Raw genomic sequence first — 72,089 nt, 5'->3', positions numbered from 1 at the left:
AAACTAGGCTGTATGTTTAAATTTTAAAAAGCATGTTTTGTATTGGTACAGCAAAATGTGTTACCAAAGAACATTACAATGGATTGGCTGTTAGGTTTGAAAAGTCAAGCACTCTTGCTCTTTGGATATGAAACATTGTCTGCTGAACTTCTGACCTCTCTTCTCACAGCAGTGTTCCATGACCTGTTGCTATGGTAGCAGGCAGGAGACAAGTTGGGGGAAGGGTACATTTGGAAAGGGGTTGAAGTTTTCAACCAATAGAAATGTGTGATTTCATTTGAAAAGAAGTGGGAAGCACTGAGATTTTAAATTAACATGTATATGTGTGAAAAAAGAGAGGGAAACATTGCCATTTACTGGTTCTGCAGAGAGGAGAGAGGTGTAGAGCTCTGATATTGTGACTCTGATAGTCTGCTGTTTGTTTGGCACCTTTCTTTCACAAGTAACTAATTTTAAAGGTGAGTTATGAGTTTGAGAGGGGAAATATGTGGTGATTTTGGAGAAAAATATTAGAATTGTGAATCTTCTTCAAAAGTTATGTTTTACATTTTGAGGTTTGGGAGATATTTAACTGTCTTGAACTTGTAAGATATTAAGGAGTATGTTTTCACCATAAGTTAATGTGTACTGGTAACAATGAGGAATACTGTTTTGTGCCTACCATCAAACCATGAGTCTGTGTGCAGAGAAGAATTGTTGAAAGAGATTTAATTTGTGTTGCTGTTGAAAAGTAAGACTTGCAGTTGAAAGAAAAGGACAGCTTCTTTTTAATTGTGATGGTTAGGATTTAGCAGAAATCACTTTGAAAGAAAAGAGAGGAAAATGGTAGCACATTTGAAATTAGCATTAGTTCTGTAAGAATTGCAGTCCCAGGAAAGGGGCAGCCTGTGTTTTGTGCCTACCAACACAGCAAGAGTCTGTGTGCATATAGGAATTGTTGGCTGAGATTTAATTTGTGAAGTTGTTGTTCTGTAAGGATTGCAGACCGAGGAAAGGGGCAGCCTGTGCTTTGTGCCTACCAACACAGCATGAGTCTGTGTGCATATAGGAATTGTGGCCAGAGATGTATTTTGTGTTGCAGTTGTTCTGTAAAACATGCACTTGCAGGAAAGGGACAGCTTGTTTTCTTCAAATGTGGTGGTTAGCAGTCAGCAGAAATCACTAAATCGCAAATGAGAGGCAAAAGCTACAACATTTGAAACCAATAGGGTAGATTTTCAATTCAAAATAGCAAAGGCACAGGTAGTTGCCATATATTCAAAACTGAAAATAACCCTTAGCACACATGCACTGTTACATACATTCCAGCAGTCTTCATGCAGTTTTGGAAGTCTCTTTGCTCATCTGTCTTGTACCAGACAATACGCAGTCTCAAGAAACAAACTCTTGGCACACACGCAGCAGCTTCTCTCACACTCCCATGTGTAGTACTCAGGTCTGTGTGGTGTTTCAGATAGCACTGTGTAACGCAAACACATTCAACGTCATCAAGGCACATTTCGTTTGCTCTAGTGTAGTCACTCACCCAGATTGCACATGCTCATGGTATGATGTAGCTGTTAGGACATGTGGTCTTTTCTGCCTCTGTGATCTAGAAGAAAAATGTGTCAGGCTGTAACAGTAATTATCACTTGTTCTACCACAGTAGTAAATGTGCTTTGAAATTGCAAATCAAATTCTGTTTTCTGCTTAGACGCACACTATGAGGTTGTGTGCGCACAGGAATTGTGGCCAGAGATGTAATTTGTGTTGCAGTTGTTCTGTAAAACATGCACTTGCAGGAAAGGGACAGCTTGTTTTCTTCAAATGTGGTGGTTAGCACTCAGCAGAAATCACTTAATCGCAAATGGGAGGCAAAAGCTAAAACATTTGAAACCAACAAGGTAGATTTCCCTTTCAAAATAGCAAAGGCACATGTAGATGCCATATGTTCAAAACTGAAAATAACCCTTAGCACACATGCACTGTTACATACATCCCTGCAGTCTTCATGCAGTTCTGGAAGTCTCTTTGCTCATCTGTCTTGCACCAGACAATACACAGTCTCCAGAAGCACACTCTTGGCACACACGCAGCAGCTTCTCCAACACTCCCATGCGTAGTACTCAGCTCCGTGTGATGTTTCAGATAGCACTGTGTAATGCAAACACATTCAACGTCACCAAGGCCTCATTTACATTGATCTAGTCTAATCACTCACCCTGTAACACATGGTCATGGTCTTAAGGAGCTGTTAGGACATGTGCTGTTTTCTGCTTCTGTAAATGATAAGGGAAATGTGTCAGGCTGTAACAGTAATTTGGTACTATTCAGGAACACTGTTTTGTTCCAAAAAACATAGCATGAGTCTGTGTGTATACAGGAATTGTGGGAAGAGATTTAATTTACGTAGTTGTTGTTCTGAAAGAAATGCAGTCCTAGGAAAGGGGCAGCCTGTGTTATGTGCCTAAAATGATGATATGAGTCTGTGTGCACACAGGAATTGTGGGCAGAGATTTAATTTATGAAGTTGTTGTTCAGTAAGAATTGCAGTCCCAGGAAAGGGGCAGCCTGTGTTATGTGCCTAAAATGATGGCATGAGTCTGTGTGCGCACAGGAATTGTGGGCAGAGATTTAATTTGTGAAGATGTTGTTCAGTAAGAAATGCAGTCCCAGGAAAGGGGTAGCCTGTGTTATGTGCCTAAAATGATGGCATGAGTCTGTGTGCGCACAGGAATTGTGGGCCGAGATTTAATTTGTGAAGTTGTTGTTCAGTAAGAATTGCAGTCCCAGGAAAGGGGCAGCCTGTTGTGTTTACACAAATTATCCCTTAGCACACATGCACTGTTACATACATCCCTGCAGTCTTCATGCAGTTCTGGAAGTCTCCTTGCTCATCTCTCTTGCAGCTGACAATACATAGTCTACAGAAACACACTCTTGGCACACACGCAGCAGCTTCTCCAACACTCCCATGCGTAGTACTCAGGTCTGTGTGTAATGCAAACACATTCAACGTCACCAAGGCCTCATTTTCTTTGCTCTACTCTAAACACTCACCCAGGTTGCAGATGCTTATGGTATGAAGTAGCTGTTAGGAAATGTGCTCTTTTCTGTCTCTGTAAACTATAAGGAAAATGTGTCAGGCTGTAACAGCAATTATCACTTGATCTACCAGAGTAGTAAATGTGCTTTGAATTTGCAAATCAAATTCTGTTTTCTGCTTAGAAGCACACCATGAGGCTGTGTGCGCACAGGAATTGTGGCCACAGATATAATTTGTGTTGCAGTTGTTCTGTAAAACATGCACTTGCAGGAAAGGGGCAGCTTGTTTTTTTTCAACTGTGGTGGTTAGCACTGTGCACAAATTAGTAAATCACAAATGAGAGGCAAATGGAAAAACATTTGAAATTAATGAAAAGCAAAAAAAAATATTTTAATGAATTATAATTACAAAAAGGATTTTTTTTTAAGTTTCTTGCAGGTATTGCTGAGCAACAGTGAAAAAAAAATGCCTTTAAGGACAAGAAAGAGGAAAGAAAAGCAACAACAAGTATATCTGGACAAAACTGGGAAAAAAAAAATAGGAGGAGAAGCTGGTGATGGCAAAAAGAAAAAGTCTACTGGTAAGCAGAGTAGAGATTTCTTAAAAAAGATTTTCAAAAAACAAAAAAATGGCAAAAATAAATGTAAAACAAACAGTGTTTTATGTACAAAGCAACAACAGAGTCAACAGCAAAAAAAAAAAGCTAATGTACAATCAGAAGTATGTCAAACTGATTTAACACGAAAATTAGATTTTAAAAACATTCGTCGAAAAATGTTTCAGAGAAGAGTGATGTTAAATTTGCTAAAGGATGTGAAAAAATATAAGAAAAAAACAAAATTTATTAAGAAAAAAAAATGTATAGAAAATATTGTAAGTAAGGCTTTGGAAATAAAAAGAAAACTTTTTATTCTAATTTTGAATAGCGTGCGTAGATTAGATAAATTAGTGAATGCAATGAAGTCACAAAGCAAAAGGAAAAGAGAAGTGAAAAAAAGTAACTTTTGTAAAGTGTTCTTGGGAGAATGGAAACACAGTTCAAGTACTGAACCATTTTTTAATGAAGAGAGTTATCTTCAAAGTAATAGTTTGTTGCATGCAGTTGACACCAATGGTAGAGCATATGAAGTTAAGGATGGTTGTGTGATGGAAAAAGAGAAAATGGTCCCAAGAAATGAGGAAGAAGTAATGGCTGCTGAGGCTATGGGGAGACGTCCAAAAGCCCCAGTGTACACTTGGAACTGTAGTAGTATTTGTACTGTGCGTCAGGAATCTATTGATAAATTACGTGACTTTCTAAGAGAATATAGTAAAAAGAGTGTAAAACAGAAGATGAAGGTGCTTCAAACACTAGATCCATGCAGAGTGAGAGAGAATACTGGTTTGCAGGGACATTCTCTGGCTTGTCTATCTAGAAAAGTGTGTAAAAGTGTTTTTCATCATTTTAGGATGCTGGCTGTTCATCATACTGAAATGAGAAAGTTTGTGAGAACATTGTATTTTGCTAAAAGTCCAGCAGTAAAGTTAAATGAGTTGAATAATGCTCTGTTCCGTGGATCTGTATCAGATGTAGTGAAGGTTACTGATGAGATTCAGTTTTGTTACTTTGGTCCAGAACAAGAAAGTGCAGAAAAGGACACAGTTAATGAGGAAAATGAGGAACAGAATGTAGAACTCATTATTACTAAAAATTTTGAGGATGAAATGACAAAATGTACTATCATCTCTAATGAAAGACCAAATATTACTTGTATTTGTTGGCGCAGAAGTCATTATAAAATTCAAACAAGGAATGTTGATCTGTATAAAAAAATGAAAATGAAGATAATTATAAGTGGAACGATTTTGCAACATATATATTTCTTGAAAATTGTTTTGAATTGGGTGAAGATCAGCGTATTTGTAAATACTGTTATAACAAGTTAGAAGAAAATAGAATGCCGACCAGAGCTGTACATAATAATTTAGAACTGGATGCTATTCCTGCCGAACTTTCTGAATTAAATACATATGAGTCTATACTCATTCAATGTGTTCATCTGTTCCAGACCATAGTACGTATGGAGCCCAAAACTGGTAAATTACCTCCTTCTGATTTACTGAGAGGTTTAAAAGGAAGAGTGGTGTATTTGCCCTTGGATTTGAAAAAAAATATGGAACCTATTGATGCAGATACTTTGGAAACTGAACCATTAGTTATTCTGGTTAATGGTGTACCTACAAAGAATAAGAAGATTTGGCAGGAGCTGGTAGATGTACGGAAAGTACAAAGAGCAAATTTATATTTGAAAAGGAATAATAAATGGTATGAATCAATTTATATAGATGAAGAAGAAGAAGATTTACAAGAAGACACAGAAACACCAACTGGTCAAATTGAAAAAGTGGACAAGTCAAAGGAAGAAGAAATTTATGAACATTTTAGCATACATCCTCTTCATTCAAAAGAAGTTATGGGAGACACTATTGATCTGTTTCAGATGAAAAAAGCAAAAGGAACTCCCGTGAGTGTATGGGAGAAGAGCTTGGAAGCTCGATGTTTTCCTCAGCTGTTTCCTACAGGAAAAGGTGGACGATACGATGAACGCCCAGAACAGATTCCAGCTTCTGAGTATCGGACTACAAGACTATATGCTGAAGATTCAAGATTTCGTCAAAGTATTCCTTATTTGTTTCATCTTTTATTTGAAAGCGACTTGTCTGCATTATCTTATGCAGTAAATCACATTTTAAAAAGTGGAGTACATCTACATAATGTGTCTGCTAAGGATTTTATGGAGAAAGTGCAGCACCGAGATGATAATTTGGAAACACAACTGATCAATCTGATGGCTTGTCAGCGTGGGACAAATGAATATTGGCACGGACGCCATGGTGAATTAAAATGCATGTTACGGAATTTAGGAACTCCTACATGGTTTCTAACCCTAAGCTGTGCCGAGTACGCTTGGGATGATTTACTGGATTTTCCACGAGAGGCAAATTCAAACATTAAAAACATTGAATACAAGACAGCAGGATAACTGTGCTCATTGGATCCGGTTAATGTTTGCAGATATTTCAATCATAGATTTGAGGCTATGATGTCCTTCATCTGCAATAAAAAAAATCCACCTCTTGGAGAAGTAGTGGATTTCTTTTGGAGAAAAGAGTATCAGGCAAGAGGTGCTCCTCATATTCATATGCTGTTGTGGATCAAGGATGCCCCAAAGTTTGGAACAGATGCTGATGAAGCAGTGTTATCTTTCATTTTAGAATATGCAACATGTGCTATACCTAAAAGCACAGAAGAGAAAAAGTTAAAAGAACAAGTTTTACGTTTCCAAAGTCATCGGTGTGGAAAATACTGTCGATGGAAGTACAAGACCAAAGATAAATTCTACACAAAGTGTTGATTTGGATTTCCTAGACCTGTTCTTTCAAAAGGAAGAGTCAACAGTTTTATGTCAGCTGTGCGACATACTATAACCAGAAAATCTCCCAAAAATACATACAACCTAAAAAGAAAAGAAGAGTCAAAATTTATAAATGACTTCAACCCAGTCATTTTATCCATGTGGAATGCTAACATGGATATTCAGTATGTGGCAGACAATTCTATTGCTGTTGCTCGGTATGTCACATCTTACATCACTAAATCTGAGAAAACAGAATTGAAGGAAATGTGGGAAGAGATTTCTCACGAGAAGACTGTCAGTAAGAAGCTGTACGGTTTCAGTTTAAAGATGTTATCGCATCGAGAAATTGGATCCTACGAATGCTCAGATAGGTTATCATCTGCAAGTCTTTACTCGAAATCCAGAAGAATAATTTGGGTAAGCTTAGGCCTTGCAGGAATGAGAAATCGGGTACTGAAATCTGTTGGAGAAATTGAATATTTGGCCGAGAATGACCCAGAAAGTACAGATATTTTGAAAACAAACATGTTGGACACATATTACCCAAAAAGAAGTCCTCATCTTGAGAACATGTGCCTCTATGAAGTGCTGCAGAACTACATTTTTTCACGGAAAGCCACAGAAGACATCAACAATGGAAAATATAAAGTCATTGGTGAGGAAGGATATTTGGTGAAACAAACAAAAGGAAGTTTGATAAATCACAGGAAGCTGAGTTGCGTCACTACTGACAAAAAGGAATTTTACTACTTGGCTCTTTTACAGCTGTTTAAACCATGGCGTTCAGAGGACAAACTACTGGGAGAATTTCAAAGCTATGAAGATTCTTTTAATGCTAGCAAAGATAGCATAGAATGCAGTACATTCACAACTTATGTCCAAATGTTAAATGAAGAAAATGAACAGGAAGCAAAAATTGCAGCTGAAGTAGCTAGAGACAGTTCTCAAGACAGCCAAAGTTCAGGAACACTTAGTCAAGATCCCCTAGGACAACCAATCATAGAAAATGAAGCTGCAGTAGCCATGACTGAAGTAGAAACGGCTATGAATCAAGCACAGGAAGATTCAATCGACTTACTAAATCTGGAACAACAACTGAATGAAGAACAAAAACAAATTTATGAAGAAGTCACCAAAAAAATTGATCATGGATTACTACATGAAAAGAAAGAGGGCTCATGCACATCATTTGAACCAATCAGGATGTATGTGAGTGGACAAGCTGGAACTGGTAAAAGTTTCTTAATAAAAGTCACCAGAAGCTACATACAGCAAAAAACAGCTTTCAAATTTGTCTTGTGTGGTAACTGCTCCAACTGGGTTAGCAGCCTATAACATAAAAGGAATTACCTTACATCGCTTGCTAATGTTACCAGTGGAGCATGAGAACAAAATAGAATACCACAAGCTAACTGGAGAAGCATGCTTCGAAGTTTCAAGAGTGTTGAAGAAGATGCAAGTTCTCATTATTGATGAGGTGAGCATGGTTTCAAATTTAATGCTTGCCTTTGTGCATTTAAGAATGCAACAAATTCTTAAGAGAGACTATGACGTGTTATTTGGAGGTAAACACGTCATAGTTTTTGGAGATCTTTTACAGCTCACTCCAGTTAAAGGACAACCAGTGTTTAATACTGTGACACATGAAGACACGAAGAAGTCATTAGGAAGCATTGGTAATGCGAATATTTGGTCGTTCTTTGAGTACAAAGAACTCACTACCAATATGAGACAAGCAAACGACGAAGATTATGCAAGTATTCTGAAAGATATCAGAATTGGACTACTCACAGAAGTTGGCAAAAAAGCATTACAGAGTCAGTTGCTACATAATTTATTTCCAAATGAAGAAATAGTTGCAGAGAAAATATACCAGAACATTGCAGAAAAAAATACTGTAATCTGCTTAATGCCAACACTACGTGAGTGCTCAATATTCAATGAGGAACTTTTGAAATTGGAAAAGGAAGAGATTAAGAAAATGGAAGTAGAGGACAAAATTCAGCATGAAAGAATTACTTTTACATTAACAGGCAAACTGAAAAATAAATTGGATTCACTAGAGAAGAACATTTCCAAAACAGCTGGATTAGAAAAAAATCTATATGTTTGCATGAATTGTCGAGTGATTTTAAGGAGAAATTTGGATGTAGAAAAAGGTTTAGTGAATGGAGCTATGGGAAGAGTTGTGGGTTTTATTAATTATCAGAAAAAAGAAGGAATTGAATGTTTAAAAATAAAATTTGATCAGATAGAAGAAGTTAAAGACATTTGTCGTTGTTCAGTTCGTTTCATGCTTGTGAAAGACTTATATGTACGTAGGAAGCAGTTTCCGTTTTCTCTAGCATATGCTGTAACTATTCACAAGTCTCAAGGATTGACTATAGATAGTGCTTTTGTAAACATTGGTTCTACTGTGTTCAAAGAAGGTATGGCATGTGTTGCTTTGTGACGAGTGAAAACATTATCTGGTTTATTTATGATAGACTTTGATGACTCAAAAGTTAGTGCTGATACAAACTGTGTAAAGGAGTATAATAGATTAAGAAGAACCTATGCTCCTCATTTAGGTCAGTATCTTGTGATTGAAAAACATGTTGTTTCTCGGAAAAGGAGATTTGAAAATATCTGTAATGTGGATGAACAGAACAAAAAAAAAAGGACAGTGATGTGATAGCAAGGAAAAAGAAAAAGGACAGTGTTGAAGAGGTTGTTGGTTGCCATTTTGAAAATAGCTCTGGTGTCAACTGCTATGCAAATGTAGTGCTGAATGTTGTATTTTATCTTGAAAAGTTGCTAGAACAGATAATAGTAAATCATGGAAAAAGATTGTGTTCTCTGCTGAGTCTCCTTTATGAGAAGCTGAGTAATGATAAAACTGAAATAGAAAGTGCTACTGATGTTAGAAATCTTTTAGATGTATGTTGTGGTTCTACACAGTTTAAAGAAAATGTCCAGCAAGATGCACAGGAATTCTTAATATATATTTTGAGTGTACTTGAAGATGAAGGAGTAGAAGTAGAAAACTTATTTGGTGTCTCTTACAAATGGGAACATTGTTGTGAAAACTGTATGAACACATGTAGTAGTAATGTTGATTCAGAAAGGTTCATATTTGTACCATTACCAGAGAGTAAATCAGTGACTTTTAGTAAATTAGTTAAAGATGCCAATCACAACATGGAATGTTCTGAATGCAAATCTGACATGTTTTCCACGTTATTTTTACAGAAATATGGTCAGTATGTAATTTTAATGATGCAACGTTGTAGAGCTGATGGTTCAAAATTGGAAACTTTAATAAAGAAGTTTACAGGACAACAATTATCAATTTCTGGAAAAACTTTTGTTACAGTTGCAATAATTTTTCATGAAGGACCTACTGTAACTTCTGGACATTACACAGTTTATCTTAAAAGTGAAAAAGGCTGGACACTGTGTAATGATTCCCAATTGATTTTCAAGCAACGTTTGCCTTATGATTTACCCAATTCTTATTTAATTTTTCTGAAACCTAAATTTTGAAAACTAAAAACTGCATCTGAACAAAGCATTTTTTGTAATTTTAAAGGATTATAATTGAAGATATCACTTATAAAGGATTTTGAAATTACTATTTGGCCTAAAGGAAAAGTAATAAAAACAATTGTGGACTCCTTTGACAGAAATTATTTTGGCAAGTGTGCTTTTGCGACAAGGTTTAAAGACGGTTTGTCTAGAAAATTTTTATTCATCTAGAAAAGTACTTGTAATATATATGTAATATTTCTAACAAGGTATATTTTAGTGAGGAAAGTTTTAGGGCTTTTTTTAAACAATCTTTCAGATTGTTTTTTTTTTGCCCGCTGTTAAATGATGAATACAATTGTTTTCACTATTTTAAGTGAAAAATAAAAAATTCTGAAAACAGCAAAAAAAGGGCAAAAAATTGTTTTGTAAAACATGTAAAAACATGTAATGCTTTTTCTAATGTATGATTGAATATTAATACTTTTTTTCTTTTTTTGCAGAACTGGAAAGAAAAAAAAAAAAAAAATTATTTTCCCTTGCAAAATACTTTAAAAAAAAAAATTTCTAAAAATTTTATTTTTTTTAAAAAATAAGTGAAAAATTTTAGTATTTCTCAATCCTTCCTTTTCATGCTTCCATTTCTTCACCTCTTTTTGTACATTAAATTTAAAAAAAAAAATATATATTTTTTTAAAAAATTAAAATAAATCCCCCCCAAAAAATTTTTGGGGTTTAGTTTTTAAGTGGCTCTTAAAAGAGCCCTTGAGTTAATGGAGGGAAACAGGAAGAGAAAAACGAAAAAAAAGAAAAAACATCTATGGCCTACTGCACTCATGCGCATCAAATTTTCTCTGAATGAGATCAAGACTGGTCTCACACACAGAAATAAGTTTACCGCAATCAGTGCAGCGTGTGGACAACCTCGCAAAACAAGGTGGTCCAAAACGAGGTGTGGAAGAAGGCAAAGGCACCACTGCAGAAGAAGTGCTCGGCTGAGCTGCTGAAGATGTGCTCGGCTGAGCTGCTGCAGATGTCGTCGGTTGAGCAGGTGGAGGGTTTGCTCCAGAAGCTCGACGAAAAGTCACTGGATGCATTTTGTCAACATGCCTCAACATAGTGTGAATGCTAAAAGAATACTTCTTGTTAGGATTCCCACGTGACAAGACTTTTTGACAAAGTACACATGTAACTTTAGGTGCATTTACCTTTTTTTGTCCCTCTGGAAAAGTGAAAAACTGCCATATAAAGCTGTCTTTCTGCTTCCTGCTCCTCTGCCTCTCAAGAGTGTCCTGGTCACTGTCTGCAGATGGTTGCTGTTCAGCCATTGTATCTCAACAACAGAATAGCTCCTTCTCCAAAGGAATCAGAACTAATAATGAGGGGAGTAGGTGTGGTTTGGGAAGAATCTGGAACTGAAAGTACTTCAAACCAATCAGAAGTGATGATTCTTGATCACATGACTTGCCATGAGGGGATTGGGTGTGGTGTTGAAACAATCAGAAACTGAAAGTAATGATAACCAATAAGAAGTGTTGTTTTATTATGCATATAACCCGAGGTGCGCGCACTAGGCAAGCTCCGAGCGCGCACCTCGTGATTACGCATGTGCGAACGCGTAGGAGCGCATGTGCATACGTCATATGCGCGTACGAAGCGCGCATACGTTGAACACGCGTATACGCGAACGTTATTGCGCGTAATTTAAGCGTATGCGGAAGTAAACCGCGTGGAGCGCGTAGGACGCACGCACGCATGCGTACGTACGTACGCATACGTACTGGGTGCACGCTCCCAGCGTGCACTATGACGTATATATGCGTACGTAAATAACGTACGACGGTATTCATAAAAAACTTACGAAATTGTACTAGGAGCGCGCTCAGAGCGCGCACCCCAAGAATTTATATAAAAAAAAAAAACTGTTCAACTTTATCCTAATTGAATTTTTTTTTAAAAAGCAAAAACAAATAAAAGGATACAGATAATATATAAATGAATACATAGGAATTTTATTTTTAATATACATTTTTTTTTTTTTATTAAATAATTCAAAAATTAGCATTTAAAAAACCGTACAAATTCACTGAAAAAACCAAAGGTTTCACACACGTTATAGTTAGGAATTAGCATTTAAAAAACCTTGCAAATTCACTGAAAAAACCATAGGTTTCACACATGTTATAGTTAGCTGGACATTTCTCTCATACAAAACCAATGAAATTCCCCCATTATAGTTAGTTCAGCTAACTATAACTCGCGCCCCCGCAATGCACTGCTGATGACGTCACATATTACATCACTCATGACATGGTCAGTGACATCACTCATGACATCACTGATGACATCTCAAATGACATCACTGATGACATCACTGATGACATCAATCTTGTGATAGAGTGGCAGACCTCCTCTCACCCTAATATAACCTTTGATACACACATTCAAAAATAGAGACTAAAATTTTCAAAACAATCGACATACCAATACCAGTTACAACAACCTCTTCAGTAATTGTAAGATCCACATACACATCCACTCATTCACCAACAGTCCTGTACAGTCACTCATACATGTACTCACTCATCATATGTACTCATACACCTATACATCCTGTTACACAACGCCACTCATCCATAGAGTTACTGACACACATAGTCACTCATGCTAATAAAGAATCAAACATACATTTACTTGCATATACAGTTATACACACACCACCACACTTACTTCTACGGGAACTTACACATACTTAGTCTTTTAAACAATCACTTATAGAAACACATACTTATTCATACAGGAACTCTTTCAATCTCTCACTCTCACATATACTCACTTATATACACCAATAGTCACATATACTAGTTTAAAACATATGTAGTTACTCATAGAGACACTATTGAGACAGTCATTCACTCACTAACACACCCATACACACACTCATCCACCCATACAGTCCTGCAGAAGCTCGACGAAAAGTCACTGGATGCATTTTGTCAACATGCCTCAACATAGTGTGAATGCTAAAAGAATACTTCTTGTTAGGATTCCCACGTGACAAGACTTTTTGACAAAGTACACATGTAACTTTAGGTGCATTTACCTTTTTTTGTCCCTCTGGAAAAGTGAAAAACTGCCATATAAAGCTGTCTTTCTGCTTCCTGCTCCTCTGCCTCTCAAGAGTGTCCTGGTCACTGTCTGCAGATGGTTGCTGTTCAGCCATTGTATCTCAACAACAGAATAGCTCCTTCTCCAAAGGAATCAGAACTAATAATGAGGGGAGTAGGTATGGGTGGATGAGTGTGTGTATGGGTGTGTTAGTGAGTGAATGACTGTCTCAATAGTGTCTCTATGAGTAACTACATATGTTTTAAACTAGTATATGTGACTATTGGTGTATATAAGTGAGTATATGTGAGAGTGAGAGATTGAAAGAGTTCCTGTATGAATAAGTATGTGTTTCTATAAGTGATTGTTTAAAAGACTAAGTATGTGTAAGTTCCCGTAGAAGTAAGTGTGGTGGTGTGTGTATAACTGTATATGCAAGTAAATGTATGTTTGATTCTTTATTAGCATGAGTGACTATGTGTGTGAGGTTTGCAGCAAGATGAATATAAGTCCTGCCTCCTTCTTAAAAGTGTAAGTCCGCTCCGCCCCCAAATGTCCGCTCACCTGTTCAAGCTCACAGTGCTCGTGTGAACTACAGAATACAGAATCCATTGTGATGAAACCAGGTAGGTGGTACATGGGGGTATACAGAACACCAAGTGGTTATGCAGGGGTGCAGGGTGTCACACGATTCTGTTTACAACCACATTTTCCTGCTTGATATTTCAACAAAAAGCGCCTCCTCGGGTCCCCTCACCGCTTCAGCCTCAGATATCAGGAATTCTTGCGGCGGGGGCAGCAGTGACAGTGCACACCGCCCAGCATGGGGTTGATAACCCCACAACCGCCCTGTCTCTTCCCAAAGTCCGAGGCGGGCCCAGGCTAACCAATACCTTGGAACACGAATAAACTGCCACAGCAGAGCCAGTAAAATCCAGGCCAGCTTATGAAACGGGGGCCTCTGAATCGCATCTCTGGCCGACGCGAACACAATATCCAACCGACTCCTTCTTGCGAGAGAGCAGAGGCCACACAGGGGAAAACCTTGGAAGCACTTTATTGATGTTGTTCTGGCAAATGCATTTCAGCACATAATTTGCCTTCCTAAGCACTCAAGTGTCCAGGAGGTTTGCAGCAAGATGACTGTAAGTCCTGCCTCCTTCTTAACTGTGTAAGTCCTCTCTGCCCCCAAATGTCTGCTCAGCTGTTCTAGTTCACAGTGCTCGTGTGAACTACAGAATCCAGAATCCATTGTGATGAAACCAGGTAGGTGGTACATGGGGGTATACATATCGCCAAGTGGTTATGCAGGGGTGCAGGGTGTCACACGATGCTGTTTAAAACCAAATTTTCTTGCTTGATATTTAAACAAAAAGCGCCTCCTCGGGTCCCCTCACTGCTTCAGCCTCAGATATCAGGAATTCTTGCGACGGGGGCAGCAGTGACAGTGCACACCACCCAGCATGGGGTTGATAACCCCACAACCGCCCTGTCTCTTCCCAAAGTCCGAGGCGGGCCCAGGCTAACCAATACCCTGGAACATGAACAAACTTCCACAGCAGAGCCAGTAAAATCCGGGCCAGTTTATGAAATGGGGGCTTCAGAATCGCGCCTCTGGCTGACGCGAAAACAATATCCAACCGACTCCTTACGAGAGAGCAGAGGTCACACAGGGGAAAACCTTGGAAGCACTTTGTTGATGTTGTTCTGGCAAATGCATTTCGGCACATAATTTGCCTTCCTCAGCGCCCAAGTGTCCAGGAGATTTGCAGCAAGATGACTGTAAGTCCTGCCTCCTTCTTAACAGTGTAAGTCTGCTCTGCCCCCAAATGTCCGCTCACCTGTTCTAGTTCATGGTGCTTGTGTAAACTATAGAAACCAGAATCCATTGTGATGAAACCAGGTAGGTGGTACATGGGGGTATACATAACGTCAAGTGGTTATGCGGGGTGCAGGGTGTCACACAATGCTGTTTAAAACCAAATTTTCCAGCTTGATATTTAAACAAAAAGCGCCTCCTCGGGTCCCCTCACCGCTTCAGCCTCAGATATCAGGAATTCTTGCACCGGCGGCAGCAGTGACAGTGCATACCACCCAGCATGGGGTTGATAACCCCATAACCGCCCTGTCTCTTCCCAAAATCAAAGGCGGGCCCAGGCTAACCAATACCTTGGAACACGAACAAACTGCCACAGCAGAGCCAGTAAAATCCGGGCCAGCTTATGAAACAGAAGCCTATGAATCGCGTCTCTGGCCGGCGCGAAAACAATATCCAACCGACTCCTTCTTGCGAGAGAGCAGAGGCCACACAGGGGAAAACCTTGGAAGCACTTTATTGATGTTGTTCTGGCGAATGCATTTCGGCACATAATTTGCCTTCCTCAGCGCCCAAGTGTCCAGGAGGTTTGCAGCAAGATGATTGTATGTCCTGCATCCTTCTTAACAGTGTAAGTCTGCTCCGCCCCCAAATATCCGCTCACCTGTTCTAGTTCACGGTGCTCGTGTGAACTACAGAACCCAGAATCCATTGTGATGAAACCAGGTAGGTGGTACATAGGGGTATACATAACGCCAGAATTGTTGAAACGCGTCGGTAGGAAGCTTTCGTACTTACAATAAATAAGAATTAAGCATCTTGGAGTGTCCTGCACTGTTATTTCCTCAAGGAGGAATTTTGACGTTTAAAATTACATGGGTAACCGGTACCCACGCAGGACCGCCGCATGTTTGAAGCCCTGAGCTACCGGTAAAATGTGTGAGATATATATATATATATTCACTGAAAAAAACATAGGTTTCAGGGGCGTTATAGTTAGCTGGACTTTTCACTCGTACAAAACCATTTAAATTCCCCCGTTATAGTTAGTTCAGCTAACTATAACTCGCGCGCCCGGAATGCACTGCTGATGACGTCACATATTACATCACTCATGACATGGTCAGTGACATCACTCATGACATCACTCATGACATCTCAAATGACATCACTGATGACATCATCCAGTGAATGTGTGTTTTTCTGAAAATTACATATGTTTATATATGTATATCTCAAGGTCGATGGAAGAATAAATGGGTATAAAAGTGTCTAAATGGATGATTTGTTTTTGAAAAATGTATTTTATAACTGACTGATTAAGTGTATCTTAGTGAATACATGGCTCAGTGAGTAATGTTTAAATATGTAAATATCTGTATCAGTCTCTCACTTTGTGTATAAGTGGCTGCATGGGTTGGTGAGTAGCTACATGAGTGTCTATATAGGTTATTAGTTGGTTTTTTGAGTATCAGTATGAGTGTCTGAGTGCCTGTATGGTTCGGTGGGGGCTATTACGTAGTGCATAGGTGCATGAAGGAGTGACTCACTGTTTGTATGTGTTGAAGACAGCATGTGTGCAGGACTGTATGGGTGGATGAGTGTGTGCATGGGTGTGTTAGTGAGTGAATGACTGTCTCAATAGTGTCTTTATGAGTAACTACATATGTTTTAAACTAGTATATGTGACTATTGGTGTATATAAGTGAATATATGTGAGAGTGAGAGATTGAAAGAGTTCCTGTATGAATAAGTATGTGTTTCTATAAGTGATTGTTTAAAAGACTAAGTATGTGTAAGTTTCTGTAGAAGAAAGTGTGGTGGTGTGTGTATAACTGTATATGCAAGTAAATGGATGTTTGATTCTTTATTAGCATGAGTGACTATGTGTGTGAGTAACTCTATGGATGAGTGGTGTTGTGTAACAGGATGTATAGGTGTATGAGTACATATGATGAGTGAGTACATGTATGAGTGACTGTATAGGACTGTTGGTGAATGAGTGGATGTGTATGTGGATCTTAGAATTACTGAAGAGGTTGTTGTAACTGATATTGGTATGTCCATTGTTTTGAAAATTTTAGTTTCTATTTTTGAATGTGTGTATCAAAGGTTATATTAGGGGGAGAGGAGGTCTGCCACTCTATCACAAGGATGATGTCATCAGTGATGTCATCAGTGATGTCACTGACCATGTCATCAGTGATGTAATATGTGACGTCATCAGCAGTGCATTGCGGGCGCATGAGTTATAGTTAGCTGAACTAACTATAACGGGGGAATTTCAATGGTTTTGTACGAGTGAAAAGTCCAGCTAACTATAACGCCCCTGAAACCTATTGTTTTTTCAGTGAATTTCTAAGGTTTTTTAAATGCTAATTCCTAACTATAACGTGCCTGAAACCTATGTTTTTTTTCAGTGAATTTCAAAGGTTTTTTAAATGCTAATTTCTAACTATGCCTACAGAGATAGGACATGTGAAGAAAGAAGAAAAAACGCACAGAAAGAAATGCAGAAAGAAGCAACAGAAGTCCTCAAAGACAAAAAAAGTGCAGGAAGAAGGATAATGTGCAGAAAGAACAAACAGAAGAGCAGAAAGAAGCCTTGTTGCAAAATCATCCTATACCCTCTACTTTTTCAGACGGATACTGGTGGTAACTGAGTCTGACTAACCAGTCCTAGAGCCAGTGCTATGTTAAAAGACACTCAGAATACAGTGAAAACCCCTACATACACTAGGGAACACTATGCGTTGGGGTCCCCTGTGATCACCATGACCTCCTCTGTAAGCCCCTAGTACATAATAGGGCAGGGGATTAAAACTACCTCTTAAAACGCGCCACAGGGCGTGTTTGCACACGTCACCTCAGGCCCCGTCCCCTCACTTCCCCACTGTGTAAACACGCCCTGTGGCCGTTTTAAGTTGGGTGATTAAGTCCCCTTGAATCCTTAGGGTCCCTAGGGTCCAACTAGACCACTAGGTACCTCCAGTAAGCGCCACAGAGCTGCGTTGTAGAGAGATGTTAAAAGGGACATGGCCTAGACCACCTCTCTGCAACGCAATGCAGTGGCGCTTACTGGAAGCACCTGGTGGGCTAGTTGGCCCCCAGGGTCCCTCAGGATTGAAGGGGAATTATTTCCCCAACTTAAAATGCGCCACAGGGCTTGTTTGCACACGTTAACTCAGGCCCCGTCCCCTCCCTTCACCACTGTGTAAACATGCCCTGTGGCCGTTTTTAGTTGGGAGATTAAGTTCATTTGAATCCTGAGGGTCCCTAGGGTCCAACTAGCCCACTGGGTACCTCCAGTAAGCGCCACAGAGCTGCGTTGCAGAGAGGTGTAAAAAGTGGCACGGCCTGGACCACCTCTCTGCAACGCAGCTCAGTGGCGCTTACTGGAAGCACCTGGTGGGCTAGTTAGCCCCCTGGGGCCCTCAGGATTGAAGGGGAATTATTTCCTCGACTTAAAACACGCCATAGGGCGTGTTTGCACACGTCACCTCAGGCCCCGTCCCCTCCCTTCCCCACTGTGTAAACACGCCCTGTGGCCGTTTTTTAAGTTGGGAGATTAAGTCCCCTTGAATCCTGAGGATCCCTATGGGCAAAATAGCCCACTTGGTACGTCCAGAAAGTGCCATTGCAGAGCGGTGTAAAAAGGGGCACGGCCTGCACCACCTCTCTGCAACGCAGAGCAGTGGAGCTTACTGGAAGCATCTGGTGGGCTAGTTGGCCCCCAGGGTCCCTCAGGACTGAAAAGGAATTATTTCCCCAACTTAAAACGCGCCACAGGGCGTGTTTGCACACGTCACCTCAGGCCCCGTCCCCTCCCTTCACCACTGTGTAAACGCGCCCTGTGGCCGTTCTGAGTTGAGAGATTACGTCCCCTTGAATCCTAAGGGTCCCTAGGGTCAAACTAGCCCACTAGGTACCTCCAGTAAGCGCCACAGAGCTGCGTTGCATAGAGGTGTAAAAAGGGGCGTGGCCTCAGAACACCTGTCTGCAACGCAGCTCCCTGGCGCATACTGGAGATACCTGTTGGGCTAGTTGGCCCTCAGGGACCCTCAGTATTGAAGGGGAATTAATTCCCCAACTTACAACTGGCCAGGGTGCGCATTTGCAGAGTGCTGCAAGGAGGGGGCGTGGCCTTCGGCGCGATGCCGGTCTTCTATTTATTTATTTTTCTTTTTTTTTAAGAAGGAGGGCTGTGTGGCCCACCTTCTTTTTCTAATTTAATGGCCCTGGGGACCCCATCCCCCAGGGCCTGCACCCTAATTTATTTTGTTGAAAAAATGTATTTGGCCCTCCCAAGGCCTTAATCGGCCCCGGGGACCCCAACCCCCGTGTCATGGCCTTTTTTTTTTATTTCTTTAGGAGGGGGCTGCGTTGCCCCACTCATCAGGCCACTTATGGCCCCGGGGACCCCATCCCCCGGGGCCGGCCTTTGTTTTTTATTATTTAAAAAATATATATATTTATAGAAACACCTAGGACATGCTGGACAAACCGTATGTACCTATCACCATGACGATTTGCGTGATATTCATTAAAAGGCGACTATGCATAGAATGAATCCACATGGAATGTATTTACACCGCTAGTGAAGCTCTGACGTATCTGATGCCGTACCGTGCCTAATCCCGTCGCCCCCGCCGGTGGGTACTCTCCAAGTAAACACCCTTGTTGTTTATTTATACAAACATGGGTAGCTATTGACGGGCACATTTTATATACACGCACACCAAGCCATTCAAAGGGGATTCGACAAAAATTCGACCAAACTATGCAAGAAACCCCCCTCACGGTTAATAAAACACACATCCACCGCCGGATGTGTAATACTTTTTATTTTACTCTCTGGAAAGGAGACAAACCTCACTTGAGAGTCACAGCGTGCTCCTGGCTGAGCCCAATGTTGTGTTACACCCACCAGTGCCCGCCGAGTGCCTCACACCTCTGTGTTGTATTCCACCAGCTAGTGTGTATGCTATAACACTCTCTACCCCATGTGCACTGTAACACCATCTAACGTGCCTTCCTCGATGCCTATGTTATAACGCACAGCGCTATGCCATATATATTACAATCTGGGATCCATATCTTTGTCACAGTGCATATGCAACGTTACACTCCCCAGCACATATTTTATATTACAACTTTAGAGACTAGTTAGGTTACACAACACTGCCCTGTGCATATTACACTCCAAGGCGCATAACGCATAGCACGCGCTAGTGCCTGTGCTATCTCGCGCTCTCCATTGAATCTGTCATTGCGCACAATGTATTGCATATTATATTTCACGCCCCGGTTCATCTTATATCACACTTTTTGGTGCATAGTTTATACCATATACTATATCTAGTTTTCATTTTCAATCGTTCTCCCAGGACTATGTTCTATATAACACTGCGTCCACCTACCCTTTTCACGGGCATTACATTTTGCGATGGGGGTGGAGGGTCAGGGGGTGTTTCTGCCAAGTGAGCCCGGAGTCACAGTCACAAACGTCCTCTTCTTCCTGAATAAAAGTGAGATTATGCTGCATACTTGTTCATATTTTAAGTAGTTCGCACAGACACACATTTTAAAAACAATAAAGTTCCTAATTGTAATGCCCCTGATCCGTCCCTCCTGCTCTTTATGGTCTGTTATGCTGCAGCTTTCTCTCCTGTCTGTCCATTATGGTCAGCTACCTACCATTGCCTCTTTCCCCTCTGTTCTCTGTTGTCCATGTGCATGGTCCTGTCCCCTCCCTATTGCTTTCTATGGATTGTTGTGCTGCACTCCCGTCCTGCATGCGCTGTGTGGTGTATTGTGCTGCTGCAAACCCTGATGCCTGCCCTGTCGGGTCAGTTTGGTGCACCTCTCCATGTCCCTCCTGTCCTCTGTTATCCGAGTCCATGTCCCTACCCCAATTCCTCCTGCCTACCATGATCCAATGTACCATACTTGCGAACATTTTGAACTTGGTAAGAGGGAGATTTTGAAAAAAAACTGGGGTATTGATTTTCCCCTTTGGGTTACATTGAAAAAGAGGAGATTGTAGACAGGAGACAGATCAAATAAAGCCCATTTGAGCTTAAGAACATTGGATGTTTCCTGGCTGAAACGGGTCTGTTGGCATGTATGGTTGTACTACCACTGCCTCTTCCTTCTGGCCACAATGGTCTATTATATTGCCACAGCCTCTCTTGCCAGTCCTGTATTGTTGGTTTGTTGCCCCTGCCCCCCTTTCCACTGCCCTCCATAGTCTGTTGTGCTGCCACTGCCCTTCCGAAACAAGAAAAATTGGTTCTGTTGGGAATAAACTTGGTTTGAAAGACACTGAATGTATTCAAAGGACTATTGAAAAATGTGTACTTAATCACAGGTATACAAACACATATAAAGCAATACTTTGAAAGACACAAACTGATTTTCGTTTTCACTGTATTTAAATGCACATGATTCTTGTTACAGTATAGAACTGACCAAAGAACAATACATAGACTCACAACATACTTAGTGATCAATAGTGCACGATAACAAACAATCAACACAAAATTGACGTCAGAAACACATATATGTACTTTAGACAAAAATAGTATTAAAAACAATGATGATCCAAAATTAGTAGCATATAGCACCACAATATGTATCCCTAAATATTTGAATGGTGGAATTGCATGGATCAATCAGGCAGGTAACGTCGACGTTTCGACCCTAAGATAACGTGTAGATTTGTACGCATCGATGACGGGTCTTCATCAGGACAACAACAAGGGGGTCAGTCTGTAATTACAAAACGTATAATCAAAACCTATATGTGTGTGTTTGTACTTATTCTAAAGTCAGCGTGGGGCTAATGCTCACCAAAATAGTTTATCCTTGTGTCGCATGAGGCGAAGTCAATCAAATTCTCACTGCGCCAGGTCAATATATTCTGTAATAGATAACGCAACTTTATCCTCATGTATGATCTACTATGTATTCATTGTCCATATCGTGGTTCAACACTATCAGTCACATACCTTACGATGTCCCTGCACGGGGAACAGTACCGTCAAGGCGATCAATCAAATCTACAAATAAACGTATTATATCCTCGTTAGTACCCTGATAAGTAGAAAAATTAATTAAATAAACAACGGTTGAATAAGCGCCTTTGCACGATCCCTGAATTACAATCTTGGACTAATATCCAAAACAAATGCTTGCTTATTTAACTGCCTCGAGTGGGCTGGCTACAGTGCCCCTTACACATAAAAAATATATAGCGACCTAGTCAGAAGGTGTTATCCATTTTTTAACTGTGCCGACTTACAGAAAGTTATGTTGTTAGAGAGCTGCTCTAGACGCAATGACCTCGAGTATATGGGGCCCGTGTTCTAAGTAGCTCTAAAATTAACCAAACGAAAAAAGAAAAAGCGAACAGCCTGAATCACAAGAACTGCTGGAAGCGTGAGTCTGCCTAATAGGTTACTTACTTGGAGCACAATAAATCTGCTTCCAATTCCTCACGATCCGGACAAGAAATGGCCAAACGCAAATTATCTGGTTTTATAAACGTGCGCGAGAGTTACACGTCAGCTCCTTGGAAAACCAAGCATAGATCATAATTGGTGTCCGTGAAACGGACCGGAATTACTTATAAAACATGGACTGGACCAGTATCGTCATAGCCTTAAAATCAGGCAACCGGATATCAAGAACGAGAACATGTATCTACTTGGAGTATGAAAACAGTAGCGGCCCAAATGGAGCACAACATACAAAAAAATTATTCTCATTAAAGGGACCGTAAATGAATACACTCGGCACTAAGTTCCCGATGAATAACTGTGCATACAGTGATTTACAGAAAGAATACACAGTGAAAAGCTTCCCTAGGGTGTTTTCAGTACGGACGGCGACATGTATGCAACAATATGCGTGGCATGTTCGTGTCCAGAATTGCGATCGAAAAAACTGAGACATAGTGTTGTTACCTTTCAATTTCAAATACATGTGACTTATCAAAAGATAGTTATACTGAATGAGTAGTGGGCCCAAATAAAGGCGGAACGCATTAGAGTGGGGCATAAACAACGAAGGGAACATGAAAAATCATGGCGCGAAGGCGTTATCTGTCAAGATCCATCCATGCTTACATAGTCATATTGATATAGTGTAATGAAACTGTTATGAAGGACTAACAAACCCTCCTATTTTGATAACGAGAGGTTTACATTGGTACTATTCACGACATTAGAGAGCATTAAATACAGCTTGAATCCCATCTGTTGTTGGATTAAAGATAAGAACACAGCTGTATTGAGGCAAAGCTCCAGTACAGGAATAGATTCACAATATAAGTTGTATACACCTATAATTTACTCATTTGTATATAGGTCTCCTCATGTTCATTGAGCCCATGATTGACTGACTCAAGGATGTGTATCCAGCGACATTCCTTATAGTTAAGGGAGCCAACAACATTACCACCTCTCTGATGTACAACAATTTTTTCAATGACCCACCATTCAAATTGTTCATAAGTATGGCCCAAACTGGTGTAGTGTTCCACAAGGGGAGCTCCTTGTGTCTTACATTTTATTCTACTTAGATGCTGTAAAATTCTGTTCTTCACTTTTTGGGTCGTTTGCCCTACGTAAATCAGGGAACATGGGCATCTGATTGCATAGATGACATTTTGGCTACTACAGTTCGTAAATTGATCAAGGCCATACGTTTTACCCCGATGGGTAAAGCTATTTCCAGATACCGCATAACGGCATGCTTTACATTTACTACATCTGTGGTGTCCCGTTATCGGTGGTAGACTGAGTAATGATCTAATGTCAGATTGGCCAGGTGGTTCCAAATACAAAGACACCACATGATCTTTAATATTCTTAGCACGTTTAAATGCAAATATGGGAGGTTCGGGCATGTTAATTTCAGAACCAACTAAATTCCAATATTTCCTGATCACCCTTTTTATCTCATTGCTACGGGTGTTAAAAGTGGTAACACATACCAACTTGTCCAATTCTTGGTTTTTTGGTTGTATCTCAAGCAAGTTTTCCCTGGGTCTATACCAGGCTCTTTTTCTGGCTCTATTGAGGAGTCCCTTTGGGTACCCTCTCTCCCTTAGTTTAGCAATGAGGATATCAGTCTCCTTGAAATAGTCACTCCTCCTGCTACAATTGCGACGTAAGCGCAAAAATTGTCCATACGGAAGATTATCCCTAAGGTTCCTAGGGTGATGTGAATGGTATTCTAACAAGGTGTTCCTGTCAGTGGGTTTTTTATATAAATTCATTATTATTTTGCCATTCTCTTCTTCCAATGTCAGATCTAAGAAAGGGATGGAGTCCTTGTTGTGAGTTAAAGTGAATTGGATGTCCGTACTACACAAATTAAGCCAGGTCAAGAATGACATCAATTGATTCACAGTACCCACCCACAGCATAATGATGTCGTCAATATATCGCTTCCAAGCTGATATATTGTTAATGTATGGGTTATGATCTGAGTAGATGTGTTTATCTTCAAAATCATCCATAAACAGATTCGCTAGACTAGGCGCGAATCCAGCGCCCATCGCTACACCTCTGCATTGGAAGTAGAAGACATTCTGAAAGATGAAGTAATTCTTAGTCATTGCAATCTGTAGCAATTGCACCAAAAATTCAGTAGGGATCCAATGTGGTTTAGGACGAGTATCTAATACCTTACTGATGGCTTCAATTGCTTCTTTCTGTGGGATGCTCGTATACAGTGAGCACACATCCAGTGTGACAAATAGTTGTGTGGACTTATCAAAGGGTTGGTCCTCAAAAAGCTGTATGATGTGCATGGTATCGCGAAGATAAGATCTAGTTTCCTGCACAAAAGGCTGTAAAAAACTATCAAGATACTGATCTAAGGGCTCCAGCACTGATCCACACCCTGACACAATTGGTCTTCCCGGAGGTTTTTGTAAATTCTTGTGTATTTTGGGATTGGTATAAATTGTTGGAATCCTTGGATTAGTTTTATTGAGGAACTTATACTCAGGTTCCGAAAGGAAGCCTTCCTCCATCCATTTGTTCGTAAGGTCTCTGATCAATTTGGCGATATCTTTAGTAGGATCACGAGGGGTCCGGGCATAGCTGGTAGTGCAACTGAGTTGGTGGTTAATCTCATTAACGTAATCCTCTGTGTTTTGTACCACCACTGCTCCCCCCTTATCAGCAGTCTTGATCACAATAGACTTGTTTTCATTCAATGAGTGGAGAGCGAGTCTTTCTTCTTTTGTGATGTTATGTCTGATGTATTTTGTATTGTTCAACAAACTCATGACATCACTTACAACAATTTTTTCATACGCTATGATTTTTTCACTCATTAGGTATGCTGCTGGTGTAAATGTAGATGCTGGACGGAAGTCCGTTGCCGCTATCTTCTTGTTATAATCACCTTTTTCAGAAAGTAATGCTTCAGATGGATTTTTCTGAAGAATTGCTGTAATTCCAATTTGATATTGAATGACTTAGGTATGGAGGTAGGTACGAAAGACAATCCTCGTGCCAAAACATCGTGTTCAGCCTTACTCAATGAGTATTTTGAGATATTCAATATGGGATCTTTCTGATTAATGGAACAAAGGGGTCCCATTTGCAACTCATTGGTGGACATAATAGTCGATATAGAGGTTACCCCCGGTATGTCTGTTGTCTGGTTCGGATTTCGCCATGGTTCTGCGGTGGCTGGGTTTGAAAGCAAACTCTCGTGTTGCCCCATTGATTGCCCTTCCCTTGGTTCCATCTCGGTGGTCTCCTCCAATTCTGGTCCCGATTGGTCCAGATAGGTTCCCCTAAAAAAGACGATGAAGTGGAAGGACCAAAGCCGTCTTGGTATGTAGAATGTGACTGGTATGCCAATCCCTGTTGATAGCTGGATTCTTGTGGTTGAAAACGTGGTCCTGGAGGATAAGTACGCAGATCTGAACTTGTACTAGGCTGTTCTGATTCGTTATCTGATCCACTGCCAAAGGAAGAATTTGAAAAAGTGGCAAATCTTCTTGTGTTTTGTCTACCACGGTTCGTGAAATATCCCTGTGCGTCCTGGATATAATAATCGTCGCAAATATAGGGATAGGTAGTCTTCTTATCATATGTCCTGATATCTTTAGCTAATTTCTCCAGCTTTTTGTTCAATGTCGTGATGTTGAACTCAGCTGTGGCCTTTTCAGCTCTTTCGAGTGCCTCCTTTGCGTTCTTCAGTCCTCTGTCCTCCAAGATCTCTTTCTTAAGGTCTGCTATCTCTTGTATCAATTTCTTCGTATATTCCAGTGCAGTTTCCACCCCCAACACCATCCAGTGTCGGGAGCAGTTGTTAGCAACAAAGCTGAAGCCCTCACGGAATTTAGGCAAATCAATAAAGACTGCTGGTTCGTTACGTACTTGTAGTCCCTTCGGTATGATATTGGCTTGCAGGTATTTTGTTAGTAAATGGCCATGCAGGCGTGTACGTATGAGTTTCTTCTCTAGTCTCTCCAACCTTGAAAGTTTATCATTTAATGTAGTTTCAATTGGAGTCAGACCAGTGCCTAGATAGTCAAATTCTGCCTGTTCCTGTATTAATTTATGAATATAGTCCTCACTGTAGGACAACGTATCCTTTTCAGACATACTCTAATGTTCTAAGAGGAATCAATAAATGACAGAGAACCCTCGCAGGTGAAAACCTGCACTAGATAACCATTAGAATTAATGGGGTAACCCAGTAACCCTCAGAACCTGGGTGAGTACATGAAGCAAGAAAAATTGGTTCTGTTGGGAATAAACTTGGTTTGAAAGACACTGAATGTATTCAAAGGACTATTGAAAATGTGTACTTAATCACAGGTATACAAACACATATAAAGCATTACTTTGAAAGACACAAACTGATTTTCGTTTTCACTGTATTTAAATGCACATGATTCTTGTTACAGTATAGAACTGACCAAAGAACAATACATAGACTCACAACATACTTAGTGATCAATAGTGCACGATAACAAACAATCAACACAAAATTGACGTCAGAAACACATATATGTACTTTAGACAAAAATAGTATTAAAAACAATGATGATCCAAAATTAGTAGCATATAGCACCACAATATGTATCCCTAAATATTTGAATGGTGGAATTGCATGGATCAATCAGGCAGGTAACGTCGACGTTTCGACCCTAAGATAACGTGTAGATTTGTACGCACTGCCCTTCCTGCCTGCCCAGTGTGGTCAAATTGTTGCATTTGCACTCTCTTACCTGCCTTCAATTTTCAGAGTCCGTGCCCCTGGCCTCTGCCTCTCAACAGGATCCCAATGAACAACTAGATTGCTAACATTCTATATTTATTACAAAAGTGTGGAACACCTGACGTCATCTTGATGTAATCAAAACTGTAATACCTAGAGTATTTCCTTTAGAAATGACATATATGAGAGGGTTTTATTTGCATCAAAATTATGGTTAGTGCTCTAAAAAACTAAAATGAGGACATATTTTCTGAGTTTTCAAATAGCGACAAAGAACTTTAAAATTATTTGTAATCTTTATGTTTTTTTATCCAGTTGACCACTTGATTAAATGTTGCACCTAGGGGAGAGGATGTGGTGTTACTTCCAGAGCTGCAGACTTTGCAACTGGGGAAACAGGTTGGAGTTTCTGCTTCAGCTCAACATTCTGTGATTCTAGTCAAATCACTTAATCTCCCCATGTCTACAACCAAAATGAATTTGATCTTGTGTGATGTAACCAATGCTCATGTAAAGCACTCCAATACCAGGCAAGTCTGCACTATATAAAACTGCAAATACACAAAAAATAAGTGTTTTGCACACTTCTGTCACTGGGCTACATGTGTACTACATCTGGGTGATATTTGTGCTGCATTTGGGCTCTTTTGTTTCTGGTGGCCATCTTAAGAGATTTATTTGTTCTGAAGTTTCCTAATTTCCTCATTTACTGCAGTCTCTTCAGTAGGAAATGTTTTCAGTTTTTTACTTTGATTCCATCAAGAAGGTATTCAGATATGTCACACATTTGCCATAAATTCTGAATGTTAGCACTCTAGTTTCTCATTAGATCACTGTAGTAAAGCTACTGCTCACCACGGAAGTCTGCTGCTGGTATTAAAAGTGCAGGTTTCAGTCTGCATATCAGAATTTTTTAATGAAATAGAAGAGGATTTGAGAAGTCACTCAAAATGTGCCCTAATTTTTCTTTCTTCAGCACTAATCATAATTTATATGGCAAAATGAACCCCCTCACTGTGTTCCTTTTAAAATTAAAGTTTTTAAGCGTTACCAGTTTATTCCAATCAAGATGGCTTCAGGTGTGCCATACTTTTGTCATAAGTAAGACAGTAAGCGCTCTAGTTGCTCTTAAGAACACTCTGGGACATTCTGTCATTGGGCTATACTTGGGCTACATCTGGGTGATATTTAAGCTACATTTGGGCTCTTTTGTCTCTGGTGGCCATCTTGGGAGATTTATTTGTTATGAAGTTTCCTAATTTCCTCATTTACTGTAGTCTCCTCAGTAGGAAATACTTTCAGTTTTTTACTTTGGTTCCATCAAGAAGGCATTCAGATGTGTCACACATTTGCCATAAATTCTGATTGTTAGCACTCTAGTTGCTCATTAGATCACTGTAGTAAAACTTCTGCTCACCAGGGAAATCTGCTGCTGGTATTCAAAGTGCATGTTTCAGTCTGCATGTCAAAAAAATTTTATGAAATAGAAGAGGATTTGAGAAGTCAAAATGTGCCCTAATTTTTCTTTCTGCAGAACTAATCATAATTTCTATAGCAAAATGAACCCCCTCATTTTGTTCCTTTGTAAATTAAATGTTTTAAGTGTTACCACTTTATTCCAATCAAGATGGCTTCAGGTGTGCCATACTTTTGTCATAAGTAAGACTGTTAGCACTCTCGTTGTTCGTTAGAACACTCTGGGACATTCTGTCATTGGGCTATACTTGGGCTACATCTGGGTGATATTTGGGCTACATTTGGGCTCTTTTGTCTCTGGTGGCCATCTTGGGAGATTTATTTGTTATGAAGTTTCCTAATTTCCTCATTTACTGTAGTCTCCTCAGTAGGAAATACTTTCAGTTTTTTACTTTGGTTCCATCAAGAAGGCATTCAGATGTGTCACACATTTGCCATAAATTCTGACTGTTAGCACTCTAGTTGTTCATTAGATCACTGTAGTAAAGCTACTGCTCACCAGGGAAGTCTGCTGCTGGTATTGAAAGTGCATGTTTCATTCTGCATGTCACACTTTTTTATGAAATAGAAGCGGATTTTAGAAGTCAAAATGTGCCCTAATTTTTCTTTCTGCAGCACTAATCATAATTTCTATGGCAAAATGAAGCCCCTCATTTTGTTCCTTTTTAAATTAAATGTTTTAAGAGTTACCACTTTATTCCAACCAAGATGGCTTCAGGTGTGCCATACGTTTGTCATAAGTAGGACTGTTAGCACTCTAGTTGTTCTTTAGAACACTCTGGGAAGCTGCAGTAGAACAGAAAGGAATCAACTGACAGTCTCTGCCCTTGTTGGATGTCCATGCTTTACTGAGAATGTCAGACTTCATTTTCACATGACTGAGAAAGATAATGTGATTTTACAGAAAATATGCTCTCAGTTTAGCTTATAGATCACCTGCCAACCCTCTGTGGGAAAAGCATGAGAAAATAGTTTTCTCTCAAACATGATTGATGAAATCACAGCAGAAGGCTTTTTCACATGGTAAAATCACCTTAGAACACACCACAATTCCTAAAATGAGTATGGTACCATCAACAATTTATTTATAATGTAACTAAAGTCTTAAAACCTTCTATTAACTGCAATGCTTTTTAATGAGGTGCTATCATGTATATTGGTCCCAAGATGACTGCCAACACTTCTTGGATGAAGTGCTGACAGCCAATCAGATCTCACGATGAGATGTGTGGTTAGGCTCCGCCCATATATATGTGTGATTTTACTTTTGATTTTCTCAGGAACTACTGAACGGATTTACGCCATTTAAGCAAACGGCACGAGTCTGAACTGAGGACTACCTCTTTGCTTTATTTGGTGTCATTCCGTTCAGCACTTCGGGCTGTAGCTGCGTCAACAGGTCCTATGGGAAAATGCATGGGGAAAACGCGTTTTGGGACCCCCTTTTTTCTCAGCCCCCGCTTGACGAATCACCGTGAAATTTTCAGGATAGGAGCGGACCGGAGCTGGCCAAAAGTTTGGAAAATTTCGCGAGGATTCATCATTCGACGCCAACGTTATTCCAAATAGAATGTTGCGAATTTCCTATGGAAAATAGGTCCTAACTATAACTAATATTCACTGAAAAAACCATAGGTTTCACACATGTTATAGTTAGCTGGACATTTTACTGATAAAAAACCAATGAAATTCCCCCGTTATAGTTACTGTAGGCAACTATAACTCACGCGACCGCAATCCTCTGCTGATGCTAATACTGTATTTAGACACTTATTTGCCCATATCTTCTTCCATTAAATTTTAGCTATACATATATTACAAATATTTTTTTTTCATAAAGACACATATGTCATCAGCAGAGGATTACGGTCGCGTGAGTTATAGTTGCCTACAGTAACTATAACGGGGGAATTTCATTGGTTTTTTATCAGTAAAATGTCCAGCTAACTATAACATGTGTGAAACCTATGGTTTTTTCAGTGAATTAGCAAGGTTTTTTAAATGCTATTTCCTAACTATAACGTGTGTGAAACCTATGGTTTTTTCAGTGAATTTGTACGTTTTTTTAAATGCTAAGTTACTTTACGCCATTTGTGGCGTGCGCGCCCACTTAACGCAGTTCGTTCCGTGCACGGTTTTTATCAACTTTAATAAGCCCTGTACATTTGGTGGCCTTCGGCCACCAAAAGCACAGGGGGTGAGGTCAATGTGGATAGTGTTTTTTTTATTTCGATTTTATAATTTCATGTTGCCAAAATTACGTTTTTTTTCTCTATTAATAAGCCCTGCACATTTGGTGGCCTGCGGCCACCAAAAGCACAGGGGGTGGGGTAAGTGTGGATAGTGTTTTTTTTATTTTTATTTTTTTACCGTAAGCGTACGGTAAGCTTACGGTAAGCGTACGGTAAGCGTACGGTAAGCGTACCCCGCGAAATTGCCGAAAAAAAAATAAAACCGTTTTTGCTCTTGGGGGATGTTTGGGGACTCCCTCAACATGACTATGTGGGAGGGAGTTGTCAAAACAGCCCCGTAACATGTTTTTGGCCATCATGTTTGATAAACAACACTCAGTGCGAGAGACAAAATGGCGGACGCCGCTTCCTGGTTTCGGCCGATTCGAATGTTTACTAAGATCTAAGAGCCAATCAGAATCGCGCTCGCGCACGCCACCGTAAGCTTACGGTAAGCGTACGGTAAGCGTACGGTAAGCGTACCGTAAGCGGGCTCAGATATATATATTGATTTAAAGGCTATTTTCTCAGAATCTACTGAACAGATTTACACCAAACCTACAAAAGGCACTTCCTTGACCTAGGGACTACCTCTCTGCCAAATTTCTAGTAATTCTGTTCAGCCGTTCGGGCTGTAGCTCGTTCTAAAGGTCCTATGGAAAAATGCATGGGAAAAACGCGTTTTGGGACCCCCCTTTTATCTCAGCCCCCGCTTGACGAATCCCCCCGAGACTTTCAGGGTAGGAGCGGAGCGTAGCGCCCCACCTATTTTGAGAAATTCGCGAGGATTCGTTGACCGGCGCCAAAGTTATTCAAAATAGAATGTTGAGGTTTTCCTATGGAAACGTGGTCCTAACTATAACTACCTACTGGCGACCGCCAGTAGGTAATATATATATATATATATATATATATATATATATATATATATATATATATATATATATATATATATATATATATATATGTATGCATATATATATTCAATGAAAAACCATAGGTTTAAGGGACGTTATAGTTAGTTGGACATTTCACTCGTACAAAACCAGAGAAATTCCACCGTTATAGTTAGTTAGGCTAACTATAACTCGAGCCCCCGCAATGCACTGCTGATGACGTTACACATTACATCATTCATGACATGGTCAATGACATCCCTGATGACATCACAGATGAAATCATCCAGTGACTGTATTTCTGTAAAGTTTAAATATGTTTTATATATATGCAAAGGTGTATTGAAGAATGAGTGGGTGTATAAGTGTCTGGATGAAGGATTTAGTAGGTGCGTGACTGACTGTATAAGTGAGTGATTAAATGTGTCTTACTGAATGCATGGGTTAGTGACTAAGCTGTGTAAATGTCTGTATCAGTCTGTTTGTTGTTGTGTAAGCTGCTGCATGGGTTGGTCAGTAGCTACATGAGTATCTATATGGGTTATTGATTGGTTGCCTGAGTATTTGTATGGGAGACTGAGTGTGTGTATGGGTGGGTGGAAGGTGTGTAACTCTGTGCATAGATGTGTGAGTGGTTGATTCACTGGGTATATGGGTTCAGGAGTTCATGTGGAAACAGCTGTATGGGTAGGTGAGTGTGTGTATTGGTGTGTTGGTGAGTGAATGGATGTCTCAGTGGTACATGTCCAAGTAACTACATATTTAAAAGGCAATGTTTGTGAGAGTTGGAATATATAAATGACTATACGTGAGAGTCAGTGATTGTGAGAGTAGCTGTATGTATGAGTGTGTTCTGTCAAGATGCAGTACCTGGAATTCCTGATTCCGCAGGAGCTGAACGGCCGAGGATGTTTTCAAGAAGATATTTTCCCAGCTCCCCAACACCTCTAACCCAGACTACGCTGGACTCAGAGACAAGGGGGAAAGGGGAATGGGACAACAAACAAGAGAGACTGCCACACGGTGACTTCCCAGCCAACCTCGAGGAATGAGTGGGATCACCTGAAACAATAAACAGATATTACTACAGTTCTAACTTCCAAATCATTACTAAATTTCCCCACCCTACAACTAGTGAGTTACCTGAATGTGTGTGGAACTTTGCCTCTCTCTGCACTGGTTCAATGTGCTATCTTGTAGTCTTAAGATATTTGGAGTTCATTTGATGACTACCTGTCTTTTTAATAATTAGTTCTGTTGTATCTTTCTTTTGCAGAATATCCTGAATGGTACAGAAGAATATCCGCAGGGAAGATGATAAGTACAAATATATATATATATATTTATATCTCCTTGAAGACAATCTGACTTGAATGAAATGAATTGAGTCTCTGTAGTCTGCGCAGATTGAGTAGTCTGTCCTTAGAATACTGCGCCTTGTTAAAATGTGAATTAGTGGCTTGCTGCGCTAAGGAGTCTGTTTTAAGTTGCTTGTCTCATTTGTTCCTTAGTAGATAACATAGAAAATAATTATAAACATCAGGCTCCAGCTGAAGAGGTAAATAGACGATGACTTCAGCTAGAGAAAATTTGTGAAAACCCTCAGCAGTCCATTCAAAATAACTTGTAATGCCTCTAATCACTGAGTCTTATTTGCTGACAAGAATAATATCTGAGGCAAATACTTGGAGCTCTAAGCTCGCAGGGCAAGCGAAAAGATTACAGAAAAAATGCTTACCCAGCGCGAGGAGTCCTCACAAACACAGAGCTCAGACAAAACTAGCAAATGCGGAAGGTACCTGACCAAATGTTCACAACCGGAATACTTCCTCGCAACGAATACACCCAGGAATGCGAGCGGAAGTTATTCGGGTTTAAACTCAGGTAGTACTGAATATTCTTCAAGGCCTCAGGAAGGATTCTTCGAGGAGCTGACAGACTAGAGATGCTCTCCAGTCAAAACGACAGTTGAAGTGCGGCACATTCTAAATGCTCGTGCACGAAATAGCAGAGTCAGCTGGAAAGATAAAAAGACTAGAGCGCTAACCCTCAAAGGAGCGTTCTTCCTGAAGGTAGTCTTCGTCAATTAAATGACAATGAAATGTCTTGGCAACCCTTTGACTCCATCCAATAGGGGAATGGTGTAAAGTGTAACCTCCTTTTATCTTGAAGGTAGGGGCATAAGATCGAACTTTACCTAATGTCTGCTCAGTCCTGACATGTACTTGTATCAGTGATTATATAAGAGAGTAAGTATGCGTTAGTATCTGAATGAATAAGTGAGGTGGTGTGTGTATAACCATATAGGTGAGTAAATGGGAGTGTGATTGATTCTTTGCATGACTGACTAGGTGTGTGAGTAACTCCATGGATGAGCGGTGGTGTGTGAGTGTCTGTATAGGTGTATGAGTGCATATGATAGTGTTTTATTGATGAGTGACTGCATTTATGAGTGATTGTATGGGTGAATGAGTAGATGTGTGTGTAGACCTAGGAATCAGTGAGTGCGTATGTAGTAACTGGTAATGGTGTGTCAATGGTTTCAAAAATGGTAGCCTGTATTTTACAGTCGGTGTATCAAAGGCTATATTAGAGTGTGAGGATGCGATTCACATTTTCACGTGGATGATGTCACCAGTGATGTCATTTGAGATGTCAACAGTAATGTCACTGACCATGTCATGACTGATGTAATATGTGATGTAATCAGCAGTGCATTGCGGCGGCGCAAGTTATAGTTAGCTGAACTAACTATAACGGCGAAATTTCTCTGGTTTTGTATGAGAGAAATGTCCAACTAACTATAACGTCCCTGAAACCTATGGTTTTTTCAGTGAATTTCTAAGGTTTTTTAAGTGCTAATTTCTAACTATAACGTGCCTGAAACCTATGTTTTTTTCAGTGAATTTCAGTGGTTTTTTAAATGCTAATTTCTAACTATAATGCCCCTTAAACCTATGTTTTTTTCAGTGAATTTCAAAGGTTTTGTAAATGCTAATTTCAAACTATAACATGCCAGTCGCATTTTCAGAGTGGTGGAGAAAGGTGAGGGTGGCCTCAGAAACACCTCTTAGCAACCCCACTGTGTGGGATTTACTGGAGGTAACAGGAGGAGTAGTTAGGCCCCAACGTTGACCTTGGGGGCCAACTATCCCTTTTATTACCATCAGTAAGTACCATACAGCAGGATTGCTAACTTCTTATATCAGGCCTGCCCCTTCCCTGCACCACTGTGCAAACGTGCCCCCAGCACGTTGTAAATTGGGGGATTAAGTCCCCTTGAATCCTGAGAGTCCCTGCCAGCTAGCCCACCGGGAACCTCCAGTAAGTGCCACAGGGCTGCATTGCAGAGAGGTAGTCCGAGGCCACGCCCCTTTTTACACCTCTCTGCAAAGCTACCCCATCCCCCGGGGCCGGCCTTTCTTTTTTTTATTGGGGAAGGGGGGCCATGTGGCCCCCCTCCCGGGACACTTCTAGCCCCGGGGACCCCATCTCCCGGGGCCTGGCCACTCATTGGTGACCGTGGGGGGAGCCCAATGCCCCCACAGTCCCGCCGGCTCCCCGCATCCTGCGGGAGCCAGCATTGTTTTTCCAGCAGGGGAGCTGCTAAGATGCAGCTCCCCTGGTGGAAAAGCAATCCCACTTTACTTAATCGAAGTGAGAGCTGGCTGGTTTCCCTGCTCTCGCTTCAATGAAGCAAAGAAGAGTTTGCTATGGCAGGGCGGGAGCTGCACAGCTCCCGCCCTGCCATAGCCAACAGCAGTGTCCTGCGGGTGGGCACCTCAGGACACTGCAGGAGCAGCCCTGGAGGGTGGCGGTCCCCAGGGCCATCAAGGGCTCCAGGAGGGGGGCCCACCTCCCTACCAGTGCAAAGCCCCGGGGAGGTGGTGGTCCCCATGGCTCGGGGGTCTGTAATGGACCCCCGCATTTCCATATTTAGTGCCCTGGGAAGTGGTGGTCCCCGGGGCGTGTTGGGAGGCTCGAGCCCCCACCCAGGTTTTAAAAAAACAACAAATAGAGTCCCAGGGTGGTGGTGGTCCCCGGGGCAGCGTGGGGGGAGTGGGACCCCCCACATATTTTTTTCACAGCCCCGGGGAGGGGCAGTCCCTGGTGCTACAGGGTTCGATGTGCCCCCCCGCAGTTGTTTCTGAAAGCCCCGGGGAGGTGGCGGTCCCCGGGGCAGCGTGGGGGAGATTGGGACCCCTACGCATTTTTTTCACAGCCCCGGGGAGGTGGTGGGCCCCGGGACTGCGGGGGCCCCATGGGTCCCCGCTAATTAATTGGCAGTGGCCCGGGACCTGGCCCACCCAGGGGCTTTTTTCATTGAAGCGCGGAAGCCCGCATTTCATTAAAAAAAAAAAATAATTTCAGCAGGATTCGCTACCCCAACACGATTTCTGCCGAAATTATAAAAAATAAAATGCTTTTTTTGGCCCTGGGGGTCCTTGTGGGACCCCTGAGTAGGCCTCGGTGGTCAGGGTATTTCTACCCTGCTGCCTTTTATTGTTTGTTAACTTTCTGTTTTCTTGTGACTCAGTTCTACCGAGTCACAAGATGGCTGCCAACACTTCCTGGTTTGGAGTGTTGGCAGCCAATTAGAATGAAGTTTGTGGTCGGGAGGGTTCACAAACCCTCCTCGGCCACAGATATCAAAACTTTTTATTTTCTAATTTCTCAGGAACTACTTAACGGATTTACACCATTTAAAAAAGAAGGACTCTTTCTGAACCAAGAGCTACCTTTTTGCCTAATTTGGTGTAATTCCGTTCAGCAGTTCGGGCTGTAGCTTTGTCTAACATTTCCTGTGGACAATAACATGGGGAAAACACGTTTTGGGACACCCTTTTTTCTCAGCCCCAACTTGACGAATCACCCCGAAACTTTCCAGACAGGAGCTGACCGGAGCGCCCCACTAGTTTAGAAAGTTTCGCGAAGATTTGTCAAACGACGTCAAAGTTATTGGGAAAACAAAAAACGCTTTTCCTATGGAAACTAGGTCCTAACTATAACTACCTACTGCCAACCACCAGTAGGTAATATACATAGTGAAAAAATGACAGTTAATTGTCAGTATGCTTCAGCAAACACAAAACTGAAAAAGCCCTGAAATGTGGCAGATATGGTGTGCTAAGCAGAATGCACATTGTAACTCATGCTTTTGTAGAAAGCCTTTTTTTCTTCCATGTCATCAGCTAAGAGATGTACTGAGTATGGCGGCGGTGTGAGTTTTTTTTTAACATTGTGCATTATAACTAGTTACTGACTGCACTTGCCTGTGGGAGGATCTCCATCATTCTTTGAAATGCAGGCCAGATTGACACCTGCACTGTGGAAGGCAGACCGGAGGCTTCAAGCAGCCTATCTGCTTTTCAGTAACTCGTTGCCACCAGGAAAGGCAATATTTCATGGCTGTGCTGGGTTCAGCACACTTACTGTAATAGGGTCCACAGTCTTCGCCTCCACAGGCCATGCATCTCTTTTTGGAACTAGGGGAAGATTAATTACATTTATTAAAAATAGCAAGTATGGCCTAGAGTGCCCAATACTTGAGGCAAACTGTGTGGAAAGAAATTTCTAGCAAATGGCCAGCAAATACCTGGACTACCGACTACTACAACTAGCACACAACCACAATATATTATTAGGAAATAAATCTGAAAAAAAGAAAAATGAGCAACAATTTGTCGGCCTATAGGCATACAATGCTTCCAGTAGAAAGCTTTTAAATGTGAGTCAAGCATTGAATTGAGAAGTAAAACCATAGACAATCTTATCTTTCATCAAGGCCTTTCCATGGTGCTGAGAACTTATTCACCTGAACAGAGAAAGCGGGGAAGGAAAAGAGAAACCACATGAGTGTTTAAAGTAGCAGGATGTTGATGGTAAAACTGGTCGAGACTGGAGTCTGCTTCTAGACTGGTTATCTGTCTGCACCAGTAGGTGAATGATGGTGTATGCTACGAGTAAGAATGATAAGTATCACTGTATTGGAATATGGTAGAATTAGATATGGAAATTGTAATAGCAGGTACAAAGTCTACTTACCTTGTTTCCTGCTGGATGGTGCCATGCTGAGACCAGACGTTGACCAGGATACCAATACTGACCCCGAGGATGTCTTAAAGCAGATAATCTTTCACAGATGCAGCAACAACAAGACAGACCAATACATATGGAGGAACACCAGAGATAAAGCAAAAAGCAGTTGGTAAAGAAGGATCAGACAAGTATCCAGTAATGTCAAGCAAAACAAATGCGTAAGGAACTAAAACCCAGTGTACGAACTTGAATTAGAGCAGAAAGCCAATGCAACCAGAAAATGTTGCCAGTCACAGAGTCATGCCTGCTGTGGTGTTAAACATCTCAGATGTGGGTGACTCAGAAGTGACCCTCATGCTAGAAAGTCCAACACCTGCAGTGTTTAGCAGCCTAACTGTTCTTACATGCCACTATCATGTCTTCCCCAATCTCCAACCTTGATCATTTCTTTACTAGATGACTGAAATTCCATGAGGGAATGTTGATACAATTCTCCTTTCTGCACAAGATTTGATTATGTGAGGCACAGTTTGTTTCTATCCTGGAATCCTGACAAAGTGGCGTATAAAAAGGCCAATAATGAATGATCACACAAATAGGTTTCACAAAATGGTGGATGAGCACATAACTTGGCAAGGCAGAAGGCATGAACAACACAGAGAAGGTGGCTGCCGGTGAGGGAACAGCTAGTTTCAGAAAATGGTGGATGAACACATGACTTGGTAGTGCGGAAGGCATTGAGAGGAAAGACAAGATGGTCACCGATGCGTCACACAATGGTTTCACAAAATGGTGGATGAGTGCATGCAGGCACAGAGGAGGCAAGGAGGACAAAAAGAACATGGCTGCCTGCCCTGACTGCAGCATCTTCCCCCACCACCAACAAAAACTTACAGTATGTGTTGACTGCACAAATATATATGCAATAGGTGCCTGAGACAATCCGTGGACCTATACACTGTCAGTAAAGAATGTAAAAATCAACCAAAATAATAACAGCAATAAAGAACCTGACAAAATATTGTTTAAAATAAGAAATGGAAATGTCACAAACACCAACAGTCATAGGTAACAATTTCTCCAGCCAAACAGTTTCAATAGATGCAGAAATTCTTATTAATTAGTTATCTCACACACATTCATAACACACACACACAAAATTGAGAGGTAAGCACACTAGGAAGATGGCTCAGAACAAAGGAAATTGCCTGGCTAAATGGGCATTGATTCCACTCCAGAATTCAATTTCAAAACAATTAATGAAGCAACAAAGAACAGGGAGGAGGTTTTAGGACAAGAAGAGAAAAATACTTTATTTACTGTAGCCTCACTCTCTATGGCACTTGCCCTGTTAAAAAGAAAAAAAAGAAGATGCATCTCACCCTGAAAAAGTTACCTGTATAATATGCTGGGTTGGCAATTCAACGTGAAATTAAGTATTGAGTAGATTATCAGTGCCTGAAATTAAAAAGCAGCCACTCATATTCGGTTGGGTAAAGCCTTCATGATGCTCCCTTGTACCTGTTGTAGAATTGTTACCCAGTAGAAATGTCATTTAAGAGATAGGGCATAATCTCAGGCATTACAAGACATCCATAAAATGAAATTCTGGAAGTTACATGAGATTACACTGTCATAAAAGCAACTTGGCCCAGGGTTTATGAAATATCCAAGAGCAATTACATCTCTTTTCATTCTAGTTCAGTTGATGATCAAGACATTGGGCATTATTCAAAAAGAAATGAGGAGATAGGTACCCGGAGATTCACTTTCTTCAATGATCATAGAATTACTAATTTTATGAATTACAAAACGTTTTCAGATTATGTCTAGAATCCTGCACCAATCTCAGAAAAGTTTTATAAATTCCAGTATAAGCATGTATATTCAAATGCAAAAAAAAATCAGAACAACTGCAAATGCACCCGCTTACTTCTGTTCAAAACATTTGTCAACGGACAAAAACATTCTCCTTCATCACCACATATTTTGGTGGAGTTTTTCCTTCTCATTCCCACTGTGGAAAGGGATCTACTACTGTCCCTGATGAGTAAATATCCCTGCTTGCTAGGGCCTTGAAAATGATTTGTACCCACAACGTTTAAGTTTGTGGAAGTGCACAAACTTCCAAGGTGCACCCGCCCTGGAATGGTCACACCGCTTCCAGGAGTAGCTTTACCTGGAATGCATTAATTACTTACTGGTAATCTTCATTACCCGAGTTGTGGTCCTCCTCGTCCCAGTAATAACCAAGTGAGACATTCCTGCCTCTGACTGATCGATAACCATGCCCAGAAAATAGACATTCCTGTTGTATGCCTTCTTTGCCTGATACACACTATAACATGTTCCTCCCCCCTTCCCTCCTCCTGTAGGTATAAAGTACAGCCACAATGTTGCAGTGCCAAGGGAGGAATGTCAGGACGCATACGGGATGAGGAGGACCAAGATTACCCATAAGTAATTGATGCCTTACCCCCTCATCCAGTCCTCCTTGTCTCAGTAATAACCAAAGTGAGGAAATACCAAGCAAATAAAAAAAAAGAACACAGTCACCAACAAATTGGAATTCATACCAACTGCCTGTAAGTTGAGGAGATGATCCTCATCCCAATGCAAAGATATGAGATACCAGGACATTTAAACCCTCACTCCTTGTGCCTTCCGCTGATTGAGAAAGGAGCGATTTACGGGACCATGACATACCTGTTTTCCAGTAGGCTTGAAAACGCTTGAAGCACTTTTAAACCTCAGCCAGTTCTCTCCAGGTGAAGAAATGAGACTCTCCCAGCTCGACCAATTAACTTGAGAAAGCACCACAAACAGGTTTTTGGACTGCAACCACCACTTAAGATGAGCCATTATTGGTGGAGTGATGGAAATTAGGAACTCATAGTTATGAGAACTCAGGGATCAAAACTGAAGGTTGTGGTTCATCAGAGGTTTCATATGATACCGGCCCCAAGGAACCACTGCTGTAGAGGATGCCATTAGTCCCTGGACTCGCCACCAGAGACTTTCTGAGGCCAACTTTTTGTTCAGGGAGCTCTGGATACTGATCTGGGTTGTCTGGATTCTGAAACTGGGAAGTAACACCCAACCCAGTTACGTGTCAAATAGCGCTACAATGAAAATCTTGGACTGTGTTGGAACCAACTGTGACCTCTGTAGATTGAGGAAGAAGCCCAGCTTCTGCAGGATCAGAGTCACCAATTCAACATTACTTTGAGCCTTGGATAGGGAGGAAGCAGACAACAACCACTCATCAAGATAAGGGAAAACACAAACGCCTGGTAACTGCAAAAATGGCACAACTGGTGCCAGTACCTTGGTGAACACTCTAGTTAATGTTGCCAATCCGAAAGGCAGGACTTAGAACTGGTAATGATTCTCATCAACTGCTAAGCGCATAAATTGCTGGCTGTGGACATGGATACGCTCATGGAAGTAGGCAACCAGCAAATCTAGTATCACCAAAAAATCTCCCTGCAAAATGAGGGGAATGATGGACTGCAACAACACCATCTTGAAGATCTGAACTAACTCCCACTTGTTCACAGATTTCAAGTCCAGTACTGGTAGAAGCTGACCATCTATCTTTGGAACCAGAAAAAGTTTGGAATAAAATTCCATACCTCTTCCTGAGAGTGGAACTGGTGCTATTGCCTCTTTGGATAGAAGGACCTGATCCCCTGCCAACATTGCTTGTGTCATTGAAGGCTCCCTTGGCAGAGGAGTAGGAACAAAGAGAGTACCCGGTGGACCATGATTGAATGGGTTTTAGTAACCTTCTTCAACCAGTTTCAACACACATTTTTCCGTTATACAACCTTTACAGACATCAACAAAGTTCTGCGGTCTAGTCCCCACCTCCATCTTGTCCTGCGGGTGTTATGTGACCATGAGCCAGCCCATGAAAGGGACGTCTCCCTTGAAAGCTCTGTGTACCCCATTTTGGTAAAAAATGACTTTCTGTTGGGGAAGAATTTAAATTTCTGCTGTATCTTTTCCTCAGCTGCTTTTTGCACCACATTGTCCAATTCTGTACCAAAAACTTTAGGACCAGAAAAAGGCAGCTTTTGAATTAAAGAACAATGACCAGGGTCCAACTTCCAGTACTTTAAACACAGCAGCTGCCAACCAGAAACTGCTGCACCTGCTGCTGAACCTAATACTCACAAGGAGTCAAAAGAGACATTAGATAAGATGCCAGGGAGGAAGTAGAGGCCGTAAAAGACAATAGTATTGACCTGCGAGACTTGCTGAATTTCAGTCTCAAAATCACGCAACAAATATCTTTTACTGAGAAAACATGGAATTGATGATTCATCTACATCTTGCCACTCCTTGAAAACAATATCCTTAATAACTCCATAGAGACGTAGCGCATCTGCTTCAGCACCACTATATTACAAATAAAAACTCTAATGCTCAGAGGATTCTGCCTCAAATCTCAGGGCCTCTCTGATATGACTCAAAAGTGGACCATGTCAATTTCTGCCTCATTGGTCTGAATCACGATCATCATCCAAGTCCACCATTTGCCTTTTCTCCATGTGGGTCTGCTGATGCAGAATTCACAGCCTCTTTGATAAGGGACCGCAGCTCCATTCTTGAAATCTGGAGGACCATTCACTCCTCTACCTCCACCTCCCGAGGAACTCGCTAACAGCAGCACCACTTCCATTTTTATACCATTGCCTAGCACCTAAATCTCGCTCTTGCAAGTATTTGATGTGAAGGCAATCCTGCAGCCTTCCTTTAACAACTAAAGTGCTTGCGCAACCCTAGAGGCTCAGGAACCTCACTGTGACTCCTGATCAGCCTGGCTACCACTGCAAGCAGAGACGCTGCCCACCCCAACCAGCACATGGACAAGAACGTCAGCAGTACCCAGACCAAATCAACCTATGCACCTCACGACACGGGTAAACACTTGTAAATCTTAAAAATTAAGAATAAAAAACAAAGAGAGCATGGCTTACCTTTCTCGCTGGAGACAGAAAAACATACAAGAGGACTAAAGGGGGAGGGGCACGTTAAAGTGTGTTTCATGGGTAGAGAAGACACACTATATGAAAGTCTGTTTTCTGGGTGTGATTATCGAACTGTCGGAGTCGGGAATACCTTACTTGGTGATAACTGGGAGCAGGAGGACTAGAGAAGGGGGATAATGCTCACTCCACACTTCCAGGAGTAGCTTTAGCATCATAGAGACCTCTGTGGGAGTAAAACCATTTCATAGTTGAAAAACAACTTTTTTGAATCGGACATGTAGCTGTACAACAGCAATGCAGGTCATTAGTGCGTGTAACTCTGACTTATACGCTATAGAATATTAGAAAGAAGCTGATTGTGCTGGGTTTAGACAGCAATTCTGCTTCCTGCTGTTGTGATCCCCTCCTTACATAGTAGTTATAAACGCTGTTCACCGATTATCACCATGAGGTCAAGGCAACTGCGTGTTCCATATGGAATGGACCAAAGCATTCAATTCAAATTAGACACAATAACATGTACCTGAACACTGCCTTTGCACTACTGACGCATTCGCTATACTGGACCACAATTGGCTGTAAAATGAGTCATCTAAGGCTAATATGTTATTGTTTGTCTTTTCTGCACTCATCAAGTTCATTTTAAAGTGTTAATGGGCATCCCGAGAATATACTAAAAAAAGGGCTTGAATTTGAGGTACAAAAATAATGCTATCGCTGCTTCTGGATGCTTCATTCATTAACTACTATAAATGGTTCCCTCTATGCAAGACAACTACACACTGAAGGATATCCGGCATAAATTGTTGTACTTTGCATAATTTCATTACAAGACTGGGAGCAGGAGGACTAGGGGAGGGGGATACTGGACCAAAATTGGCTGTAAAATGAGTCATCATGCTAATATGTTATTGTTTCTCTTTTCTGCAATCATCAAGTTCATTTTGAAGTATTAATGGGCATCCCAAGAATATACAAAAAAAACGGGCTTGAATTTGAGGTACAAAAATAATGCTATCACTGCTGCTGGATGCTTCAGTCGTTAACTACTATAAATGGTTCCCTCTATGCAAGACAGCTACAAACTGAAGGATATCCGGCGTAAATTGTTGTACCGTGCATAATTTCATTGCAAGACCTTTACCCCCTTCTCAATGATTCAGAGATTGTTGTGGAAAGTGAGACAGGAGTCTTGTTCCATCATCCTTGTAACACCCTTCTGGAAATCCCAGGTTTGGTTCCCCGGGGTAATGGAGTAAGCGGTGGACCTTCCGCGATTGATCCCATCATCCTTAGGCTTCCTCCAGGGTCCGAACGGAGAAGAATATCCTTTGTTTCCAGAAGAGAAGATGAACCTTCTTGTCTGGAGGATCTCAGGAGTTCAGGCAGATATTCTGAGTTTTCAGAAGAGGCTAAGAGCCTTTTGGAAGATTCATGGGCACCAGAAAGAGGTCCACGGTGTTTGGAGAAAGTGGTCTCGTTGGTGCCTGGAAAGGAATCTGGATCCCATACAGACCTCTCTACAACAAGTAGCCAACTACCTTGCCTATCTTTTTGAGTCAGATCTTTCCTATAGAACTATCAATTGCTACAGATCAGCAATTTCTTCAGGCCATGCTTTGATTAGTAACCTTGCTATTGGTAGTAACCCCTTAATTAAAAGAGTTATGAAGAGTATTAGACTAAGGAGACGTCCCAGGTCTCATTACGAATCCCTTTGGGATGTTAACCTTATCTTTAATTTCTTCCTGTCCTGGCCTGTCAACAATTTACTCTCCCTTAAAAGGATCTCTATGAAACTGGCGACTCTTTTGCGTCCGATTTCTTTTAGAAGGGTCTCAGACATTAAGGCTTTGGATCTTTCTAGTAGGTTTTATTCCTCTGAAGGAGTTCATTTTGATATCTGGAGAAGAACTAAAACACTGTCTGAATCTGTTTTCTACCCCTTTTTTCACGAGTGCGAAAAACTGTGCGTTGTGAATTGTATGAAGTGCTATGAAAAAAAATTCTTCTTTTAGGCCTGTTGATACTGACCAACTTCTTTTGCCATATGTTAGTCCTTTTAGACCTGTCTCTTCAGCCACCTTGCCAGATGGGTCCATCTTATTATGCACGAAGCTGGTGTAGATCTCTCTAGATTTGGAGCTCACTCTTCTAGGGGAGCAATGGCTAGCAAAGTATTTTGGGCTAGCGGTTCCCTGCCCGAAATACTTAAAGCCGCAGATTGGTCTAATGCCCATACTTTTTCAAAGTTCTATTTAAGACCAATAGAGCATGTTAGCAGTGTAGCTCTATATGGCTTTAAACATGCATAATGGTAGCCTCCGGTCTTGTAATGAAATGATAATTCTCCAATTTTATGCAGAGAGAATCTTGATTTCATTAAAGACTATCTAAGGCGAACATTATCCCACCCTCCTCTCCCTGAGAGGTTTGGGTTCGGTATTCGTTATCTTTAATATAGTGAGATTATATTTCTCTGAATTTGAATGTCTTATGCATTGTTGTATTTTTCTATTCAATTTTAGCGTGTCCTTATTTCTTTCACTATACAGTGTTTTTTTGATTTTTTCTCAGATAACAATGTTGAAGAATAACTGGAATTCCATGTTGTACGCCTGTGTCATCGCAGCCCAAGAGGAAGATGGGAATGTGCACTGTCTCCTTATTATGTTGCTAATGTTCTATTTATTGTGATGTACTTATATTATTTAAAGGGCTGCATATTGGACAGCAAATAAAAGTATTTGCATAATGTTAGCTTCCGATAGTCTTTAATGAAATCAAGATTCTCTCTGCATAAAATTGGAGAATCGTCATTCTCCTCTATGAATGCATAGGTTTAATCATTAATAAAATGAACGTAAGGGATAGTGAGCAGGAGGAACAAGAGTTGGTTTGTCCTGTAAAATTGATAACGCCTACAAAATCAATCCATTTTAAAAACTCTGCTTTTGCTTGTCAAGCTACCTTTCAACTGCATATAACTGTGTACTATGAACAATTACACTTTGGAAGAATGGCAAGTCTCTAAAAGTCTCATGACATGCCCTGTAGTATTCACAAAAACCTGTAGCGGGGTCAGATTTCTTCTCTTATTGATGGGAATTTTGCGAATTGCACCAAACTTGTTAAAGTACAAGTACATCCAAGCAGAGGCGTAAATCTTACATGCACTTTATCATTTTTTGCCATCTGGACTCCATGAGTGTTCCTCCTCCTTGTTGTTGTGGCTTACTCACTATGCACCTGGTGCACTGGTGAGGCCAGACTGGGTTCCTGCAGACTTGGACTGGCAGTCCTCTAATGTGTGGGCATTGACTGATTATGCCATAAGGACTGTGTCTGGCCTGTAAAATGAAATTACTTTTTGCTATCATGCAACATGATATCTCATATTTATTTGTGTTTACCTCGCTAATGGTGAAGCAGAGCAAGTACATCATTAAGAGCTAATCTTGTTTCTGACACAGGATGCAGCCGCTGCACGATTACTGCTGGCTGATGTGCCGCCATCAATACCATAATGATACACAAATCTATAGCGCTGTCTCTCCAGGTCGCGTAGATGGAACAGGATACTTGGCCAGTAGTCTGTCCGCAGAATGTGTATGGATTTCCTGCAGCTGAAGCCAGCGCGAGATGCAGGCAGTGTTGGGTTGAGGAGTGATGTTTGTCAAAGGGGCCTGTACGTAATTACTTAATCAGACGGTCAGGAATCACAGTATCTCAGTATCTGGTGTTTAAGCTGCACAAGAAAAACAGACTGAAATTTGTATTTTCATCTAGAAAAGGGGACAATTCAATGAAAATGAATTAACTCTTAACCTTGTATCCTTCAGAGGGTATCCAAAGGTATTGTTTTACAATAGTGGTTGCCAGCAGTTGAAGTCCCTAAATAGACCTCGGGTGATGCGGAGTGCAATGAGGGCGGGGTAAGTGTGGGGCCAGCCTAGAGATGTGGCTAAAAATAATAAAATACTTTTTTTCTGCCTTTTTTAGCATCCAAAAATCAGAAAAATTGGGTCTTAAATAAATCACCACAAACTTATAGCTTGGATCCTGGAAATCCTGTGGCACTTTGGCAGGTCGACAGACATTTTGCCAAATTTTCGAATGAAGCTAAAACATAAGTACAGGTCATATATTTCATCAACTGTCAGGTTCTTACTTTTTAAGTCAATAACGAGAAGTTGAAGGAGTTTCTAAAAACCTTTATTTATCTTTAAGGAGTTAGCATGGTTTTGTCAATTTTATTCAGATTAGTCCAATTACAGAAATAATGAGAAAAGGTTTGATTAGTGTCAGCATAAATCAAACAGAATGTTCCATAAAGGAATCGGTCCCTGTTCTTCCTAAGAGCCTTACCTGCCCTATAGAGATCCCATGAAGAGTCTCTTCTGGAAAATAAGAAGATTTTTGGAGCATAGATGGAGTCTTCCTTGAACTTCCAACAAAGGGTAATTCTGGGAAACTCAGCTGAGTTCCTCACAGCAGCATTACCAACTGTAAAATATATCAGTGAAAGATGAATGATCATAGTAGTTGCATTAATCAAAAGAGTCAGTGTAAAAGAGAGTAAAGTCACTGTCAGCAGTAGCTTTCAGAAACGAGGACAGAACGCCTGAAGCATCAAGCATCGTGAAAGGGAAAAGGGTTGTCTCTTCCCTAGCTAGGAACACTCAAATATAATATGAAACTAATGAAAATTAGTAAGTGTACGTCGACTTTAGCCAATGGAAACCACTCATCCGATGGTGTCGTCAACATCCGTTGCTTCTCCTCCTGATTCCCATGGTAAACATTTACGCCTGTACATAGTTGACTGCCGTTTCAATGGTTGAATACATGGGGGAAAGTTCTCATGAGAACCTTCCTACCTAAACTATTAACTGCTTTCAATGACCTGTTGTGAATACAAAGGGCTAGTCAAAATGAAAAAACAAATTTATTAACAATGTCCTAGTTAATCGTGCACATAATATGTTTCATTTGTTCTTTATTCTAACAGTCTATTCATTATAAATCCACAGCAAATTAATTGTTAAAGCAGGTTGTGTAATGTGGGGTGTTGAAGCAAAAGAACATAATCCTAAAATCAGCACATTCTTCAGTAGGATGCTGGTGCTAGCAAAATATTGTAAATAAATGTCTATTTAGATGTGTGCAAGAGTTGAAAGAAAAATGGTTTGGAGCTGGTTACAGAAGCAAATTGAGAATGATAGCCAACTACATTTTTCATTTTACGTTATGTTTCCTACATGTTTAAAGCAAGCACATTTTTCCTATGTGTGATTTATTTATGCAGTTCTTTAGCAGGGTTTTAAATTCATTCTAAAGTGTAATTCGAATTTGTTCTTCAAGTCACAATGTATTTTAAAATGAATTTCTAACACCTTTCTCCATCAGCTAAATACATAAAGGGCTTGATTCATAAAGGTAAACTTTTTTTAATTTTTTTAAATTTTTTTTTATAGTCCTCATTGTGCAATACCGGGTAGTGAGATTTCTCAGGGATCTCTTGACATTTGGGTTACTCTCTTTCGCGACCCCCATTATAGAGAGTTATTATTTGTTTTTTTTTGTCAAGGATACTGTATCTCTTTTACCCTTTTGTGGAAGGTGGGAAGAGCTAGCCATTCAGACTACTCCAGTCGTCAAGACTTCTGATGTATTGCTATTGCATAATCATTGGACCCATTTTGAAACAACCTATGGTTTAACTAGTCAAAACATTATGTTGTTCCCAGATTTCCCAAAATTTAAATTTTTTGTTAGCACTCCCACTCCTGTCTAGACGTGAAATCCTATATACATTGTTTATCCACCCCATATGTGAGGGGGTGATAGATCTTACCCAGTTCACACATATTTCCCTTCTGGCAAGTAAAATTAGGGTAAAAAGGAGATTCTCTTGCTCTTTCGTTAATTTAACAAGATTTGCCCCTTCTTCTCTAACCCCAAAAATAACCAGGTGGGTACTTACGTCAACTGGATATTTAAATACCTTCTCCAGGGTTTTAGACACTTCTCTCCAGAAGACCTCAATCTGAGGGCACTGCCGAAACATATGCAAGTCATCTACTTCTTCTTCATCACATTTCGGGCATTTTTTCCGAACTGAATTTTTGAATTTTGAGAGTTTTTTCGGCGTCCAATACGCTCTATGGAGAGTGAACAAGTGGTTCCTGCTTAGGGCAGCAGAATTTATAACACCCCAGCATTTCCCCAAAGATACTTGCCATAAGTTTTCGATGTCACTCATCGGCAGTGCGTTACTCCAGATCTTCTCTAATGTCTTGAGGTTGTCTTCTCCTGATTCTATAAGTGTCCAGTACCATATGGAGACTTCTTTCTTTTGAGCTCCGATATTAAACATTTTGAGCTCCAGTTCTCTATCACCTTCATAGTGTTCCGTCAAAGTCTTAATCCAGCTGGATAATTGATAAAACTTAAATTTGGATAGAGAGCCTCCCATAATATTATTCAGGAGAGGCCAGTTTATGATGTGATCCTGTTTTATCAGTTGCCCCCATCTAGTAATCCCATTTAATAGTAGGGGTGTTGAGAGACTATCTTGGAGACATTCTGGCGTGCCGGGGGAATCCCAGATCGGGGCATATTCACTGTAATAGGGGATTTTAGTTAATTTTCTTATTTGAGTCCACAGCTTAACTGCAGATAGGAGGACCTTTAGTTTTATTTTTTGGTAGAATTTTGGGTGGCCGAATTTATATAAAAAGTTTCCCACAGGTCTCGTTATAGCTTGCAAGTGAGGTGGATAAAGTTTGTAGTCATTTAATAAGATTCTTGCATATTTAAACTGAAAGGCCCAACAGTATTGTAGTAGGTCTGGGCTAGCTATACCCCCTTGATCTTTCTTCTTTCTAAGTTTGTTCCATGCAATTCGAGGGGATTTATTAGCCCAAATAAAGGAGTTTAACTCTCCCTGCAATTTCTTTATTGATGTTCTATCAAATTCCAACGGGGTCGTACTAAAGATGTAAGTGAATTTCGGTAGTATCATCATTTTAATGATGTTTGACCTTCCCATGAAAGTTAACGGTAAGCCACTCCAAGTTTTTATCAGATTTCTAGTTTCGCTAAGTAGCCTTTTAAAATTTACTTCCGCAATTTTATTTATATCAGTGATTATGTCTAGACCTAGATATCTTATTTTCGTTTTTATCAAGGGATGATTGTTAGTACAGTTCCACACCATGATTTCAGATTTGGCCTGGTTGACCATATATCCAGAAATTGCACCAAACTGATTAATAGAAACCTCAATATCATGGAGAGATGTTAAAAAGTTATCTGTAAAAATCATCAGATTGTCTGCGAAAAGGGCAACTTTTTTCGTCCATCCATTATAAGAGAATGGAGATATGTTGGAATTGTTCATTAGTTTCGTCGCTAGAGGGTCTATGTACAGATTAAAAAGTAGTGGCGACAGAGGACAACCCTGTCTAGTGCCTCTCTGAAGGATTTTTATATATTAATTTGATAGAGTCTTGAAAGTTGTCTCCGAGCTCGTATCTACTCAGAACCGCGTTCAAATATGCCCAGTTGACCCTATCAAACGCCTTGGCTGCGTCCAAGGTGATGATAGCTAATGGAAGTTTTTCCTGGGCTGCTATATCTATAGCTGTGATAAGTTCTTGAGTTAGTTCTTGAATTTGTCTATCCTTCATAAAACCCTTCTGGTTGTTATTGATTAGGGGGCTGACTACTTTGGTCAATCTTGTTGTTAAGATTTGCGTATAAATTTTGTAGTCGCAATTTAAAAGGGATATGGGCCTATATGATTCACACTGGTCAGGGTTTTTTCCGGATTTCAAGATAATGCTAATAGTCGCTTCATTCCATGAAGTCGGGAGATTCTTTTTATTGATGAAGATGTCATTCATTAATTCAGTAAAGTGTGGGATTAGGGCTTTGCTTAATGACTGATAAAATTCGTTTGGCAAAGCGTCTGGTCCGGGTGCTTTTCCTCTCTTAAGATTACTAATAGCTTCTTTGACCTCTTCTTCATCTATTTCCTTGTTTAATTCTGTCCTCTCTTGTTCACTGATAGAGGGAAGGTCTATAGACTCCAGATAGTTTTGGAGTTGGGCCTCGGTCGGATAGCAGTCTTCTTTGTAGAGCCCACTGAAGAAATTTTGGAATTCTTCTCTGATTTCTGCGTCTTCTACTGTTAATGTTCCCGATTGGCCCTTACGTATCTTAAGTATCTTATTTCTAGATTGTTCAGTTTTTAATTTCCATGCTAATAGCTTCCCACAGCTTTCACCATATTCATGGTGTGAAAGTTTGCTCATCTCCCATTTCTCCTTTAATCTAATCTCTAGATGATCGGCTAGATTTGCCTTTTTTTGAATTCTTTCCGCTGTCAATTACACTCTATTTGAAACTGATACTTCTCCTTCAAGTTTGGTGTCGAGAGTTTTTAGTTCGTCCTCCATAAGTTTAATCTTAGATTTACTCGTTTTAGCTTTCCAGGCTGCAATGTTTAGAATTTTGCCTCTCATAACTGCTTTATAAGTGTCCCAGACTATTTGTGGTGAATTCTCCTTTTTATTTATCTTAAAGAATTCTATTCTCTCAGTCATAAGAAGATTTATGTTCTGGTTATCCAAAAAGATCGTGCGATCTACTGTCCAGCGCCCTGGAGCGTTGTTTTTTTTCACCTGTAAGTCCAGAACTATTGCTGAATGATCTGATAAATGTGCTGGAATGTGGTCTACTCGAGTAATATTTGGCCCTAGGCTGGAGTCTAGGAGAAAGAAATCGATTCGGGAGGAGTGGCCCAATCTTTTGTTCTGGAAGGTAAGTCCCCTTTTTCCGGGGTTTTTTCCTCTCCAAATATCCATCAAACCAAGATCTTTTATGCTCAACGATATCCATTGTCTCATATTTGGTAGATTTATTTCTTTCCTTGAAGGATGCCTATCAAGTTTTGGATCTAGAATGATGTTAAAATCTCCCCCCCCAAATTATGGGGGCTGATGATGATAGTAGCTGAGTATAAAGGTTTTGCAGGGGTTCAGAGTCATCACAATTGGGACCGTAGTACCCAACTATTGTAAACGAGTTGCCTTGTAATTTTATATTAGCTATAGCCCATCTCCCTTGTTTATCAACCGTACTCGCTACAACAGATGCTTTGGCGGCTGTTTTAAATAAAATAATAACTCCCTTTGTATTGCATTTCTGGTCCATACAAACATATGAATCTATCCATCTGAGGTTTTTTATAATGTCCGCCCATTCTTCCTTCAGCAGATGAGTCTCTTGAAGAATCAGAATGTTACACTCGGACAATTTCAAATATTCTAAAATCACCCTCCTCCGATTTTTGCTCCTAAGGCCATTGACATTCCAGGATAAAAATTTTACAGTCAATAAATCATCCATGAGATACTGCCTTTTTCTTCATGCTGGGAGATGTTTTTGATACCCTTAGATCCCCTTCCACCTTCCTAATCATATTTTGAGGACTTTTTTTATTTTTTCCCTAGTTTGCTCCCCACCCTTCTTGTGCACTATTTTACTTGTTTGATTTACAGTGTCTCTGGAGACCCACCCCGAGGAAGCCTCCCTTGATTCCATTGGCAAATTAATTTGCCCATTTTGAGCTCTCTACCTACCAGTCTATGGCTTATTTTCTTATTGTTGTTCCTTTATTTGTACCAATAGTGGTTCAACCTCCCTTGGATCTCTAATATTATGCATTTTATTTCTCCTCATGATCTTCAAGGAGGCAGGGAATTTCATCTGCACCGTCGCCCCAAGAGATTTTAGTTCGGACATAAATTGTCCAAGTTGCCATTGTCTGTCCTGAGTGACCTTGGCGACATCAGATCTGATTCTAAAGGACCAATCATCCTTGTTGTAAACCCCCTTTTTTAGAGCCTCGCCCAATATTCTTTCCTTGAGGGAGTAAGTTTTGAAATTAACAAGGATTTTTCTTGGATTTTTCTTGAGTTTGTCTTTCCCAAATGGGTCCCGATGTGCTCTTTGTATATCTTCAGCTAGCACTACAGGATCTACCCAAGGGAAATGATCTTTAAGTAGGCCTGTAACAAAACCTTTCATATCTCCACCCTCACGGCCCTCTGGAATATTGAGAATTTTTATGTTATTCCTTCTAGATTGGTTCTCAAGTGATTCCAACTTATCGCGAAGGGCTGCTTCGTTAGATTTCAAAACGCTGATCTCACTTTGCGAGGATGCTACCTCCTTGCTCAGAAATTCCACTGTAGTTTCCATTATTTTAACTCTTTCTCCCAGGGCATTCAACTTGGTGTCAAAAGCCTCGCAAGTCTCTTGAATTTTTAGTTGATTCTTCTCTGAAATTGCGAAGTTGTTTCTCATTTCTGCCAGAACAGTCTCAAGGAGACTACTCGAGGAAGCCATTGATGTCTGATGGTCAGTCATGTTGAGATCGGGGGGCATACCCTCAGGTGAATCCACCTGAGAGAAGTCGTTAACTGTAACACAGGGAGGTACACATACTTGACTCCTCTCCCCCCTGGTCTTTTGTGCAGACTTTAGGTCAGAACTAGATTCAATCATGGTCGCTGTTTCTGTCTCACTCGAGCTGCTCCTGGCATTAGCTCGGTTCCCTACCGAATTCATGTTGACAGTAACGGTGGTTTCTGCTAAAACGTTGTCTCGATCAAGGGTAGCGTGATCTACACTGGCTTGCAAGATGACTGCAGCGTTTTGACTATTCAGTTGTTTTTCCTCTTGGATCTGGATTTTAAAGAAAGATCTAAGAGCGGGTGTAACTTTAGGTTTAAGGGCTATCTCTAAAAGGGGGTGGTTGGTCCTGTCCTGCTTATTTTTATTTTTTGAATAGGAGGCTGATGATGATTTTGTCGTAATACCTCTCTTTCTACCCTTAATTTTCTTAGTGCTAATAGGGGTAATCTGTGGAGTTTTTTAATTAGGGCTAGTTGATGGACAATCAGCTAAGAATTGTTTATTCCTTAGACAGTAACTAACTCCCCTATTCAGCTCACCAGAATCACTATTGGCCTCATCTGTATTCCCCAAGGTCGAGTTATCGTCTACTGGCGTTACTGGTGTTATTGGCGAATTCAATTTTGATGCTGGATTGACATTCGGAGTTTTACCCTCTGTTTGCTTGTCAGCTGCGGGAAGAGGTTTAATGATTGAAGCCTTTACAGGGGGGACTCCCTCAAATCTCTTTGCCCTCCTCATGCAGCCCCCTGCTCTTACCTTTTTCACCGAATTTTCGCTGTTTATGTCAGTTTCATTTCTACTAGCGCCGACGATCAGGGTCTTTAGATTCTGGAATCCCGGTGAGTGCTTCGGAACCCACTCCTGTGTCAGTTTCAAAAATGGTAATGGAGTTGGTTCAGACACCGCTGCTCTGCCTTGGCCGACCCGGAAAGGGAACCTAGCTGCTGCCCGCCAGAAGCCAATCCTTGCTTCCTGTGCTTCCGCCCAGACGCCGAGGGAGGCGCCGCAGCCCAAACACGATGTCCGTGAAGTTCCCGGTCCTCTCACCGCCGCATCCACAAACTCTGCACGTAAGTCATGTTTCATGTCTTAGGCATAGGCATAAGCATAGGTGGACTTTAGCAATAACCAGAGATCTCTATAAGGGGCTTAAGTGGTGGAACTGGCATATCTTACGGACTGGTGGCAGAGAGCTCCCGACCGGTAGCGTTTAACTGGCCGCCATCTTCCTCCTCCCCATAAAGGTAAACTTACACATTTGTGTAAGTGTACAATTGTTTGCTATACACAAAGGTATTTTACTAGTAATATCTTTACAACAGCGGCGTCTCCAGACAAGAAAGACACTGCAGTTGTAAAGGTACTATTAGTAAAATACTTTTGTGAATAGCAAACAAGAATCAACTTACAAAGTAGGGAAAGTGCTTACCTTTGTGAATGAGGCCCCAAAAATAATGCAACACACCTAAATGAAAAATGAATGAAAGTTAAAGTAATCAATTTGAAATGTACTTCTACTTTATGGAAGCTCCTTTGGTTAATGTGATCACTGTGATGTCTGCGTGTGACCAAACAGTAACATTACTGAATTCTTGTTGGCAGCTTCAGAAATAGTCCTGTATGTAACATATTGTGCTGCAATGTCCCAGCTTGGCAGATTAATAACACTATAAATAGGCAAGTCAATATTTTAAAATACATTACCATTCAAAAAGAATACATCTTTGTCACCATGAATCCTCAAATGATTCCATTGATTAAAGCCATATACTGGTTCCGAAGCAACCTTTAGATTGACAGATTAACCAATTACACCTTTATGTTTATATTTCTTTCGAGTAGCAGGATTTTTTGCAAGAAGGGTCATTTCTTCCTTCACTGTCTGCCTCTCCTTTGGCTTCACATGATCAGAGACATGCCAGTCATTCCCTTTCAGCCCCAGGAACTTAAGGTCGGCATTAATTGTCCTTGAACAGTTGGTTATTAACAAAAAGTAGAGGAGCTAGTTTTGTAAAACTAAGACAGATTAGAAACACGTTTCCTATAGATCCCACTCAGTTCAATCACTGGTGGTTACCAACTGTTACCAACACACCAATAATGCTTGTGGAGTCATATTGTAGGAGGTGGCAGTTAACACTGCAGGGTGCATGCCTCGATTTGTATTGCATCACTTTTATAGTGCTTCATACCAGTAAACAGCCTACAAAGCACTCCAATTTGCATCTAAATCAGAGGACCTTTTGGAATGTATGATTGATAGAATTCTAGTGAGATAGTTTAGTGTGTTATTGCACCTGCAACACTAGTCATATAAACTGACACCTTCTGGTCACAAGGTACTGACACATTCTGGTCATAGGCTATCAAAGCAAAACCAAAGGGGATGATGGACGGAGTGTTGAAAAACAGATGATAATGTGGGCAAGGCAGAGATACTGTCAAATGAGAGAAATTGTTCCACATATAAGAAATAACAGTTGGAGACACAACTAACATTGATGATGTACGCAAGATCAACACAGTTTAATGCCTAGTGCTGTATATTTATTACTCATGGCAGAATACGAAGACAGAGTGTGGAGTCGACTGGCGGGGTAATGAGAGTCAAGGGTATCGGTAGAAACGAGGAATCTATTGCAAACCTTCACGTCCTTCAAACATTCCCAAGAATTGAGACCACTTTGTATGGTAGTATACAAATAGGTGATCAGTACACATGCGCGGCAACTGTTATACTTTTTGATTGCACACTTTGGTTTCAATAAGATAGTTAAGGAGGTGAAAAGTCTCCTCTAGTGCCCTGTTTGTAACCCACATGTCATACATTATAATTCTAGTGAGATAGCTTAGTGCGTTATTTCACCTGCAACACTAGTCATATACACTGACACCTTCTGGTGACAGGCTACTGACACATTCTGCTCACGGGCTATCAGTCAGAGCAGTAATTTCATGGGCATATTTTCTAAAAGTCATGCCCTGCAGGGCAGCGGACAAAGTTTCTGTGCTGCTTTGCGTGGAAGGGTGAGAGCTGAATAGCACCATATTTTCTAAGATATGATACTCTTAAGCTCTCTACCTGTAATGACGCCCTTGAGTCTACATAGCACCAACGTAAGCACTCATGCACCACCGTGCAAGGATACCTGCATTAATGGCAAGATTGCTTTTGTGCAGGAAGGGTTAGTTTCTTGCACAAAAATAATCCTAAGAGGCAATTCCCTCTTTCTATGCATGATACAGAATGCATCACACACAGAAAGAAGAAGTAACAAGGAGAAATAAACGTGTTGCTTCTCATTACGTCATGATCGGTGTGGCGTACCATTTTGGAGCAATCCCAGGTTTACTGATTTCAGTAAATCTGAGATTACAACAAATTCTATTGGCGACTGCTCAATTCAGCGATAAATTTAAACAGCATGGATACCCTAAACGAGTACTTGATAATGCCACGCAAAAGTTGCAGCTTTAGACAGGGCGTTGTTACTAAGCTTTTTCCACAAAGACCAACTTTTGAAATGCAGCGATCTCATAATCTGAAAGAATTATTGAACAAAAAGCCAGAGTCAACACAAAAGAATTACAGAGGCATGCAAAAATGCATGAACTGCGTGCATTAAAACAACGTCATAGTTGGTAACCAGTTTATTCATCCAACACAGGGTAACATAATTGAACTCAAACACTCCAGCACGTGTGACACAGCTAACGTCATCTGCACATTGAAATGTCCCTGCAGCAAAATGTACGTGGGGAAGACTGAAAGAAAAGTTAAAGTGCGTGTTGGAGAACATAAGAGCAACATTCATAACAGGAATGAGAAATCCACTGTGGCAACCCACTGGTTGGAAGGTAGACATAATTTAGCGCAACTTCGTTTCACCATATTAGAGGCATTGAAATTCAGAGATGACATTGATCCTCATAAAGCACTAGCTAGATCTGAATTCTATTGGACTAAAAAATTGCATGACCTGAAGCCTCAAAGGATGAATGATAGAATAGAGTACAATTGCTTTCTGTAATGATGTTATATGGTTGATCTCAATGCATTGGACCTACACTCTGAATGGTTATGACTAACCTTTGTGTTTACTTGCTGTGTATTTAAATGAGTCTTTCAGTTTTCTTCTTTTAATCATTGTTTGCACTATATATGTATGAACAGCTGTGGTATTAATGACATGCCCAAGTGCTTGTGAAATCTCTTTACACATTCACAGTTTGTCTTTTTCTTTTTATAAAAAACACATTCCTCATAGTTTTTTAAGCTCGCATTCTTTCCTTCATTTTCATTGGCACACCTTTTTTCTTATTCTCATTTGTTCTTCTTCTTTTCTAACTTTATTGCGCATGGTTGATTTCATACACCACTCTGTGCCTTTAAGGCGTCACTATTACGTTAAAACGTGGAGGCATAATTGCGTCACACACTCATTTTCGAGCCTCACTATCCGTTAGCCGAGGGGATCCAGGTAAGCTTGAAACTTTTCCGTGTAGTTTTCACGTTCACCTTAAATAATCCAATTAGACCATGGTACAAGGGATTGCTAACAGCATTTAAGGTAAATTAAAGTGAACATGTTGGCACGATATCGGACTGTTTTTACTGTGTTATCAATACGATAGCTTTGCTGTTTATCACGATAACTAACGTCTGCCACCTGATGCACCAGCATTAACTGGATACAAAGCCGCAGTGTCATTGATGCCGTTTCTGTGGAGAACTCCAAGTGAATATCACACTTCGCGTCACATCCGCATATAACTAGGTTTCGTTTGTGTTTTTTTTTTTCACCACGCTAGCACTGATCTGAATGCATTCACACTTGGCACTTTGTACGTTGTCCTATTGAGCACATGAAATTTCCTTCTCCTTCGTTTTTTAGTGAGCACATGATACGCCTTGTAATTGAACTTTGAATATTTTGAGCTCATTTGTGGACTGCATGATGAACAGTCTCCTGTTTCCGTTTCCTTAGAATTCATTGAGTGACCCCTGATGAAGGGTCAATGGACGACCTGAAATGCACTGGGTGTATTAAAATGTGATGGATCTTTGGATGACTAATCAAGATGAATTTGCATACTGGATAATGCACTGATAAAACATTAAACACCCTAAAGATGGATCTAAAATTCGCTTGAAGAGTAGTATTTTGGGATTTATCAGTTTAAACTAGTTGATACCAAGAGGTATTGAAACAGTGCTCCCACCAGCAAGAAGGAACTTCCCATCTTGCACACCAGTTAGCAGACTGTCATAAGTGTCAGTGTTGAACATTAAGTGCCAGTGCCGAGCACCAGAAACCACAGGCTTAAATTAAGCACTGGTTTTAAGATACTTTTTTGTTCTCACCGATGTTCATTTTGGGATTATGTATAACTTGGTAACCACCCATTACCTCCCTTGTTTAAAAAATAATAATGCTGGTGAATACAGTTCAGAGACCTTCCAAGATTAAGCAGATTTTGAAGATCTGATTTATATATATTCATTCACACTGATACTGATATTAAATCGGGTATCCAGTAAAACTTCAGTACACACAGTAATGTATCCGGCTCTCAGGTCCACCAATATAACGTTCATTACAAAACAGCTTAGGCCATAAAACGTCATTGAACACATGATGGATTACTTCCTCCAAATACACCGAATGAGCATTCATTTGCAATACAATATACACCATAAAAATGTGTTTCGAGCATTTCAGATGGTACGGAGGCCATCTGTTCACACCTAAGGGACAGAAACCAAGACAAATTTAAGACCATGCCTCCCGTAGCTCAATTACACAGCTCAGAAAATTAGCTATGCACATACAGGTGTGAAAATCTCAAAGCAACAGAAGGAGTAACATAGCAGGCCTCGCTTTTGAAAAATTTAGGTTTTTAAAAAGGAGCACTGAAAACGTTTTCAGGACCAGGTAAAAAAAGGAAGAAAACAATACAAAATGATAAAGAGTTTGTGCAGACAAATGTTCACACTTGCGGGGGCCCACTGCACCCAAAGCCGACCAACCCTTGGAAAAAGATTAAACCTAAACCTTGTTAGTAACTGCCTATGATACACATTAGATACCCATGTCAGGTAATGTTCTGTATAGGGCACTGCTTTTAATGGCAAAAGGAATGGGCAGCAGGTTTCTGTAATTCATCCCTTTCCATTAGGGCAACAACGTGATTGATGAAAGTGTGTTTAACCTAGACAAAGTCTGCTTCAGTAATCTTTTCCAGAGTAAGAAATAGATCCAGATGGCCCATGCTGGTGACTTTCAACTTTTATAAAACCAAGCCAAGGAATTGCTTGTATGTTGTCTAGTGAAAGACAGACCCTGATAATTAGTCTGTTCAGGGTTGGCTCACTTTTGTACCAAACTTAAATCCATCGTAACAAGGGTCTTAATGCAATGGTGTCTGTGATATATTCAAGAACCAGTTCTTCGTGGAAAGCAAACGTGGAGGTGCTCTACGGGGCCACCAACAAGCATCTGGCAAACCTGTTCTCCTCAAACTGAATCATGTAACAATACTTATATCCCCCAGATATCACTGCCCTAGTTTGTAGTAGACACACATTTAGTGCAAACATTTTGAAGAAAGGGCATAATCGGTTTCCTGCCCACCCTGGCACCAAAATCCATTACCGCTCCCCATGTATAAGCAAGCATTAATCATCATCATAATAACTTTATTTTGCCAATAAAATAATGGCATAAAAGTATGCTACAATAAAAAACTTTAAAGATAAGAAGATCATCTATTAGCACTCAGAGTTTTTATACAATATAAAAAGAGTAAAAAGTCATAATAAATAGAATTCATCAATTAAAAGAAAAAGAGGAATAAAACAAAAGTTAGTCATATTGAGCCTTCTCTCAGTTATGAAGTTTGAGTTTAAGGAATACCTCTTCTTGTCTTTAGTGCGGATAAAAACAACGAGGCCAGAGAGAAGCATACCAAGGGATCCGGTAATTGCAGTATATAGTACAGAGCTGTGCGGAATTGTCTAATCCCTAGCTTGCATATAGCAGAAGAATAAATCTGTTCCTTTCATTCAAGCATTAATCGTTTAGACATAAGAAGAGGACCCCAGGCATTCCTATTATCAAGAAAACTACCCAGGTAATTAAAAGTAGGTACTTGTGTAATATTAAGTTTGTTACAATAAAAGGCTTTATATTTGGTGAGCTTACCACTAACAACTATTGCATACACTTTTGCATGATTTATAGAAAGACCTTAATGGACCATAAAGTCAGAAAAAGTGTCTGGTAAAAGATACAGCCCCACAGCCGTCCTCGACATGAGGACAGCATGGTCTGCATAACGCGAGGAACATCATATTTCTTCTCAATGAACACTGCCTCCAGGCGAGTGCTGTAGAGGGTAAGCAAGAAAGGGACTTCTTCAAGTGCGGTAAGTACATCAAATCTGTTCATTAGAGGAGGAGGCATAGGGCCTCATTTACAAGGAATTAATGCAGCATAGACCCGCAAGCCCTAGGGCTGTACTGCGCAGCGTTAATTCCGAAGCACAGGGATGCGTCATATCTACAATGATAAGATGGATCCCTTTGCTCTCCCCTGCGCTTGCACACAATTTGCTGCCATGCGCCAACACAGGCACCCTTGCACCAGAGTGCAAGGGTGTCTGCGTTGAGGGAAATTATTTTCTTATGTGCAGGAAGGTGTCTCTTCCTGCACATAAACAATCTAAAATGGTGTTATGAAACTTCTATGTGTGCTGCCTAATGCAGCACATAGAGAAATTAATAAACTTCTTCATTTTTTAAATGATTGTTTATGGCCAAGAAGGGACACTTTCCTGCACATAAACAATCGCAAGAGGTGATTTCCTCATTCTATGTGTGCTCCAAAATGCTCATTGCCCCTCCCTATGCCTCCCCTGGTGAGGCAGAGCCTTCTGACGCATTTCCATGTTTACGATTTCTCATAAATCTGGAAATGTGGCAGAAGCCATGGGTGTTGCATGGAAACACCCATGGCATGCCTCTTTCAAACAAAGTGTTGCGTGTAAAGGGGCCATATTTACAAGGACACGAAAACTCATGCAGGGTGGCTTTAAGTGTCCTTGTAAGTATGGTGTAGCAGGTTGGGCCGCCGGTGCATCACAAAAAGTGAGACACCGTCGGGACAATGGTCTTGTAAATAAGCCCCATAGTTTTTACAGGACCAAACACAGAACGAGCACCATGATGACTTTGTTCCCTCAGGGGTGGACTGAACTCTAGTGTACTTAAATTGTTGGCAAAGCATGGTCTATAGAAAAACATAAGTGGCCGTACCCCAATATTCTCAAGTGAGTTAAACTTTTTTTCGTATGATCAAAGATCCTACCTGCAACCTGGCTGATACTGAAGTTAATCACTTTACAATAGCCTGGGATATATCTCAGGCCCCGCACCACCCACCCTGTTCTGCGGGCTATGTTGATTTGATCATGAATACTTACATCGAGCCCTCCCCTTGTAATCGGCCAGTGTGTCACTTCATTTCTCAACTGTTGGAAATGTTCACGCGCATTAGCCTTAAGTGGGGACACTTTTACTGGGACTACAACAGAAGGTGTGTAATCAGGAGGAAGTTCCAGTTGATCAGTGTTGGGCAAATGTACACTCACTGGCCACCTATAGGCAGACACTAAGCGACCCCTACTTGCCGCTTTTGGAACAGAGTTGAAAAATTCTTCAGCATTAATTACTCCCTGGGCGTTAGCAGCAGAATAAAACTTCTCTACACCCGCTGCCCCCTGGGATGCCCTACCTGACAATTGGGCTGATGTATTCGATGTGCCCTATGATTACAAATCTGGTGAGCGATCATTTTCTCAATTAAACTATTATTAAAATCTAGAAAAATTGAAACCTTCCTTTTCATAGCAGAAATAGTGTCCTTTACAGTGTTAAGCTCAGTTCTCAAGCTACCCACAATGGCCTTAATGGCGTCCAAGTACGAAGTGTCAGGTGGCGAGTCACGGGTGGTAAACTGCTCTTTTTCCCCGTGCAGACCAGCTGATAGTGTAAGTAAGTAAGTAAATCTTTATTCGGTTATAAAAACAATGATAACCATTAAAGTACATAAAAAAAATATGTCATACACAATATACACTTTATAAAAAGACTGGTTGGATTAATTAAAATTGATTCAATCTAGATTTACTCTATGTTTAAAAATACATTTTAAAAACGTGCTAAAACACTTTTAGTAATCAATGGGTTATTCAGAAATTGCAAGTACAACATGGCAGTGCGACACCTTCTAAAACCTAGTGTTCTCAGCAAAGGGATTAGCCATAAATTACGGTGTGTAGAGTAAAATTTACAGAACAATATCGTGTGCATTGTTGATTGTTCCAATAAGTCGTCACACGGACAAGCCATTAGGCCCTCTTTCCAGTTATAATTTTTAGGAAAGGCAACAAGTCTATGGAAGACATTCAATCTAAATCGTGTCAATAGAAATCGTTCAAATTGTGACTCGACGTACATCAAATATGGTTCTATTTCCAGTGTGGTCATGACTGTCAAGGAGTGCTGAGTAGATATTTTATTTATCTCCTTGCTCATCCTTAGTTCTTCCAAGTGGCTGAGGGCCCTTGTTTTTAAATCTTTCTTTGAGATCTCAGCGATTTTTTTTGGGGTTAGTATAGTATTTATTAAGCCCCAAATCTATAAGGAAGTTTTTTACATAAAGCAGCCATTCTATTTTTCCCGCATGTTCCAAGGACATGCAATCCGCCACTATCTCTTTTGTGAATAGATTTTTTGTTGACGTCCAAATACGGCGCCATAACAAAAGAGGTTGGATTTTGGCCAAATCTTCGATATGGGGAAGACCAAGTTCTGCATGACAGGCAAAGGTAGATGCTCGCTTGGGGGCCATCAGGAGAAATCTCGTAAATGTATTCTCTGCTATCTGCAGGGCATTGGTGTTTTTATGTCCCCACAGACCCGCCCCATAAAGTGCGATGGAATGACACTTTGCTTTATAAATGCGGAGGAGCTCTACTGGTGGCCTCTTTCCTAGCTTCTGGGAAAATTTTATCAGGGCAATAATAGCTCGCAAAAGTTGGTGTTTACGGGCTTCGATAGCCGCTTTCCAGTTAAGTTTATCGTCTGTCATCACCCCTAAATATGGGTATTGAGAGGTCAAATCTACTTTCTCTTTATTAAGGTAGATAGACCTTTCCGTTTTTTTCCCCTTTCCTGCCACCATCATATATGTTTTTCTTATATTTATTTTAAGGTCCAAGGTACCCATGAATTTTGAGTATCTATCTAAAGCTTTCTGCAACTCTCGCGGAGTACGTGCCAGTATTACTGCGTCATCCGCATAGAGGAGGGCAGGGACGGCGCGGTTTTTTACTCGTGGGAGGTCCTGGGCCCCTCTCAACATCTCAACCTCGAGATCGTTGGTATAAAGGGAGAAAAGAAAGGGGGCCAGTACACAGCCCTGCCTCACGCCCCTCTCCACATTAAAGAATTCAGATAGCTCACCCTGCGTTCCAAAACGGACCCTTGATGAGGCATTGGAGTATAATGCCCTAAGAAGATGTACAAGGGGAGTGTCTATGCCCATATTAGAGAGCACTGACCACAGCTTCGAGTGGGAGACACAATCGAAGGCTGTGGAAAGATCGACATAGACCATATATAACTTTCCTTGCTTTGCTGACACATATTTGCCCATCAATAAAGCTAGGTTCAGGGCCTGTTCGATTGTTCCAAAACCCTCTCGGAAACCGAACTGGATGTCAGATAATACATTGTGGTCATCTGACCACTCCTGTAGGCGCTGAAGGACCACTCTGCCTAAGGCTTTGCCAAGTGAATCCAGTAATGAGATTGGCCTATAACAGGTCACATCTTCCCTGTTTCCCTTTACAAAAATGGGGACCATAATCGATTGAGTCCATGTTTTGATGAGACCACACTTCATTGTTGCATCGAACACTTTTTTTAGAATTGGGGCCCACAGGTCTAAGTTGGACTTAAAGAAGTCCACTGGCACACCATCTGGGCCGGGGGGTTTCCGCTTTTGCTCTTTTTAACCGCGTTTATGACTTCATTTAATTCAAAATTTAGAGGGATCGGGAATGCACTTTCTTGTGAGCTCTGTTTACTCTCTTCAGGTGGATCTGCCCCTATTACTTTGCCAAATACTTTAGAAAAGTGATTTGCCCATATTGGGCCCTCAATCACTACATCAACTTTCGGCATATCGCTGGTATCTGTCAAGAAGGGGGTCCTTACTACCTTCCAGAATTGCTCACTATTCCAATTCCGGGAACTCTCATATAATTGGTCCCAGAGCGCTTTTTTCAGGTCTTGTTTTCTAGTTTTACATGCTAAGCGATAGGACCTCCTTAGACCACGTATTTCCTCTTGGTCTCTTAGAGGCTTCGTCAGCGCTTTTTTTAAAGATTTGTGCGCCGAGGTGCATTCATGGTCGAACCACCTTTTTTTCCTGGGCTTATTCCCTTTCATGTTACGGGTTAGGAAATCCTTTACCTTCTCCATGATTAAGCTGAAATTAAATAGAATTTCTTCTTCGCTGGTATCATTCTCAAGACACTTCACTATTGCTTGATATGTCTCACAAACCACTTTATTTGTCATGGCCACTGGATCAATCGTTCTCCATCCTATGGCATAGCCATTTGTTCTTGCGAGGTGAATATTATTCTGAGCAAGTGTTGTCATCATTGGATGCGAATTATATTGCCCCTGGTCAATGACCAGATCGAAGACCAGTGCAATGTGATCACTTAGGGTGTTTGCTAACAGCCTAAAACTCTTAGCCTTGCTTTCGAGTATTGCTGAGACCAATATATAGTCTATTGTTGTTTCCCACCCCCTACCCAAATAGGTGGGTTGTACTTTACCAGATGCGATGTCAATTTCATTCAGAATTACAAGTCCTAATTCTGATAGCATTTCATTTAGGAAGTCACCCACTTTAGAGTGAGAGAAGTGGGTCGTATGTTTGTCTATTTCTTCTGCCATGCCACAGATCTTACTATTTTTTACCTCACAGGGATGGTGATTAAAGTCGCCACCCCAAACAATGCGTGGTACATCTGCTCCTTGCATTTTTTTTGTCTGTATAGAAAGTTTATTTCGAAGAGGCCCAAATAAATTTAGTCTCTCACTTTCCGGCAAGTTATCGTATGTATTCACTAGGATTATTGTCCCATTCTTCGGAAGTGAGAGTTTCAGTATCTGGTAGTTGGGATGTAGGCTAAGGGATATTACTTTTAGCCCAGATATGGTGTTTTTTATATATATCGTTAAACCCCCCTTTGCCCTACCATGAGGGCCTGCCACTGCCGCTATAAAATGGGTTTTATAACCCAATAAATGCTCTTCATTAGTAGACCATGTCTCCTGCAAACAGACAATGTGGTAATCTTGTGTGAAGTCCAACAAACTCCCATTCCTTATTTTGGTTCGCAGTCCTGTAATGTTCCAGGACATAATTTTTATTATATTATCGTCCTTTCTAGGGACTGAACATTTATTTATGCAGGCTGCCTCTACTATTGAAACATTCTCTGGGGGTTTTTGCAGTTCATCAGCCAGCTGCTTGGGTCGATTACTACAGATTCTCCCAGGAGTAGTGATATCATATCCTATATGCACTGTTTGAATAGGTGCTGGGGAGGAATTACTATTTACCATTGCTTGTGTTTCTACAATTTCCCTTTGGAGAGTAGTGTCATTTACGGTAGATTGATTTGCCATGGTCGGTCTTTGGACTCGTGCCTGTTCTGCATTAAGTCAATCTACGTTCTCCAGGCCGCCCAGAACTGAGAAGCGATTAAAAGTGGGCATATTAAACCTCTGATGTTGGTTTGCATAATCATTCTGATATAGTGGTTTTATGCGCTGGAGTGGATATTGATTATTATTCGAGCTTCTCCAGAACTGGGGATTAGACAAATAATTGTAAGCGTTTTGATGAGAGAATTGGTAGTCTACCTCCCTCCAGTCTTGGGGAGAGTTAATTGCAGGATAGAGTCTAGGATGGGAGATCAATTCTCGTGGATAAAAATAATTAACATAATGTGTGGAAATAACATCTCCTTCTCTAGGTTCATACCAATCGCCGATACATGTAACGGCTCTGTGGTCCCTAAAGTTTATAATTATCACGTCCCCCTTCCTTTCTTTTGGTCTTGTACCCACCCAGCTCGTTCTTCTCACCATTAAAATTTCCCCATTTATATGGGCGGGGAGAGGTCGATTTTGATTAAGCCAGTAGATGGTTTTATTTTTTAGCGCGTAATAATCCTCCCTAAAGCCATCTGAGAGTTCAGGGACCCCAGTCATAATAATCGTGTATGGGGCTGATTCTGGGGGTAGATCCACTCTTCTAGATGGTGCAATAGGTTGTTGATGAGGGGGCTGTTCTTCATTTCCATTATCCAGTGTGTGTTTTAATGAGGTACTACTTTTTCCCATAGAGGCATTTGTGTTTTTGTTTTTAATATCTTCAATGTTTCCTGTCATTTCTAGTATGGAGCTACTATCCATCCTTATCTCCCTATCATTTTCTTTGTTGTTCAGTGGGCACTTGATTTCGCTTGTGGCCACAATTTTTTTTTAATGATTTTCCCGCAACTTTTTTACCCATCGGGGTATATATTTTCCTTAGAGTGCCACTAGTTGATGGTTGTTCTAGTGAAATGAGGGGAGAGGTGGAAGTGGTAGTTTTAGTCTGGGTTTTTAAATAATCAGTTAGGGTCAAATTATTCCCTTTCATTTGTTTACCAAGATCATCCAGGTGTAAGCTTATCAGTCTAGTCCTCTCAAAGAGGGGGAATAAGAGGGACTTAACCATTGTCTCTATTTTTATAAGTAATTCACCCAAGGGTCCTCGTCAGTGGATAGCCCTATTGTGTTAATGCTTGTGAGGGTTTTTTTTGTTACTATGGGGCCAATAGGGATCGAGGATTGTACTATGGATTTGGTCTTCTGCTTCTTTGCCACAAATGGTGTCGCAGGAGAGCCTTGTCTCTTTCTTGAGATATTGTTTAGTCTCGAGAGGCCCTATTGACGGTGGCAGGGAAATTACTAGGTTCGGGGAATCTGATAACCCTGATATAGATGAGCCAATTGTGTGGTCAGCAAGGCTAGCCGTAGCTGAGGTATTTGTCTGTAAAATTATTTCATCATTCTCAGGGATAGAGCCTACGCCCTAGTTCATCACCTCCGGGGAAAGTGCTTTTCCGATTTGGCCAAGTGAAGAGCGTTTGCCCGTTAACAAGTCAAGGGATAGGCGTTTCTCCGTATCCGCAATTTCCTTCTCCAGAACAGTAGTGACACGTTTAAAAAACTGATCTATTGTGCCAGAGACAGGACCATTTGATGTATTAACGGTTAAAGTGCGTGATTTACCAACGTCTAGTGGCATATTTGCGGACTGCAGACAGATACTAAAGGAACTCAACAGATGAATACGTTCGAATTAACAGCAATACAAAGTCCAAAGAGTCAAAGTATTTATGGCAATGTTATCGAGTAACTCTTACCGGGCCGTAGGAGTTAAGGAAATGGCCCGTCCCGTCCTCACTCGTCCTCGAACGGCCGCAAACGGCCCGCTCTTTGCCTGGTCTTCGCCCCGGGCGCGGTCCGCTGGCGCGTTAGAGCGAAATGGATATACTGGAGGAGGGGACCAAGAGGGGGGCGGGGCCGGGAAGAGTCTCCAGGTGTGCGAAATAATTCTATCAGGAAGCACCCTGGTCCTCGCAGTCCTGGCCTCTCAAGCTCCACGACAGCCCCTCGGCAGGCAGCAGAGCCTACCCCTCAATCAATCAGCCAGAGCAAGGCAACAGCAAACTCCACTGGCAGCGTCAGCATCGGCGAGCTGATAGTGTAGAACAATTGGTAGAGGCTGCCACAGTCAGGATGGTGGGTTGAACAGTCCATCTAGGTTCCAAGTGTGACTGCCTGTTAATAGAAGGTGGCTGATCTGTCTGTACCTCATGGGGAACAGTGGAGGTTAAAGCCCTTCCCACCTCTGTTTGCTGTGAATGTGACAACAAAGGAATGGTAGAACTAGTGCAGGCATCATTTGATTTCCCCTTGTAAAACTGAGAAAATTGAGTTATTCTTGATTTGAGAATCTTTGAAGCCTGCACGTCGATGAAGTATCTCCACCTGCTAAGATGCCCTCCACTTCCACTATTAGATTATCAATTTCCTGTAAGCTGCAAATGTCACACGCAGGTCTACGAGCTATCTTGGCCTCTTTTCCCACACACTACAAACCCTTGGTTGCAAAAGCCACCAGTCACAACAGCAAAGTCTGAGCGCACAGAAAGGGAAACTGAAAGGCTTCCTTTTAAGCCCCCATGTATTTAGAGACAGATTTACCAAGGATGGTCAAACAGTACCCTGGCGCAGAGCCATAAGGGGTGGCTCTACCATGCCTCTTCTGGTGCTGACAAGCACGGGACAGGCCCACCCTTGGCCAGGGCTTTGACCAGGTGCGGTCTGCACGTGTCCCACACAGAGGGTGAGTCCATCGCACTTCTCAACGCGTTTTATAGCGCCAAACATTGTAAGGGCCGCCTCTCACCCTCAAGGATCCTGGTACAGGTAGTACCCTGCCATTTCTGATGAAAAAGTGTCCCACATAGTTGTGAGGCATCCAGTGCTGAGCTGCATCCGGAGGGTGTTCATCATTTCCCTGCTAGAAAAGGAAAACTCAAACCAGTCTCAAACATGGGGTCCAAACGCAAAAAGCGTGCTGTAGAGCCTCCGATGAATGGTGACTCTGTAGATGCTGGGTTGGGGGCTTCTTTACAAGTTGACAAGCAGCAGCAAGTTTGGTGACCAACTTGGTGGTGTGTCTACAGGTCCAAGTAAGGGCCATTGTTAAGGATGAACTCAACATTTTGATGAAGTGGGTAGACAAGCTTTCAACCTTGGTCGAGTCCCGGGTTGGCAAGGCAGAGGCAATCTTAAGGGGGATTGAGTCTGCAAACCACCTGAAACTACAGGTTGGTCCTCCCAATACCAGGTTGGAACCCATATCTACAAATAACATGACCCCCACTATAATCACAAACCATACTAACTAGGAGGGCACAAGTAAATGTATGAGTAGCCCAGCCAGGCCAAGAACAGATGATGTTTTTTACTGCCAGGGGCGTACCCATGAGGTGACGGCTGGAAGTACACATAGGGACCACACAGCAAGGCCACCAGCATGTAACTACCCTCAACAGGGGACTAGCCACGGGGCTAGTGAGAGGTCTGTCCAACCAGGAGAAGCTAACATAGTAAGGCCAGTTTTGCCATGCATCAACCTCCCTCCGGATTCAACAACCTACGTTTTCATTCTAACTGGAGTACCAGAGTTAAACAAGGGTCCTAGGGAATATCACTCTGAATTGAAAAATAAATATATATTTTGACTGGCCAGGAACCGGCAATTTCCCTATAAAGACGCAGATGAAATTCTTATGATGTGTAGGGTGGGATGGCTGGGATGGAGGCCGAAAGAAGTCCCTGGGGACTGTGTTGTGATAAACGTCAGAAACTCATCGGTTGTAGAAGCTCTCCACGATCGGAATCATCAAAGGCTGGAAGGGGGCATAAGGTCTTTTTCACTGGGTTATTTTTTTCCCCCAGGGCTTAACCCACACAATAGAAGGCGGGATGGTCATGAGGTGGGGGCATGGAACAAACATCAGCAACAACTATCCTGGGCCAGGACCAACCCAGTCCATTATTCTACAACCTATCATTATCAAACATATTTGAGCCTCTAGGGTCCGTAGATTGACTCGACCCCATTGGGCCCATGAATGCGAGAATTCATCACCAGTAGAAGATCGGGGGGCTCAATTCAACAGGGGGAGTCTGCACAGCGGCCTGGGTTTTCCTGGCAGAAAGGGGAACAGGTGAAGGTGTGTATGGGTGGAGAGAGAGGAGGTGAAAGTGGAGAATGGCTGAGGGATCTTATCAACCAAACTTCACCTGATCCATCTCAAGAGAGCACACAATCAATTAATTATCAACCGTGGGTGTCTTCAAAACCCCCTAACCATCCATCCAATCACCCTGATACTAGCATTGGCCTAAGGACAGTAGGAGTGGAGACAATCAGTCCACTCCCACAAGATCACAGCATAGCGATGTCTGGTAATCATTCCTATATTCCAGATAACTGCGCGGGCCCTACTAGGCTGCAGTTTCTTTCCTGGAATATTGCAGGTCTTACCACCAAATTAGAAAACTCAGAGTTGGGGTTATTCATAGAACAACATGAGATCTGCATGTTCCAGGAAACCTGGGCCAGAGCAGACACGCTTAGAGTAGGCTATGCGTCATTCAGCATAGTAGCTACTTGTGGAGGTAGGAGAAGGAACTCAGGGGGACTTTGTTCTGGGTCGTGTGCACTTGGGCTGTACAGTGAAACAGATAGAGACATCATCACGTGACATCCTTTGTATTTTTCTGACCTTTCCTACAAAGGTCAGAATTTCCCTGATAAATGTCTATTCACGGCCTGTCGGGTACGGCCAAGAGTCAATGACTCTCGATCAACTGACCGCCTTCCTGCTTACCATCCCTGACAATGTTGGGGTGATCTTAGGTGGGGATTTCAATTGTCAGTTCGAACCACTGAACTGCCTGATCACAGGTAACCTCAGTGATGAGGACCTTCATTGGGCCATCCCAGAGGCCAATAACTCGGGCATGAACTCCACTGGTGCTGCAGATGAATACCCTCACACTGAACCTCTCGTTAAGAGCGTGTAATGGCCGCACAAAATCCGACACACCGAGGAATTATACCTTTCATAGACTGGGACATGGCTCTATTATAGATCACATTCTGGTAGACACAAAATCCTTGTATAGGGTGTTCGATTTCAAGATCGTGCCCCGCTATGATAGCGACCATAATGCTCTTATCACAGAGGTAATCTTGCCCTGTGCTAAGAATGTATCTGAAACACAATCTCCACTTGACTCCAGACTTACACTGACCAATGGCAGGAGGAGAGTTCGCTGGCGGGAATTCTGTCAATCTCAAGAAAAGCTGGCATACCTATACCAAACAATCAACCCATTTCTCATGGCTGCAAACCAATTTACTTTGAACGACGGCATCCCTACTTCTCTTTCTAAAATCTTTGATAATCATCAAGATCTACAACCTACTATGGCTAACATTTTCTATCCCAACATAAAATGAAGGGGACTAGAAGACCATGTCACCCATGGTACAAAGATGGCTGCGGTGCAGCCAAGTCAGATCTTATCACTGCTATTAAAACTTAACGAGAGGCTGTTAATCAGAAAAACCACAGTAGCCCACAAAAGTACCATCGACAAGGCAAAGAAAAGCTGGAAGTGTCATGAATGTGATACCCTGAGAAGCGCCTTAAATACTCATGAGGTCATTTTGGAATGTGGTAAACTCAGGCTCCCAAGATCGTAAATTGGCTATACAACCAAATATAGGGGTGGATGTATGGAAAGCACATTTCGAATCCTTATACATAAGAAAAGAGGAAGAGGTTGGGCCTGCTGGTAACACACATCCCCCCTCAAGCCAATTTCTCTAGATGCCCCTATGATCTCCGTTAATGAGATAACTGAGACATTGAGCAGTGTAGCACCATCTAAGGCTCCAGGGCTTGATAAGATCCCCGGGAACATTTTCTTTGTGGACCTATTATTTGGGGCCCCTACTTGTGGTCTTTGTTTAATGCTATCCTGCAGGGAATGGCGATTCCTACCACCTGGGCGGGGGCCATTATTATACCAATCTTTAACAAGCATTGGCATAGCCAATAG

The sequence above is a fragment of the Triturus cristatus genome, chromosome 1_2, assembly GCF_964204655.1.
Source record: "Triturus cristatus chromosome 1_2, aTriCri1.1, whole genome shotgun sequence".
NCBI classification, from domain to species: Eukaryota; Metazoa; Chordata; class Amphibia; order Caudata; family Salamandridae; genus Triturus; species Triturus cristatus.
This window is presented reverse-complemented; position numbering follows the sequence as displayed.